The following is a 72,089-nucleotide window of genomic DNA, read 5'->3' as shown; positions in this document are numbered from 1 at the left end:
ATGCAAACAATAAAATTAGGACTAACCTGAGGTTCCAGGAATGCACCGTGAGAACAACAATGAAGGTTATTTGACATCTTCCTGGGGAGATCAAGGAAAGCTTCCTGAGGGAGTAGAATCCAAAGTATAGTCTGGAGACTGATAGAAGTCCCTGGAACCCTTTCAGGGGGCTTGCAAACTCAAAACTATTTTCTTAATTTTGCTGAGATACTATTTTCTCTTTTTATCTGTGCAGTGGAATCTCCCAGGGGCAACTTGATGTGTGCTGTCCCAACACAGTGAATGCACAAGCAGTCATGAAAATCCCTCTCTCTTCTGCCAATCCAGAGATTTACAAATATTTGAGATAATGTTCCTGATTTTTCACTACTTTTTTGTTTTGGAAACTATAGTTATTTTCGTTAAAATATTGATGTTACCATATGGGTTTTTGGTGTTGTTTTTAAATGGATCCAGCCAGAAACCATATGGGTTTGGGGCTTCTTAATTTTGGGGAGTATAAAGAAATGCTAAAACCAAACTTCTGAAGACCGTGGACACAGAGGAAAGAACACCAGAGTGTGGCACCAGAAGGCTCTAGCTCTGGCCTCACCTTGGCTACTTGTCACTTGTTTGCTTGGAGCTATCTAACACACCTAGTCTGTTTCTCGCTGAAACAAGAGATGGCCACCCCTACCCACCCTCTAGGTATAGATCAAGTGAGATAACATATAGAAAATTGCCTAAGTTGGGAGAGTGATTCATTACATTTTGTGGGTAATAGATCCTGGTTGTTTTGGTATGAAGTATATACATTCACCTTAGAAATTTTTAAATGTGTGTCAAAGTAATTCAAGTATATGGTAAAAAAAAAATCCAAACATTCCAGAGAGATTTTTTTTACTTTATTTATTTATTTGTGTATGTGTGGGGGAAAAAGATCTGGCCTTCAGCTCATCACTTCCACCCCCTTGGAAGTAAATATCTGCCTTATTCTCTTGCTGCTTTCACTTTTCTGGGTAGTGACCATCACTACTCTAAGAAATAGACTTACTCCTCTATTTCTTGATTAGCAATTTTAGATGGTATCTAAAAGGTCGATGCTGTGAAAGATGAAGACAGAGAGCCTATTTGTATTATTCTTAATATAACATTTTACAGATTTTTAAAAATTTTTATTTATTTTTGAGAGAGAGAGAGAGATGGTGGGGGCAGAGAGAGAGGTTCATACAGAATCCAAAGCAGGCTCCAGGTTCTGAGCTAGCTGTCAGCACAGAGCCCGAAGCAGGGTTGGAACCCACGAACCATGAGATCATGCCCTGAGCTAAAGTTGGATGCTTAATGGACCGAGCCACCTACGCACTCCACTCATATATCATTTTAATATGAATAAGATAATTAGGCTTCTACTTGCTGCCTCACTACATTTTCTTCCTTTGTTACTCTAATATCTCTTTAGACAGTCTCTTGGCTCTACCCTATAAAACAACAGGATATGACTTTATTAACTTTCCCTCCATCTTTATTCCTTCTCTTCTGCTTCCCTGTTTCAGACACTGTATCCTTCACATTGTCATTACATTTTATCCTGTATCAAATTATTTTTCCTGTATCATGTCTATGTGTTGATTGAACTATCAATGAACAGTATTTGCACTGTTCTGACTCTGTAAATACTAGTCGCTGTGTGTTCTTCTCTACAGGCTCAAAGCCATGTGCGATCTTTGTGCCACTGGAAGGAGAAGCCTTCCAGCCTCAAAGACAAATAAATGCTTTTTAAAAACTTTACTTATACATTCTGTAATCCTTGACTACCTTTTCATACTTAGACAATGGGACAGGATATAATGACTGCAAGCCTTCTGGGTGATATCCAGCCTCCAGAACTGAGGACACGTTCCTCTGGAGCATGAGCTGCTGTCATAGGGATCTCGATTTGTTTCATCTCTTTAGAACAGGGAGCTAAATGTCAGGTTGGTGCCTAAATGTTATTCCGCCTTGAAGAGTGCAGCTGGAGATGGGCAAGATGCGTACAACTACTCTAAAATGAGAGGTTTAATTAAGTCCCCAGGTTTCAAGTCACCTCTGAACTCTTCCCTTTGTCCTTCCTAGCATTATACTTGGAACCCTGACTCTGGAACCCTCATTTTGGGGATAATCAAGACTGCTTCTCCTGTCAACATGCTTCCTTCCTCTTCCCCACATTCAAGTATTTGTTGATCTCTTTAACATGTTCATAATTCTCTTCCCCTTCTCTTTACTTTTACAGGCTTTTTCCCCCTTTTTCCCTTTTTGCTCCTTTATGCCCATTTCGGTAGGGTCTTGAGAAGGAAGACAGAGAAATTATATGCTCAATCATTATATTGAAGCCTGTGGTATTTCTCTTAAAAAGCTGTTCTAAGGATTGATGGACCAGCTATTGTATCTTCAAATTTTATGTTTCAGGAGATTTGGAAGCAAAATTTCAGTACATTAAAATATATTGTCCTGATTATCTTTCTTAGTTCTTTTCATTATTATGTTGACTGTGGCTCTTGGAGGGGAATGGTTAAACTTAAATGATGTCTTCAAGGAGGAATGAAGAAATGAAGATTTATGTGATACTATAAGACTGGTAGACAAGGAAAAATTCATTTGCAGCCATCTAAAAAACTCAAATGAAATATGCAATTCATGAGATTTCTGTATTAAGTTCACAAATTTCTTTTAGTGGAACATTCTAGAACATGGACAGGCTCTCATGGTTAAAAGCATCCTAGGGAGGAAATGGCCAGGCTTTCATTGGTCACCAAAATAATAAATTCACCTTGTTTACAACCTAGTAAAGATGAAGCAAAAATAAATCAGGGAACTTCCTTGCGGTAGCCATGAGAAATGTTAGACATTAGTTGAAGGTCAAATTCACGCTTTCAGGGCATCATCACTACCTTATTACACACATCTGATCTTTAAATACCATCTTGGTTAAATATTGATTGTTCTTCAGGCTTTGCTTATACTACAAATATGACCACATCTACTTATTTTTCCCCCACTTTTTTAACAGCTTTATTGAGGTATGATTGACATATAATAATTTGTCCATACTTAAAGTGTACAATTTAATAAGTTTGACATATGTATACAGCCATGAAATCATCACCACAATCAAGTTAACAAATTCATCACCCTCCAAAATTTCCTTCTGTCCTTTTGTAACCCATTCCTTCTGCCTCTCTCCATCTCTCCCGCCATCTCCAGGAAACCACTGGTCTGCCTTCTACTGCTCTAGATTAGTTTGCATTTTCTAGGATTTTATAGCGCCATCTGTGCTTTTTCTGTCTGGCTTTTTTCTCACAGAGTAACTGCAGTTCTGTCATGTGGTGCTTTCCACTTTAAGGCTATTACAAATAAAGTTGCTAGGAACATTTGCATACATGCCTTTGTGTTGATATAGGTTTTCATTTCTTTTGGGCTGGGTCATATGGCAGGTTTATATTTAACTTTTCAAGAAACTTGTACTGTCTTGTGCTGCTACTATTTTGGATGCCTATGAGCAGTGGGTGAGAGTTCCAGTTCCTCCACAATCTCACCATCTCTTGGAATGCTCAGTTTCTTGAGTTTTAGCCATTCTAATGGGTATGTAATGGTAGCAAATTGTGGTTGTAATTTGGTAGTTTAAATTAATAAGATAAATTTTAGTTACATAATCAATTGATTATAATTAATTAATTATTTGATTATTTCCCAAATGACTAATGGTATTGTACTTATTTACTTTTTTATTTATTTATTTGGAGAGAGAGAGCAAGCAGGGGAGGGGCAAAGAGAGAATTCCAAGCAAGCTCCACACTAAGCATAAAGCCCGACACTGGGCTGGACCCCATGAACCATGAGATCAAGACCTGGATACTTAACCAACTAAAACACCCAGGTGCCCTGACTTAACTTCTTATACTTATTGTACTTATAGGTGCTTCTTTGCCATTCATAAACCTTCTTTTGTGACGTGTCTATCCAAATCTTTTACCCATTTATTTTTATTATTTTTAAAAACAATTTTGTCTACCGTTTATTCATTTTTGAGAGACAGAGAGAGACAGAGTGTGAGTGGGGGAGGAGCAGAGAGAGAGGAAGACATAGAATCTGAAGTAGGTTCCAGGCTCTGAGCTGTCAGCGCAGAACCTGACACAGGGCTTGAACTCACCAACCAGAAGATCATGACCTGAGCGAAAGTTGGATGCTCAACCGACTGAGTATATTCTGGGCACAAGCCTTTTATCAGTATGTGATTTGTAAACATTTTCTCCCAGTCTATGGCTTGTCTTTTCATTCTCTTACCATTTTATTTTTTTTTTGTGGTCTTTATGGGAATTTTTATTTTTTAAAGCAGTAATAACATCATATTTATAAGTAGCATAGACAGCCCAGCTGTTGTAGAGAAGTATACAGAAAGGTGATGCCTTAGACTTTCAAACATAATAAGACACAGTTTACTTGAACCGTTAGTTGTTATGGGAAATACAATTTGGCATAAATCACAGAGCTTATTTCTTAAAATTAAAAAAAAATTATAAAAGCTGTAATTTCATTGCTTTTTAAAAGATTTTTTAATGTTTATTTTTGAGGGGGGAGGGGCAGAGAGAGACAGAGACACAGAATCCAAAGCAGGCTCCAGGCTCTGAGCTGTCAGTACAACATGGGGCTTGAACTCACGAACTGTGAGATCATGACCTGAGCCAGAGTCAGATGCTCAACCGACTGAGCCACCCAGGCGCCCCATTTCATGGCTTTTTGAAGTGAATCATATTCTGAACATAAAAATGTATTTTGAATGTCTTAAATTGTAAAATATATTTCAGATGTAGAAAATCTTTTAGTTTTGGTTTCTTTCTTTCTCATCAGTCAGGTATCCTGAATTGTTCTAATGAAATAATTTATTCAGTCTCTCTGTCTTTCAATCTTTTTATAGATAACAGATTCTTAATCATTAGATTCGCCATAGAATATTGGATTATATGAATCACATTTGGTAATAAATGAAATGGAGACTATGAATGATGGGCCTATCCCTTTTTTAAGGCTCTCTAAATTCTTATTTGCCTCAGAGTTCTGCTAAATTTAATCCTGAAATGAAGACAAGCTCTAGAAAAAGATGTCTAAGTGGTATATTTAAAGCCAGTGTCCTGCATCTGGCTATGTCCCTTTCCTGGGCAGTTGGAAGCTGAGCAGCTCAACTCAGTATCTTCATTATCAAAAATGTTAATTGCTTCATTCTTGTATTCTTGGGTGCTTGTGCAAACTAAAAGCAGATATTCCATCAAAAATAGTTGAGGTTAAATGACCTAGAAATTCTTTGGAAGTAGCTCTATCATGAAAACACTTAACCCCCAAGTTGGATAAGTCAGATACTTCGGCATTATTTTCTTTCTGTCCTCATTTCCAGTTCTACTGCCTTGTTCAAGCCACCATCGTCTCTCTACTGGATTCTTACAGCAGCCTCCTTCCTGATGTCCCCGCCTCCATTCTTTCCCTCTGTGTATTATCCACACCATAACCAGTTGGTGTCTTCAAAATATGACTCTAGGGGCGCCTGAGTGGCTCAGTCATTTAAGCATCTGACTTCAGCTCAGGTCATGATCTCATGGTTCATGAGTTCAAGCCCCGTGTCGGGCTCTGTGCTGACAGCTCAGAGCCTGAAGCCTGTTTCAGATTCTGTGTCTCCCTCTATCTCTGTTCCTCCCCCACTTGCTCTCTCTCTCTCTCTCTCTCAAAAATAAATAAAGATTTGAAAAAGAAATATGACTCTAAACACATTTTTTGTCTGCTCAAATCTTGCCTGTAGCTTTTTATTACCTTGAGAATAAAGTCCAAATTTATTAGTGTGACCTTGCAAAGCTATTCATGTTGGATTTTATCCTTAAAAGAATGAGAATACAAGAAGAGGGGAAAATAGAATGTTTTTTTTAAGTTCAACATATAAAACTAGTGAAGCTCAGTGACTGAACGGATATGGGGTTGTGACAAGGATACAATGAGATAATTTAAGCAAAAGGGCTTTGTGAAGCATAAAACATTATTTTAATGTCATCATCATGTTAGTATTCTTCCTGTCTCTCAGCAAATCTCTGAGAATTATGGAATCCAGATTTTACTTATATGTAGCTTGCTATTCCAGCCTGCCCTCATGAAACCCTGGCATATGTGATTGGTTGCTACATGGCTCTGGAAACTCAGATAAATGCTGTACCGTTGGATACCTATGTCTCCGTGCTCAGCCCTCACAGGCGCTCAGCCTTGAGCAGTTACAGTGCCCAGTGTATAGCTGGGATCATCCTGGAGGAGGCGCTGTGAAAGGATAGAAGCTTCCCAGAGATCACCTATGACTTAAACCCACGCTAGCTTCCCTTCTTACCAAGAAGCCCCTTGTTTTCTTCTCTTCTTCTTACCTGGAAGAGCTGACTAGGGTCTTTAGGGACCATAAGTCTTGAGGCAGTGGGTTCTAGTCATAAATCTTTTGGTCATAAGAAACAGAAATATCAAAAACTGGGAACTGGAAACATTAAGAACTGAACATAGTCTCTCCAAATACAAAGCGCCACATGGTTTCTCTGGCGATCTGCTGTGTTCTTCTGCTTCAGCCAGCTTTCTCCTTACTCCTCTTGCACAAGACCCAATGTGGTGCCATCCAATTCTATATATATCCTGTATATCAGGACAGGTCATCTCTGACATGCACTAAGGACAGGTCTTGTTTCTCATTCCTCAATTCCAGGCTTTCCAGAGAAGAATCCAACTGGTCTAAATTATAATTATAGAAAGACCCCAAATCTTAGTTCACTGGCTGACTTACAGATCAAATAACCCAGGCCAGCTACTTAGCAGGTGTTTAATTATTTGAGGCCATGAAATGCAAGGTCACAGGCTTTAATGTTCACTCAGTAGGCTCTGAGAGCTCCTGCAGAAAATGATGTGGTCAGGGCAATAACAGACATCTCTAATACATGAGAAATAACAAAGTGTGGTAGTTAAGAGCATGGACATTGGAGTCAGATACATGGGTTTAAACCCTGTCTCTAGCTGGCAACTTGGACAAGTATCTTTACTTTCCTGTGCCTCAGTTTCCTCACCCAAAGAATAGAAATAATAGTACCTTTCTAATGTTGTTGTGGTAAAGATTAAATACATATGCATGTGTGCAAGTACATGTGTGCTTACTATATGTTAAGAGTTATCTAAGTGTTACCAGTCACGATAAGGACGAAAACTTCAAGGGCAGAATGGGGCAAATTGAGAAATGCTGGCTTTGCTTGGCTGGCAGAATAATGACTGTCCAGCTATAGGGTGAAATCCAGCTTAAGTGGGAAGAGTGGGGAAGGAAAGCAAATTAATAAGCATGGTAAAAAATGGATTCCAAATTCCTCAGTCAAGGGGCGCCTGGGTGGCTCAGTTATCCGACTCTTGGTTTCAGCTCAGGTAATGATCTCACGGTTTTGTGGGTTCAAACTCCACATCACTGCCAGCGCAGAGCTTGCTTGGGATTCTCCCTCTCTCTCTGCCTCTTCCCCACTCATGTTGTCTCTGTCTCTCTCAAATAAATAAACACACTTAAAAAGTTAGGAATTCCTCAGCTCAAGTTTTTGGGACAGATATACGGGAGGGGTTAGGGAGAGAGGAGAGAAAAAAAGGAACAGAGTCATCTGGCTCAGATGTACGCAAACGTCTCAGAAGCTCAAATACAAGAAGCTCAGATGCACCCTGTGTTCACAGCATCTGCCCAGGTTTCTTCTCCAGCTAGTGTGGACTCTGGTTTGCTCCTTCAGTAGGAACAGCTGGTCTGGGGTAAAAACGTGAAAGCCTTCTTACGAGATTAAAAATATTAGATTCTCCAGGGGCACCTGGGTGGCTCAGTCAGTTGAGCGTCCGACTTCGGCTCAGGTCATGATCTCATGGTTTGTGGGTTTGAGCCCCGGGTCGGGCTCTGTGCTGACAGCTAGCTCAGACCCTGGAGTCTGCTTCAGATTCTATACCTTCCTCTCCCTCTGACCTTCCCCTGCTCGTGCTGTCTCTCTCCGTCTCTCAAAAATAAAAAAAAATTTTTTTTAAATTAGATTCTCCAAAGATATGATATTAGTGTAGATATCCAGGTTAGATTAATTCACTGAATCATTCAGTCATCAAATATTTGTTTGGCATTTGCTGTGGGCCAGGATCTGTGCCGGGGATGCAGCAGTAAACATGTTTATGTCAAGAGCTCGCAGACACACTGGCTCATAGTGGAGGAGGGAATGTGACATCACATGAAGAAGCAGCGGTGGCATGGGGGCCGCTAAAGGAGCAGCACGGGGGCTCTGGGAAAGGGCTTGGGGGCAGAGCTGACTAAGGCCAGGGGCACAAGGCAGGCTTCCTGGGAGATCGCTGGAGAGTGGGGGAAAGAGTGTTCTGGGTACAGAGAATGGAATGTTTGTTCAAAAGCCCTGTAGCAAGAAGGAAGCAGTGCTTGGGGCCCCCAGGTGGCTCCGTGGGTTGAGCGTCCGTTTTCAGCTCAGGTCGTTGGGCTCTGTGCTGACAGCTCAGAGCCTGGAGCCTGATTCCGATTCTGTGTTTCCCTCTCTGCCTCTTCCCTGCTCATGTTCTGTCTCCGTCTCTCTGTCGCTCTCAAAAACAAATAAACATTAAAATAAATAAATAAGTGTACCGACTGGCTCTTAAAAATTGAAAAGAAGAAGAAGGAAGCAGTGCTTGAGGAAGGATAGGACCCTCGTGTGCTGGACAGAGAGGAGAGGGTGAGGGCGACTGGGCCAGCCGGGAGTCATGCTGAGGGCTCGCACTTTTATACTGGACGCAACGGGAAGGGGTGGGAGAGGCTGAGCTTGTAACGGGGGACTGGGTTTCACTCACGCTCCTGGGTTGCCCTCTCTTATTTTTCAGGGGGACAGGAGCCAAGCACTGTGGCATGGGGAGTGGAGGCAGGTGACATGGGCCACCACGACAGAGGAGGATTCAAAAGCAAGAGAAACCTCCTCTACTTCCTGATGTTCTTTAAACCGTCACGAGTAAACAAAAAGCGCCCTCTGCATGGGCGTTTTTTCAGTGTCTCATGACTGTACCCGTACGGCATCAGGAACACTGGCCTTACGATATGGCCCCAGTTCTAAAGGGTTCTAAGACATCCTACAAAATGGTGCCAGAAAACCATATGAAAGTCATCAAGAAAAAGCAGACAAAATTTCATCCTTCTTGGTTTAAAGCTACCTGTTGAAGAAGGCAACAGCCCCAATCTAGGTGGGCCCTCTTGACCACACACACACACACACACACACACACACACACACACACACACACGATGTTGCAGTTTCTGCTCACGCTCAGCTCTTGGGTGATTGAAACCCTCAGATGAGCTGGGTCCTGACTTTATTTGCGAGTTTGTTTTTGCAGTGCCAGAGTGAAATATCCACCGAGGCTGCCTTACTGGGGACACTGTCTATCCCAGGGTGAGGATGTGTTTCTGATGACAAAGCAAAAGCCTTCTCCCGGCTCTCCCACAGTCCACTTGCAACCAGAGAACTTGGCAGGTTTAAGGATGTCGTTGCAAAAAGTTGGCAAATTTCTGTTTCATCTTCTTTCTCCACTTCTTCTCCTGGAGGTGTGAACAAATAATGAAACTGCTAAAAAAAAGAAAGGCAGCAGCCAAGAAGGAGGCCGCAGAATTGGCCCTTGAAGATACAGAATCTAGATCATTAGCCGTGAATCTGAGTTGGAGGTGCTGAATATTCATTCACACGATTGTGCACGTAGCAGCGAAATTTCTTTTCTTGACACAATGAACAGAGTGTCCCGACACCTATAGACACTCGGGTGCTTGAAGGTCCTCGTCAGAGGCGACAATGAGGGAAGGGACTTTCACTTCACCTCCCACACCAGCCCCAAAAGCCCCACCATTTGTACCTCACATACATAATCTCATCCTACAAAACGTAAACTCAGCCACTAAATTTAAGAAACGCGATATTTTTTCTCACTTAACTGTCCCCTGGGCTTTCTGGATACACACAGGATATCCCCCCTCCCTGACCGCCACCACCACCAATCTAAAATTTAGCTCAACTGTTCACAGTTTAATAAGCAAGCATTTTCAGTCCAGAGATATGGTCTAGAATGAAACAAACATTATTTTAAGATATGCAAAACCTGAAAGATGCCTTGAGATCTTTTGAGAGGAATGGAGAGGACATCAGATTTTTGTCTTTTCATCTTCTCCAGAATCCTACTGTATCCTGCACCTGGTGCGGGGCTCAACAACAGTTGGACTCAGCTACAGGCTGAGACACGGATCAAGTCTTGTTTGCAGGAACTGAGCTTATGGAGGGTAAAACTGAGAGCTGTGTAGCAGGGTTTATAGTGCTGGGAAGGAAGAACTAGACATCTCCAAGGGGGAAGCAACCCCTACTGGCTACCAGTCCATTGAGATGTGCCCACCATCACACTCGCCAGCATGGCTGTGACCCAGGGAAGGTACAGTATTGTTCGAGAACAAGGAACAAGCTTCACGGAGAACAGAATGATTTTCTGACACCACATAGAATCTCACAGGAGTTTCACTTTTAAAGGGGATCTATTTTCTTTATCAGTTTGGTCACATCAGTAAGAAAGACTGTGATCTCTGTGGAAATCTTGTTTCTTTCTTAGAGTCTGCTATTTTTGTTGTTGTTGTTTTGTTTTTGTTCCTGTATCCAAAGAAACTGCTCTCAATATAGTTCAGAAAACTCATTTTATCCACTTCCGTGTTTACCTGAATTCTGCATTATCTTCTCTCTGAAGAGAAGATAGCAGCAAAAATTATGTTGTAAAACAAAATTATTATTTAGGACCAAAGTCCTACTCCAACATTTCTGACTACGGAAAGGAGATCAATAACGACAGTAGTGCCCTAACTCTGACTTATTGTTAGAATTTTTTCCTCGATGGTGACTTAAAAAGGAGGTGTGGTAAAAATGTATTCTAAAACCACAATTTCTCTTAGTTCTATAGGTTTCCAAAAGGCAATTAGGGAGGTAATCTGGCAGTCTTATCTCAACATGTATGATTGTGACAACAGAGACTCCAATTACAGATCAAAGTTTGTTACTTTTTTTCTTTTTGCTCTGTAGGATGATCAGAACCAAACTTGTCCAGTGAAATAATGGCCTGAAGGAAAATACAAAATAAACTAAACCTGGCTCATTAATGCCTCTCATTGGAACGCCTATAAGTGGAGGGTAACATTGTGCAATTTTTAGAAATACAAAATCAAAGTCTACTTTGAGTTTTAAGAAATGTTCAGTTATGAAATCTGAGTTTTAAGAAACCAGAACTTATATGTAGAAATAAATGTGCCCCTTCCAAAATAGTCACTTTGGAAGGCATTCCACTCACACAGTGTTGCTGTTGCAACAAGCATTTTTGTTAATTGTTTTTTGAGAATTGTTTTTAATCCCCGTATAGTACATTATTTTTAATATTCCACATGGCAGCTGTTAGCAGTGTCCAAACAACAGCTGTTTGGAGTTGAATAAAGCACGTGGCAGGGTGGAAGGAGTTGAGTACAAAGAGTGAGCTAATCTGGTTTTGTTTTTTGGGGTTTTTTTGGTATATATAGTTTGTTGTCATATTGGTTTCCATATAACACCCAGTGCTCTTCCCTACAAGTGCCCTCCTCCATGACCATCACCTCCCTTCCCCTTTCCCCCTCCCCTTTCAGCCCTCAGTTCGTTTTCTGTATTCAAGATCTCTCATGATTTGCCTCCCTCCCTCTCCCTAACTCTCTTTCCCCCTTCCCCTCCCTATGGTCCTCTGTTAGGTTTCTCCTGTTAGACCTATGAGTGAAAACATATGGTATCTGTCCTTCTCCCCCTGATTTATTTTGCTTAACATGACAGCCTCGAGGTCCATCCACTTTGCTACAAATAACTTGGTTTTGAATCCCAAGAAGGCCATCAGCCCATCAATAAAGAGTGAGACCACAGGCAAGTGACACAATCTGAGTCTCATCTGTAAAACTGGGAAAGTGGAATCATTCATTCATTCATTCATTCATTAAAGAGGGGCTTACTGAGCATTCACTATGGGAAGCTCACTGCAGGAGTGGAGGGATGAGGTGATTACCTCTGACTCTAAATTTCTGTCCTAAGTTAGTGATAAATCTTTGATAAACTAAAAATAACAGGCTAGGTTTACAAAATGATTAAGTAATAAAGATAATTATCTTGATTGGTTTTCAAAACATCTTTGATGAAACTTCTCAAATAAAAGTTCCAAATGTTTGAGCAACTATAGCTTTACTAAGTAAAATTTTAACTTTTTTAATTGACAAAAAGGAAGGACCAGAGTTATTTCAGATGCATTAGTTGGACTTCGTCTCCTTTTTTAAAATTTTTTATTTTTTTTAATGCTTTATTTCTTTTTGAGAGAGATACAGCATGAGCAGGGGAGGGTCAGAGAGAGAGAGGGAGACACAGAATCTAAAGATAGTCTCCAGGCTCTGAGCTAGCTGTTAGCACAGACCCCGACGCAGGGCTCGAACCCATGAACCACGAGATCATGACCTGAGCAGAAGCTGGATGCTTACCCGACTGAGCCACCCGGGCGCCCCCTCATTCTTTTTTTAAGTTTGAGACAAAAGTTTACATTCCTAGCCATGTATCAAGATCATCTATAGAGTTTTTGAGAAGTACAAATGCTGTATGCCCAATCCATTTTCTGGGTTAGAATCTCTAGAAAAAGGTCTAGGTCATAAGTATTTAAAAAGAGCAGTGTGGGTGGGAATCAGAACCACTAACTGATTATAACCCCTTATAATTTCAGAAATTGTTACCTTTACCTTAGTATATTATACCTATCTATTTTCCCCTGCAAAATTTTCTTTTAAAAATATTATCTTAGCAGTATCTTATTTTTTTTCAAAAATATTGTATTTGTTTATTTTTATTTATTTTTATTTATTTTTGAGAGACAGAGAGAGACAGCACGAGCAAGGGAGGGTCAGAGAGAGAGGGAGACACAGAATCCAAAGCAGGCTCCAGGCTCTGAGCTAGCTGTAAGCACAGAGCCTGACGCGAGGATCGAACCCATGAACCGTGAGATCATGACCTGAGCCGAAGCTGGACGCTTAACTGACTAAGCCACCCAGGTGCCCCTGTATTTGTTTATTTTTAGAGAGAAAGGGAGTGTATGGAACATGGGGAGAGGGTCAGAGGAAAAGAGAGAGAGAATCTTTTGATCATGGGGCTCAATCCCATGACTCTGGTTCATGACCTGAGTTGAAGTCAAGAATTGGGCGCTCAACTGACTGAGCCACCAAAGTGCCCCATTTTACCAGCATCTTATTGGAACTAAATTCAATTAGCATATGAACATCTGGTCCAGAGAGAATTTCTCCATCTACTAAGTTGTGATATTTTTTTTAATTGAGCATCCACGATGTATCTAATTGTGTGTTTGTTGTTTAGGAGACTATAAAATAAATTTAAGACCCAATCTCTACCCTAAATGGCCAAGGTACCCTTCCTCATGACTTTCCCAAGGGATATGAATGTGTGCAGAAGGTGGTAAGTTTCTAGCTTGACTTTGAACCCAGACACCATCATAGGCTCCAGTGTGATTCTGAGCTAGACCACAAAACCTAGGCTATCCATCCTTTCAGGGCCTCGCTACAACTCCTGGTCAGCATCCCAAATTATACTGTATTCTAGATGACCACGTGGAAGGAAGAAACAGGAATAAAGGAAGCTGTCATCAAATAAGAGCATTAGGGGGCCATGAACTTCCCAAAGAAACAGCCACTCCACTCAGCCTGCTACCTTAACTTGTGAATGAAATCTTGAGGAGAGGAGGAACAAACAAGCTTGTCCTTCTAATCAGCCCATAACAACTTCTTGGGGGTGGTAGTCAAGGAGTAGGGGGGGACACAGGAAGTTTGCTGCTCCACAGGCTACAAAAAACAATCTGCATGCGCAAAGAGTAAGGTATCTCCTTTCTGGTTTTGCAATGCACTGTGCATGTTTATAGATTGCTGTTATTTATTACACTCTAGTCTGTAACCCATCTTGTTCATTCTTTAGTGCTAACATAGTTCTTAGCACACAGTGGATAACCAATAATGCTTTATAAGTGAAGACTCTCATGTAAAGCAAATACAGATTGTAGGATCATATAAATAATCACTTACATAATTACATAATACATACGATGCTGTAGACATTCAAAAAAGAAATAGTTGAATGGCATGGAGAGGGAGGAAAATCTTCACAGAGAGGGTGGGCTTCAGACAGACCTGTACATAGAGTAAACCTTGTGTTTACAGAGAAAACTGCTGACCTGTGACCAGGGCTGTGAACTGTCCCTTTGGATGCTGGAGAATAGTTACAGGTCAGCTGGGACTTTGCAAGGGAGTTGAAACTGGAGACCTGACCAAAGACCATCAATGGTCAAAACGTAGAACATTTAGTGGCATAGTTTGTGTTTCTTATAGATGGGCATCCACAGAAGAAAGGTGATTATAAATATTAGCAAATAAAATGGAAAATTTTTATCTCATAAAAAGGAAGAGAGCAAAAAATGCCGCCTGTATAACAACAGAAGTGAGTGTCTTTTAAAAACTAAGGTTTTTTTTTTTTTAATTTGTGTTTGTTGTTTGGTTGGTGATATCATAATGTAATGTTTCCATTAAAGCACAACAGAAAAATAAGAAGGAGCAAATATCATGTTTGTCCCACTGCCCCCAAAGGAATTGCTTTGAACATTTTGATGAGTTTCTTCTAGGTGCCAGTTTCATTCTTATTAAATCCCAAACAACTTGGTTCGATAAATGTTTCAGATTCTCTCCCTTTTCTTCTCTTGTGTTGCTTACCCTACTCTCTCTAAACAGCATGTACTAAAAGATAAAATTATTTTGCTTTGAAATATGAATTGTTGGGGTGCCAGAGTGGCTGTCGGTTGGGTGTCTGACTTTGGCTCAGGCCATGATCTCACGGTTTGTGGGTTCAAGCCCCACATCGGGCTTTGTGTTGACAGCTTGGAGCCTGGAGCCTGCTTCCAAGTCTCTGTCTCCTTCTCTCTCTGCCCCACCCCCACTCATGCTGTCTCTATCTCTCATAAATAATAAACTTAAAAAATATGAATTGTTTAGGCTTTTAGGAATAGGACTTAAAATAATGCATGAATTTAAAAACAATACATGATATTGAAAAAAATGCTCTTTCTCACCACTTACATGATGTATTAAATGTTTGTTGCAGATGCCTTATGGACAAAAAGTATGACTAAGTGAAAAATAGATGTTGAAGAAAGTTACAAATGATTGACAGGCATGAGAGTCATGAATTCCAGCAAGACCTTGGTTCTTGGTTCTTGGTTCTTCGTTCTTGCATCTGAGGGAGGGCTGTCCTCCAGGACCAGCAATATATTTGGGTACGTAGTCAGTTACCCCCTCACCCCCAATACCTTGCCATGGTCTGATTATTCCCTTGCCACCCTGGGGCAGAAGAGCAAAAATGTGAAACTAGGAGGAATAGCCTCCAAGACCTAGGCGTAGGGAAGGAGCTACTGGCTGAGTGACAGGACTTCATGGACCAACAGGTCCAACCTGATACATTTCAGAGTTACCTCATGGGTAAATAACCACAAGGCATGAATGATCATTTTGCTATGCCCCATATTTCCCAACTACACAGTCTGTGTGCCTGAGATTGTGACACAAAGTAGTGGTCACTCTGCCCTTTGGGCCTTGCTACACCTGACACACAATTCCCTGCTCACACATGTAACACTTGTTATACTTTCTGGTATGTGTCTCTCTCCAGTTGAATGTGAGCTCCTTGATGGCAGGAACCTGCCTTTTTACCACCATGCCTACTGTCTTGCTTGACAGTTTTAGACACTAAATGTTTGTTGAATGAGCACAAGAACAAATGTTGTACAGGGAGCTCACTACTGAGAAAGAGGCACCAAGAAGAACTAAAACGGTATAGTTACAATTAGCCTTTGGGAAGGGAATTGCCTTAAGGGAAGGCAAGGGGGTTGAGCTTAGCCTGGGTGTGTCCTGGCTCCCTCCCTCCGTCTCTCCCCTAAGAGGGAGACTTAAGCATGAGGATACATCCCACACAAACGAAATGCCTAGAGTCCATCCCAAATAGAACTAAATCAGACATTTTGGGGGAAAACATTTTAAATACTCTTCAGGTGATTTTGACCTTCATTCTTGACTAAACACCAGCATGCAAGTATTTGTTACCATACTACTTAATTTTAAGATTTAGGCTAAGATTTAGAGCAACAAACGTTTCAGGTATAATTCCTTATTGAACACGATGCTTTATTTGTATGAATAAGCTAAAGGTGGTGTAGATTATAAAATAGCACTTGGCATTTCCCCACATGCCTAATTGTGAAAGTGTTGTAAATAGACACTTTATAAAATGTCTATCCTACCCTACAATGGCTTGATACTTTTCTACACAATTTGACAGGGAAAAAATGTGTTATTCTAACATTCCTGTCTTTTTGGAAATGAACTCACTACTCACTTGTCATTTGTATACGTTTTTCTTACACTACGGTAGGTCTGTTATTGCAGAGATGAGGTGCTCATGGGCAATGCTGATGTTCACCTGGGTGGGTGCATCAGTTAGGATGCCTTCAATTTCAAGGGATAGAAATAACTCCCTTAAACAAAGGGAATATCTTTTGACTTGTTTATTTATTTAGCCATTCAACAGATTCTGATTGAGCACCTAGTACGTGCCAGAAATTGATGGTGCAGTGGCAAACAGGACAATCTCTGCCTTAGGACACTCAGGGAGCTTGCTTCAGGCACAGTTGTTTCAGGCTCAGAGAATGTTGTCAAATTCTTTGTCTCTCTCTTCTCTCACCTCTGTTTCTCCTTGTTCATTGGTCTTGTTCTTACCTGTTATGGAAAGATTCCCTCCAAGTTGTGTGAAAGATACCCTACAACAGACAGCCTCCATTCCAAAAAAAGAGAGGGGGGACACCCCACCTCAGCACCCTTGTCTTGTGCTTCATGGAAGTATTCTTACTCACTCTGCTTTGCCTAAGTCTTTCTTGTTCCTGACCCTTAAATCCAGGGTAGGAGCAAAGGAACAAAGTACTATGCTTGGTTAGACTGGGGCCAGAGGCCAATTCCTGTGGTCAGGGGATGGGCAGAAGTCCCAGAAGACCATACTGGGGTGAGTGAGGGGCCATTCCCCAGCCTCAAAAGGGATTTTAGGCCACCAAAACTAGTGTCATCCACCATATGATGATCTTGTAGGGAGTAGAACATTTGAGAAGTGTAAACTTTTTTCTATCATGATTTAACTTATCTCATTTAAGGTTAGATTATCAAAATATTGTTTCTGAAGTTCCAGCAATTTGCTTCTATGAAATAATTTGAAATCAATGGGAGAAGTCACATGTGAGTTTCCTTCTTAATTTGATGTTACGTTCACAAGGTGCATAGCAAGATTATAAATAAAACGGCAGCCCTTTTATGATTGGCTGAGGTGAGTGCAGATAGCATTTGGATAGAGTCACTTCATTGAAGTGGTTGGTGGTGTCAAAGTTCAGATAGAGCTCTAAGGCAGTAGAAGAGAGGGGGCTGAATCATCTTTCTCTACAGATCATTCTGGAAAAGTCCCAATTAGCGAGTTGGGTAAGAGTACAGTGGGTGGTGGTGAGGAAAAATAAAATTATATCCTGAAGCAAAGCACTAATTTGTTAGCAAAAACTTGAGAGATATCAGGCAGCGAGTGTAAGAAAGGACAGGGAGGGTTACTCTTCTGTGGAAAACGTAGGAGGGGAACCATGAGGACAGACTTGCCAAAGAGAAATTGCAAAGAAAGATGATGCATAGGAAAGGAAAAGTGAATAAGGAAATGTGGCAGGACTAGGATAAAACCTAACAATTCTTGCTTACTTATCCACGCCAGGGAATGGGTCTTATGTTTTCATCACACAGGTAGTAAGAGTTAGAGCTGAGATTGGAATTCAGGCAGTCTGAGTCCAGTGTTTGCATTAGAGCTGTATAAAGGAGAGAAAATTCACAGAAGAACTGTAGGAGAAAGAGCGTGGCTGACATGGATTTGTCTTACAGCCAAAGACGACTTTAAAGGTGGTGATCACTGGATATGGAACCAAATGCAAGGAGTCGTAAGTGTACAGAAACCTCCATACTCTGAAAAGGATAAAAGATGTCAGTCTGGCTTAGAGTCAGACAATGACTCAGTTATTCTAACTAAGGAGGAAGATTCATGGTCAGAATGAAAATCGTAGTTTGCTTCTAACACATAGGATACTTAAAATGACTCTGTGGTGTCTTTAACATTATTATTTAGAAAGTCTGATTATAACTCATCCAGTGTGTCCATTTGAGTTATTCCTAAAACAACTCTTAAAAATGGGCAAAAAAAATGCAATTCAAGAATTTTAAAGAAATATTGTTTATATCAGAAAAACCTGAATCTAGGTGAATTGTGTGTTAATAGCATGATTATTTGGGATCCATAAATATTTACTAAAACCATACAATGTTCTATGCACTGTGCCGAGTACCAAAGGACTGACGCTGATTAGGAGAGCATGGAGCGCCTGGCTGGCTTGGTGGGTGGAGTGTGTGACTCCTGATCTCAGGGTTGTGACTTCGAGCCCCATGTTGGGTGTAGAGATTTCTTAAAAATAAAAAAAAATTAAAATAAAAAAAAAGAAAAGCATAGTTTCTGTCCTCATAGTGTTTATGATCTAGACTCTAGACAGCACCTGTCTGTGCTACCCGGGGACTTGGCAGGGATTTTTGTGTACAAAGCACTCTATATACCCTTGTAGTATTGTGATTTATAAGAAATATATATTTGGTTTTTGTCTCATTTCTGGCACAAATCTCCTAAGTGATGAGAGTGATAAAGGTGTCTTTTTTATGTTAATGAGATGGTGTTAGGACTAAAGCTAAGAATGGGGACAAGCTGCCAGGAGAAGCTGCCATGTGACTAGAGTTTGGAAGTTTCCGTCCCACCCGCTGACCGCCAGAAATGAGAGGGACTGGAAGTTGAATCAATCACCAATAATCAATGAATTAATCAGCCATGGCTATGTAATGAAGCCTCCATAAAAACCCAAAGGGACAGGATTCACTGGTGAACTGGAATGCTTTTATGTGCCACTGCGCCAGGACCCAGACTCTGTGAGGACAGAAGCTCCTTTGTTATGGACCTTGACCCATGTATCACTTCATCTGGTTGTCGATTAGTATCCTTTCATATCATTTGTAATAAGCCAGTAATCTAGTGAATAAACTAGTTTCCTGAGTTCTATAGCCACTCCAGCAAATTAATCAAACACAAGGAGAGGATTATGGGATCCTCTGTTCATAGCCAGTAAGTCAGAAACACAGGTAACAACATCTGAAGTTGTTAGTCTTAGTCTTAGTGGGTTGAGCCCTTAGCTTCTAGAATCAATGCTGTCTCTGGGTAAATAGAATCAGAATTGGATTGAAACATAGAATCCCCAACTGGTGTTGGAGAATTGCTTGGTGGTATGGGGAAAAACCCACACATTGGAATTGGGAGCATAGCCCTCAACATATATGTTTAACAGGTATGTTAACATCCATGTAGGGGCACCTGAGTGGCTCAGTCGGTTGGGTGTCCGACTTGGGCTCAGGTCATGATCTCACAGTTCATGGGTTTGAGCCCCACGTCAGGCTCTGTGCTGACAGCTTGGAGCCTGGAGCCTGCTTTAGAGTCTGTGTTTCCCTCTCTCTCTGCCCCTCCTTGGCTCACACTCTGTCTCTCTCTCAAAAATAAATAAACATTAAAAAAAAATCAATGTACTAATTCAATTTCTTTATGCAGTAAAACTCATCAAGATATACATTAAAATTGTACAATTCTTTGTGTATAAATAAATCTAACAAAATCCAAGTCATTCAGCTAAAATGTATTGAATGAACACTGGTGTTAGAGTAAGAAAGAAAAAATATAGCCTTGAGCAAATCACTTAACAACTCTGAAGAAATTCTGAGTTCACAGAATTTTGATGAGATTTAAAGAGATAATATGTGAGAGAACTTTGTAACCCTTAAGGATATAGATACACATTTCAGACATTATTATTATTTTTTGTAATTTACAGAAAACTATGGTTTTATTCTTTTAGAGAAAATTTTCAGAAACTGATGTAGTTTTATGAAAATGTTTCTATAATTAGATATAGTGATGAAATATGCTGTGACATAGGATGTGGATGTAGAATGGCTATCTAAAATCTGCATCATTTAAAAGAAAAATATTTGATATTACATTCATTGTATATGTATTCTGGCAGAGGCCAGAAGACATGAATTCTCTCAGCTGCCTTCTTTCCACCCCTGCAAACTTAACTGCATTCTCTTCAGTTCAACATTCTTTCTTCCTATCTCAACCTATGAAGGGAATTTCCATATGACTAAGTCTCCTGCCTCCAGGAACTTACCTGATCAATATCCAAAAAAAATGGGGCCAACTTTTCCTCAACTTTATATTTTCCCTTCAGTACAGCTTTTTCTTTTTCTTTCCCTTCATGGCTAAGCTTTTCCATAGATTTCTTTATACATGCTTTTCCCCTTTGTCCCTTCCCACTCTTAAACTCCCTAAAATCTTGAAACTACTATATAGGACTGCTCTTGGCAAAGGCAATTAATGGCCATCTTGCCACTAGAGACAGTGTACAGTTTATGTTTACCTTACTTGATTCTCTGTGGAGTTCAAGGAGGGAGTAGGTTTGGGGTACCTTTGGGATACTCAAATGGAGCTGTGAGTAGGTATTTACATTTGCAGACCTAGAACTAAGGACAGAAGTCTGGGCTCCTTACATTTGAGAATCTTCAGTGAGCCCATGGAATGTGTAGTGTAAGAAGAAAGAGGCCAAGGAATACCAACAGTTAGGAGCTCAGCAAAGGAAATACAGTCCATGAAGAAACTTGAGAAGGAGACTGTGGTGGTTTTAAAATATGTCTTTGATACTATTTGATACTTTGACACTCTTCCTTTTAATAGAAGGCTCTTAATTCTTCGCCCCTTGAGCGTGGGCTGGACTTAGTGACTCTCTCCTAAAGAATGTAACTCAAGAGTTACTACGTGACTTTCCTGGCTGGGTCATGAAAAGGGTAGCTTTTCCCTTGTTCTCTCTGTCTCTGAATCTCTTGTTCTGGTTGAAGCCAGTCACCATGTTGTCAGGACATTCAAACAGCCCTGTGGAGAGGCCAATGAGTGGAGAGGCCACACGGGGAGGAACAAACTTGCCAGCTGGAGGACTGAACCACCTTGAAAGCAGAACCTTCTGCTTCAGTCAAAACTTCAGATGATTCCAGGCCCCAGTCTTCAAGGCTTCCAACTGAGACCCCAGATAACATGAGGAAACAAACCACAGAAACTGTGAAGCAATAAATAATTATTGTGGTTTAAGCCACTCAGTTTTGGGGTGATTTATTATGCAGCAATAAATAATTAATACAGAGGAACCAGAAAGGCAGGAGAGAAATTAAGAAGAGTTTGATAAAATAATTTGAATTAAAAAAACTCCAATTCTCTAATATCCAAAATCTATAATGAACTTATTCTACTCAAAATACTAAAAAAACAATCTGATTTAAAAATGGGTGGAAGATCTGAATAGACATTTTCCCAAAGGAGACACACAGAGATGGCAAATAGAACCATGAAAAGATGCTCAACATCACTAATCATCAGGGAAATGCAAATCAAAACCACAGCGAAATATCACTTTAACACCTGTTAAGATGGCTATTATCAAAAAAACAAGAAATAGCAAATGTTGGCAAGGATGTAGAGAAAAAGGCATCCTTGTGCACTGTCGGTGGGAATGTAAATTGTAAATTGGTACAGCCACTGTGGAAAATAGTACGGTTTCTCAAAAAAAAAAAAATGAAGATAGAAATACCATATAATCCAGTAATTCCACTACTGGGTATTTACCCAAAGAAAACAAAAACGCTAATTCAAACAGATATATGCACTCCTGTTTATTGCAGCATTATTTGCAATAGCTAAGATATGGAAGCAACCCACGTGTCCATAGATAGATGAATGGATAAAGAAGATGTGGTATACATTTTCCATTATAAGGGATATTACTCAGCCAAAGAGAGAGAGAGAGAGAGAGAGAGAGAGAGAGAGAGAATGAAATCTTGACATTTGTAGAAACGTGGATAGACCTAGAGGATATTCTGTTGCCAACTCCATAATCATTTTTTAAAACTCAATAATCAAAGATTAGTTGCCTTTAAAAATGTTTTTATGTAAATGGAATATGCAAGACATATTATTTTGTATCTGGTTTCTTTCTCTCAGTACACTGCTAGTGAAATTCAGGTCTTTCCTTATATAATAGTTCATTCCCTCTTTTTTAAAAAGATCTTAATTGAAGTATAATTAACATACAGTGAATAGCTCATTCCTTCTTATTGTCAAGTAGTATTCCATTATATGAATGCACCACAACCATTCTTCCTGTACTCTTATTTAAAATATTTAGTTATTTCTTCTTGATCATATGCAGTGAAAACATCAAAATTACATGGACAAAATTACATGAACAAAATTGTGTGTAGAAAAATTTGACATCATTCTAAATAAATCAGATAAGAGGTAGAATGCATTAGGAAATGGCTGCTAGATATCATCTCTAGAGTCTCTATAGAATGAGAAAGCTAGAAGTCTTCTGTTGACCAAGAGTATACTGCTCACCTGACACTTAACCTGAAAATATAAACTGCAGTGAAAAATTCACAGATGGGTCATTCTTTTGAGAAAAAAAATTGAACCAAAAGACATATTAAAAATTAATGATATAGAAAAAAAGAGAATTAAAAAACTGGGAGTTTCAAAAATTTCTTGTATACACAACAAATACACACACACACACACATACATGCATGTATCTGCATACATGTATAGTTATTTTATGTAGGGACCAATGGTACTGCATATCATAAATGAGTTTTCATTTGTTCTCTGTCGAGTATTTGATACTTCTTTAAATCAAATCTAATTGAAACTTAAAAAAAAAAAGAAGAAGAAGAAAACAGGTACCTAGTTGCTCAGTTGGTTAAGGATCTGACTCTTGATCTCAGCTCAGGTCATGATCTCCGGGTTTGTGGGTTCAAGACCAGAGTTGGGCTCTGCACCGATTGTGTGGAGCCTGCTTGGGATTCTGTCTCTCCCTCTCTCTGCCCCTCCCCCACTTGCATGCACTGGTATATATGCTCTCTCTTTCTCTCTCAAAATAAAATTTAATTTTGATAGAATTAAAAATTTAACTGAATTCTGACATTTAATTACACATTAATGCATTATATTTAATATGATATATTAGACCTAGGAACTATAATAATTTTTCTATGAGATCTTTATTGTTCTTGGTAAATCTAAAATCATGTGTTCAGAAATACTTTGGTTTAAAGATTATTTCTAGGGACACTGGGATGATGCAGTCGGTTAACTGTTTGACTCTTGATCTCAGCTTAGGTCATGATCTCACAGTTCATGAGTTCAAGTCCTGCAGTGAACTCTGCACTGATGGCCTAGAGCCCGCTTGGGATTCTGTCTTTCCTCTCTCCCCCTCCCCAACTTGTGTGCGCGTTCTCTCTCTCTCTCTCTCTCTCTCTCTCTCTCTCTCTCTCTCTTTCTCAAAATAACTAAACTTAAAACAAAGATATTTCTAGTTGGATTTCTTAAGGACATTTTGTTAATGATACTAATTATAAAAAGATTTAACTATCTTCCCAGTTCTGAACTTCTGAGGCATAAACACTTCCCCAAAATTTGGAATTGGGGACACAGTAAAGAGAGAGATACTAAGCTTGATTTTGTCATTTTCCCCAGAGGATCAAAATAATCTCAACCCATATATTAACTACTGTCCTGAACTTTCTGTGTTATACTCTCTGTTAGTTTTGAGTTCTAAGAGCCGCCAGGAGAGTATCTGAAAACACTTTGTTTCTACTTTGCCTTTCTTCCTGGTAATATAAATATCTGAAGAGGTTATTGCTTAACCTATAAAACAGAGACATTCTAATTTATGAATACTAAAAAAACACCTGTTCATTTCTGTTAAATGATGTGATGAGCTGGAAATGGTGATTTTTCCCAGTGGAAAGGACATGTCAAATAAAGGAAGAACTTTCTTGTTGCATCCTTAAAGACCCTTCGATTCCACTATAGCTTGATTATTCTTTATCACTAACCTTTTGACCACTTTTCTCACCCTCTTCTTTGCTTCTGCTTCCCCATATCAGTCAGTGAAAATGCCACTCCGATCACCATCATCTCATGGGTATAGACCAGGCCTCCCCAGTCACAGATTCAACCAAGCCGTTGGGGATTTGAGCAGGTGTAGGATTCAGGTATCACTGCTTCTTCACTAGAAGCTAGAACTTGAAGTCAGTGGTTGTAATCAGACTAAAAGGATTATACTTCATCTGGGCTATTATTTACTACTGCTGGATTCGTTTGTAACTTGTCTCTGATAAGCAAGTAAAAGTAAGCCTTTATTATAAGAATTTATGTACAACTGTTTTACTAATGTAAGACATACTGGTTCTGAAACTTGTAAGATAAACCTACAGGAATATCCTATTATTTTAACTATTCTAACTTACCTTTAATTTAAAGTTTTGAGGAAGATTTTCTTTCTAAGACAGCACAGCAATATGGCCAACAAATAGAGCCTGTGTCTAATTACAAATGAATAATAGAAATAATGATTTCCATTGACTATTGTATATATCATGGCGGTGAATCAAGATATTTTTGTAAAGTACTCAAATAGCCTTAATTAAGTTCAAGGCTAACAGCTAATTCCATGATGGATAAAATACTACCTATGATGATTAAATTGTTTAAAGTCACAAGCGAGGGACGCCTGGGTGGTTCAGATGGTTAAGGTCATGATGTCATGGTTGGTGAGTTTGAGCCCCTGCATCAGGGTCTGTGCTGACAGCTCAGAGCCTGGAGCTGCTTCAGATCTTGTGTCTCCCTCTCTGTGCCCCTCCCCCACTTGCGCATGTGCATGCGTACTCTCTTTCTCTCTCTCTCAAAAATAAACATTAAAAAAGTTTTAAGTCATAAATGATGTACACAGTCCACTTGTTTGCCTGTAGGAAATAATAAAGTAGGTAATCTACAAGAGTTCATATTTGGTTCCCCTCACTTTCATCTCTAACTAACTAGGTGAGTGGCTTAATAATCTGGTTACTTAGTAATTCTGATACTAAATTTTTTCATCTTTAAAAATGGAAACTATAATTATAAGGTGGTTTTAAGGAGTAACCACCGAGTATGTAAAGCTCCTGGCACATACCCAGTATAGGGCAGATACTCAGTAATTGGATTCTATATTATTCATAACAACAAATAATTAATTCTGTGTAATCAATTAGCTTCCTAAAAAAGGTTTACCATGTTTATATAGAAAAACCATGTACAGTTTTGTCATTTGGGTTTTTCTCAGTCAGGCCTAGGAAAGGCAGGTACCTTGGTATAATACTAGCTTTTTTTTTCTTGTCTGTTCTCACTAAAGATGCTAACAGTGTAGTGGCCCCAAAGCTGACAATGACCTTGCCTCAGCCCTTGAGTTCTTCTTGTGAGAGAGCACTGTTTCTACTGCTTCTGGACTGTATGGTGTAGATTCCACTTTTTGGGCTACTGCCTTTATTCCTTGGACCATATTTTTCTCACTGATTCAGAAGGAAGGTATAAGAAAACACTCAAGTATGAATATATTTTATACTTCAAAGGTACCTTTGTTGGGACTTGGCAGTTTACAAGGAGAGTTGATGATGATTAGTTTATAATTCTAAGAAAACAAAGCCGGAGTTAGACTTTCTTTAGATTAGCTGATAGGGAGGAATCTAGGAGTGGGCTTTGTCCATCCTAGCAGCAAGCCAGCATCATTTATGGTTTTCATACAGCTTTCTGAATGTTATGATGACCATCCCAAAGAAGATATAAATACTCCAAAGTGGTGGGATCACTTCTTAGTGGTTTCACTGAAATTTTCTCTAAGTGCTAGTGAGTAGAGATATGCAGGAATAAGAATCATTGGTTTTATTGATTTGTTCTGTGACTTTGGGCTGGGACTGAATCTATCTTGAACATCCTTATATTGTAGCAAGGGGTAGGTGCTTTAAAAATACCCCAGTGGGGACTGGGTTAAACTGTCCATGTCGGAGCCCCCTAGGCACTGATGTGGAGGTCAGGGAAGACTGGTTGGGAAATCCATATAAACGACTGAAAGAACTTTTAAAAACAAATACACTTGGGAGAGTGGATTAGCCCAGCACCTCCGTAAACAGTTCTTTTAGAAGCAAATACTTCAACAGGAAAAGTGTCTTTATTTGTCAGCTGGATTGCAGAATTTATAAAGAAAGAGAAGAGCCTATTCCTTTGTTGGAAAATAAGAACAATTTAACTTCTGGAAATGACTTCACAGCTTGGAGCCCAGCAATGCCTAGTTTGGATTAAACTCCCTATTAATTAAACTCAAATGATTACACATTCATCACCTTGCATTGCACCTCTCAGAAAACAAAAACAAAACAAAACAAAACAAAATCCTGGGGTTTTGAGTGAGGAAAACAGTCACCACACACACACACACACACACACACACACACACACACACACACACACGCAGCCCGTCTAAAGTACACAGGGTTTACAAGGCCAAGAGACCCGCGCTCACTGCCGCGGGCAATTGGCAAAGCCTGCTCGAGGGCCCAGCAGGCGCTGCGTCCGGGCGCGTTGGCAGTTGGCGACCCCCCTTGACTCCCCCTCTGCAGCGGGACTCCCGGTGGCCTTTGGAGGCTCGGCAAGTCGGCTCCAAATGTTTTCCATATTTGTTCAGCCTCCGTAATTCGAATACCAGGGCAGGCTCAGCCCGCCCAGCGCCGCGCTCCGGGGCCCAGCGCTCTGCACACGGAGCCACCCACCCACCCACGCAGCGGCCATGGGCAAGGACAAGCAGCCCCGCGGTCAGCACAGGCAGGGGGGGCCGGCCGCGGACGCCGCCGGACCCGACGACATGGGGCCGAAGACGGGCAAAAGGGCCCCCAAGGCGTGCGGGGAGGAGGAGGCCCGGACGTGCTGCGGCTGCCGGTTCCCGCTGCTGCTCGCGCTGCTGCAGCTGGCCCTGGGCATCGCCGTGACCGTGGTGGGCTTTCTCATGGCGAGCATCAGCTCCTCCCTGCTAGTCAGAGACACTCCATTTTGGGCTGGGATCATTGTAAGCATCAAGTCCGTTTTGCCTAAGCGCGTTTGCCAAACAGGAATGCATAGCAGCATGGTCGAGTCCAGACTAACCCACTGCATGCGCCCTTCCCCAGCTCCACTCTCTAACTCCCGCTCTGCTTGGTGACTGGTGCCTGCCACACTCGGTGTGCCCGGGGGCAAGGCTAGGCGAGACTTTCTTGCTCCAATGGGCCTGCCTTTAACGCTCTGGAGCTGAAGCGGCGGGTCAGAGGCTGCTGATTTTGGTGAAATCGGACAATCTCTATAACAACAGCAGATTCACTTTGGCTTTTCCTCATCCTGGTCCCCTGGACCCCACCCTCATCTCTAGATAAGTAGCAAAGTGAAGGAAGTTCATCTTGTAAAAGCAGGTTTGGAGAAAGCCTGCTTTTGGGGTTGCCACATTGGGTCGTATTGATTTTATTTTATTTTTTACATTTGAGACTTCATTAGTAAGTTTTATAAAATAATGTTTTAAGGCAGAATATGTGAATACAGCAAGCACAGCCTTACTCTACTGGCGTCTAAATAGGATAAACCCAGGGGCTGGCCAGGGCAGAAGTATATTTGGGGCTCTGCTAATGGATGTACTGTTCTAAGCAGAACACTGGTCAGCTGTTGTGACTGAGTGTTGGAACACACAGCACCCTTGGCTTAATTAAATGGATTCTTTGATGTGAAATGGGTGCCGTTTACGGAGCACCTAGTGTTTCCTGTCCTGTGAGGGGCCTTCGATACATTATTTCTAATCCCCACGTCATCCTTCTGAGATACTTATTATCATTTCATTTCTCAGATGAGAAAACCAAGGACAGACTCACGCAGGGTCATGAGTTGGCAAAGTTGGCAAATCAGCCAAGATGATTCCTTTTTGCACCAGACCATACCTGCATTTTCCTCAGTGAGCCGTAATGCCACCACATTTGGTTTGTGATTTTAATACTGTTAGAGTGCCTTGAGGCTTACTCTAATCTCTTTCACGTGCACTATTTTCTTCCATCTACGAAGCAACACTTTGAGGTGGAAACTGTTACCCTTCTGTGGACGGGAGGAAGCAGGCTAAGAGGAACTAAGTGACATTCCCTAGGCCCAGAGATTAAAAGTGGCACAGCCAGGCAGCACTAGAATGGATACTTCTGGCTCCTAGCCTCATACTGCGTCATGACTGCTGTTACTGCCCACAGGAGCTAGAACTCCTGAAACTACCCTCAAAATAATTTTGTATCAGGGACAGATGTTAAAGACACCTAATAAATATGCATCGAGGCAGGTATTTTCTAATTAAGATTATTTGAACTCACAAATTCTTGCAGAGTAATTTAAAACTTTTAATTTGTGTACTACGAATTCCCATGAAATTATCATGATTGGAGTTTTCGAAATCAAGTAATTTTAAAAATAGCTTTCCACTAAGATATACTGGGTATTTTAGTCACCTAAATGACTGTCAAGCGACTCAGAAGGGGAAAAGTTTGTCCTTTAAGATTAGGCGAATTAAAAAGAAAGAAGGAATGAGGCTCCTTCATTCAGTGGTTTTGAATATCCCTTGCAAGTCTGTTTTCTATCCTTTTTTGATTTCAACTTTAAGAAACCCAGTACTAAAAGAGCAAATTAGATGCGAAAAATGTGTCTCAGTGTTTAAGGCACGAACATACAAATTGTGCGATTCTGAAATTTCATGGGCTCCTATTAGAAGCGTCTAATTGCCTTAGAACCTCCCTGAGTGTGAAACAAAGAACATTGAATACGGCCACGTCTCTGTTCTTTCTAGTTTACCAGTTTATCATCTAGGATCCATTTGAAGCTTGCTCGTAGTGTGTAGCCCTGATGATATCTTTAATCTTGAGCTTTCTTTCAACAGAGAATCTGTAGAGAGAAAAGCAGTTAGTGGAGATGGCCTGAGACCAGTGAGGAGGGTCCCGGAGAGCCAGGCGAGGAACAGCTGTCACCCCAGTTGGGCCAGCATCCCAGGCTCCCACAGCCCCCAGTGCTTGTGATCCTCATCTCCCTGTGTGTGCCCAGTCACAGGCACGCGTCCAGGCTTTCAGGGAAGGGAAAAGACGGAGACAGAAGTGTCAACACTGCAGTTGGTACTGAGCCCCAGCTTGGCCATTATTTGCTGAATAACTTGGGCAAGTTACTTAACCTCTCTAGGCTTCCATTTCTTCATTGGTGAAATCAGAATGGTAACAATAATTTCCACCTCTTAGTGTTGTCGTGAGAATTAAATAAATTAAAAGAGTCCTAATACTTAGTGCAGTGCTGGCTAGTGGTAAGCACTCAGTGGTGAATTAGCTCTTTTTATTAGCAAGCAGAGAAGCAATCACTGGTAGTGGGAGTCACTTTTCAAATTAGACGGGGCTCTGTTTTATCTCTAGTCTTGTGGAACAGTTATTTCAGACTTGCTACATTTCCTAGTTGAGCCCTGAAGGAGATGTCAGTTTGATTGTCTCAAACTTTCTCTGTTCATAGTCAAGTAACTATTAGCAATCTTACGGTATTGGATTAGTCCAGGACTTTCTAGATCTCTCTGGAGGCTTCTAACAGTTAACTTGGAGGAAAAAGACCTCCTCAGGGTCATTTTCCCTGGGGATATGGAGTGATTGTGGCCTGGGATATCCAGTATCCTGCAGGAAACATTTGCACATTTTAGGGTATCTGCTAGACCAAAGCAATACAGGACCATCCCTGGAGCTAAGGCAAAGTCAAACCCACTTCTGTAATTGAGGCTGCATTCAAACAGGGCCCCCAGACTGTACACCCACCCCATCAACGGCTTTAATGCTTCACTCTCCTATTTCTCTTTATACTGCTTGCCTCTCCTCTTACTGTAGTGTACTTACTTCATTTTACAAAGGTTACTGTCCTATTACTTGGAGATTGCCTTTCTCATTGTAGAATCTGGGTAGGTAAGTGAATCCACTCAGGTGACTTTTCATTGACCAATGTCTGGGTTACTTGATGAATATTCAGTGAACTTCTCGTTATAAACTGACTTCTGTTGATCTATGATCAGAGGTTTATGTCCCGTGAAATTGTAGGAAAACAAATAGGTCATTTCTTAGCTATCCATAAATGTGACTTCCCACATCCTCCATCAGAGAGATGACTGAAGTCTTTTTACTTCAGTTACAAAAGATTCCTGTAAAGGAAAAAAATGGAATGGAGCCACTATAGGGACTATGTAACCTGTAAAAGTGCCATTCTTCTCTCAAAATTCTTTACAAATGGTTTGAGGGTTGGAAGTCATACCACAATGACAATACCAAGTGAAAGGGGGTCTTTGAGGATGGACTTGGCTGGAGGCAGGGAATCCTGGGATATAAAAGTTTGCTCTGCATTTTATTCTACTAATGGCTTGAGTAGTTGGGTTAAATAAGCATTTAGCTGTGTTCATCATTCAAGAATCCTTATTGATTAAAAAAAATATGTGTGCGCTGAAGGAATCTAAGAATTTTCAGGCCTTTACTTACTTCTTACTCAAATGAACATAATTTGGCTTAAGTGAAGTGTAACATGTTTGAACTTCGGCTTATTTTTCTTCAGTCAGTAACATTTGTTGGCGTTGTCTGCTGTGCTAGACATTGGTCTAAAAATAATGAATCATATACCAGGAGGAGATCTCTAGAGATCCTGATGGACATGTCCCCTTATCATATCTGACAGTAATGAATACTTACGATAAGAAAATTTAACCTATACAAATATTCTTAAAGCCCATTTACCTTTCAAAGTATTTCACTTACAGTGATTTATTTGCTTTGGCATCTCTACCCAAAGTCAATTTAAGAGCAAACTCTTGCCTCTCCTCCCCAATAGGGATGCCTAGTATTTGTTAGTCTCTTGGCCCTTGTAGGGAATATTCCCAAGGAAAGTGGGAATTTGCATTATTGTGGTTTTTAGCTTTCCTCACACTTTCCCCATTGCTCCCAGATCACACTCAGCTAGAATAAAAACCCTGAGATATATACCACATTAATCACATTGGAAAGTTTAAGGAAAGGGCTTAAAAAGAAAAATAGTTCCTTTCCTTAATGTCATTCATAAAATTCAGCATATGAATCTGAAATGATTAAAAGTCCTGTCAAGAATTTCAGTAACAGTTTTCGTATGTTAACTTACTCTAAGGAATTCAAAATGCGGGTGTATTCAGATTTTTAAAATCTGTTATTAGCCCTTGCTTAACGAAAGGGGAAATCGGGAGGTTATTTACTTTAAAACAGAATAGATCCTGAAATGTATAAGTAGATGACATACAGCAAGTAAGGAACAGGTAATATCATCCATAATTTATAAGTAGAAAAACTAAGACATGGTGATTTGGCTAAATGATTTGATCATGGTTATAGGACAAACTGGAGGTGAGGAAGGTTTGGCATTTGGGTTTTGGACAGACCCTGAAAAAAAGCAAGCTAAAAGTGGTGTCAGATTTCCATTTAGGTATATTGACATTTGAGAAATTTAATCTGAAATTATGTTTTTAAGAAAACATTACATAATAATAGATTGTTTTTCATATTGGGACTTTGATATGCTTCCAAAACTTAATGTTGTAGCTCTGGTACCACTGGGAAATAATTTTTATTATAGCAACTGTCACAGGATTGTTGGAAACTGAGGAATGATAATGACATGGCCTCACTCTGTTCCCACTGAGTATATATAATAAATACTGGTAGGAAAATATCTTATAGGTACGTGAAGTTCTCCTAGTAAGTATAAAAATGGGATATAACAATTAATTTGGCAAAAGAAATTGATTGAAATAAGTATATGAAAATAAGGGGATTTTTGAGAATTTTGGTGACCTGTTTCCTGAAAAGATCTTAGAATAAAGAATGAGGAAGGTTAAGATTGGACAGAGTCATTAGGAGAAATGTATTTTCAAGTCTGCTGCTAGCCTCATACCAAGCCACACATGCAAAGGCCAAAGAGGTGCTTATTTAATGAGGAAGTCATCCCTGGATCTTCATTCTCTTTCCAAAATAGGGAGGAGAAGTGGTGCTATTTTTCAATCCTGTGGTGTGGATATATTCAACTCAGAAATTTCACCTCTGGAAACTTTTGAGATATCAGTCATCATTTGGTTTTACTTTTTATGGCAGAGATACTAGTGCATAGGATTTGAGGGGGTAATCACATAAAAACAACGCAGTTTACTCTCTTTAAGTCGAGTGCATCTCCATGGGCCTACTGCACTGCGTATCTCTAGCCACGTGATGGGCACCCAGTGTTGACCTGAACTCCGTCTATCCCATACTTCCCATTATCACAGCTTCCATCTGAACTTGTGAAAATCCATTTCTTAAACTATGGTTTGAAAAATGGCATATAGTTTTACACTACACATTTAAGTTTATTGATAACACTTTGAAGAATGATGAGGTAATAATAAGGAAAGTGCTATTTTTCCATTTGGGGCCCTAGGTTCCAGAAATATCCAGAATACACTATCTTAGCATTACTGAGATGTTTAATTCTGTGTTATAAAGTAACTACAGGATTTTAAAAAATAGGAAAAAGAGGCCATTTGACTTACTTCACATTTCTTTAAGTAGAATAAATGAGGACAAATTAGGATTGACGTGGCTGAATGCTGATGTCTTCTTTATACACAGAAAGCAGTGGCATAGGTTTCCCCAATTTAGTCCAAGAGTTTCGTAGTTGGCCAATATGATAATCCACTTTGAATGTGCTCTGAGCAAGTGGATGTTTTCTAGTTTTTCTCTTGCCTTTAGCCTTGTCTGTGACATTTCTAAGGGTATTCTTTAACTGGGTCCACCTGGTTTCACCCTGAAGGGTTAGCATCAACATCAAAGGCTCTGTGAAGAGCTCGGTGTGCATATATCTGTGTTGCTGGAGGAAAGGAATGGAATCTAGTCATTAAACTTTAATTTGCTATCATTTGGCTGCAAACTACAGTTCATTTTTAGGGCCTAGATCCTGGCAAACTAGAGACATGCTGATCAAAAGGGCCCATCAGAATATAGAGCTGGATGGGAGCTCACAATATCATATTTTAATTTTAGGTATTTTTCACTGTGAGTATTCAAGTCTGGGTTTATTACTACCAGTTCATCAGCTCAAGGTGAACTTTTTTTTAAAGTGGACGTTGGCAACAGTGTTTATAACATAAACTATATAAAAGCCTATTTCAGAGGCACATCCTCTTTCAGATTTTTTGGATGCCGTCTCACAGCTCAGTGTATTGAGATAAAACTTGGCAGGAATAACAAATGCCTGAGCGACACAGCACACTGGATCACCCTGGTTAATTTAAAAATTCATATGTGTACACCTACATGTACGGCAATAACCAAAATACGTTTTTCTTTCTGTCTTAGTCTGCTCCAGCAGCCAGCGCTTTCCCACTCTGTGCTTCCAGAGACTTCCCTCTGTGTCTCTGCCTGGAGAGACAGCAGGATCTTTCTCTCTCTTCCTCTTATAAGACCACAGGTCCTATGGTTAGGACCTCACCCTTACGACTTCACTTGACCTTTTTTTTTTATTTTTTTTAATGTTTTATTAATTTTTGATACAGGAGAGACAGAGCATGAGAGGGGAAGGGTCAGAGAGAGAAGGAGACACAGAACTGGAAGCAGGCTCCAGGCTCTGAGCTAGCCGTCAGCACAGAGCCTGATGCGGGGCTTGAACCCACGAACGTGAGATCTGACCTGAGCCGAAGTTGGAGGCTTAACCGACTGAGGCACCCAGGCGCCCCTTCACTTGACCTTAATTACTTCCTAAAAGCCTTGTCTCCAAATTCAGTCCCCTTAGGGCTTAAACATAGGAATTTGGGGGAGCACACAATTCAGCCAATAGCACATGCAGAGAAGAATCAAAGGTCATGCAAGCACTTCAGTGTTTTTAAAATCTGGTTTCTCAGCTTATTCATGATGGCCCTATGGCTTCTGCAGAAACCGACAGAAGTCTGAATGTTTCTGATGAGAATTCTGAGCCAGTAAGCTGCTATGTGGTGGTGCAACAGGGTGGCATGGCTCTGTGTGCACGCCAGGAGTGAGACATATGGAGGAGGTTGTTTTTACTGTGTTTACAGATTGCTGCTTTTGTCAAATTTCTGGAAAAATCAAGTGCAGTAGATTCAGCCAGTGCCTACGATTCTCAGGATAGCTTAGGCATTTCATTTGCTACCAGCTCTTTAAAGCCTAGGACCCACCATTTAGTAAATTTCTTTCTGCCTTTCTTTTTTGTTCTGGGAGTGACTTGGTGGCAGCATCTAGGGAAATGACACCTTGGCTTCAGAGGCAAGGAAATGAGGGTGGTTGGATGAGTGGTGGTCAGTGTCCTCTGATGGGCGGTGGACTCATGCTTGGTGTTTCTAGAACTCAAGAGAAGTCACCTCTCAGGTCTTTATACTATGCAGCTGTTGTTTTCATTTTTTTTCTTTTTCTTAAATTTTTAAAAATGTTTGTTTATTTTTGAGAGACAGAGAGAGAGAGGAGGGGGGAGAGGCAGAGCAAGAGGGAGATACAGAATCTGAATCAGGCTTCAGGCTCTGAGCTGTCAGCACAGAGCCTAATGCAGGGCTCAAACTCATGAACCGTGAGATCATGACCTGAGCTGAGCCCAAGTGGGACGCTCAACCACTGAGCCACTGGGGACCTCTGTTGTTTCCATTTTTTATGATGGCTCTGAAATTACCCGATTACTGGTGTTTGTTCTATGGAGTAGGTCAGAGCAAAACCTGGGAGGGGTTCCTATCTTGGGCTTCCTGATGTAACAGCCTAGGAGCCTGTGTCTTCCCTCCTTCGGCCTGCCTTCTCATTAGAAATCCTGAACCGGTCTCTGCTTTTCTTTATCAAGTGCTGCACAACCCAAACCATCCCAGAAGGAAGGACGGGAATAGACGAACTCGAACAGTTCGGTATGCCTCTTTTCAACAGTTGATCCAGTCCCAGGCCCAGAATTTGGAGCACGTACAAGCCATGGCCCTTGTTCCGGGGATACCCTGTAATATCTCTGCTTTGATCTTGGAGCCTATTTGAAGTTGACACCGTTCTAACCTTGCTAGAGCCACACCCCCTGCCTAACAGCCATGAGTGTTCCAGTGCTTCCTTCCCTGGGTGCCGGCAAAAGGCCAATAAGTGACTGGACGGTGGAACGCAAAGTGTTTGCTCACAAACAGCATTCTCAGATGCTGCTGAAGTTCTGTTGGGGGCCTGCTTCTATTGTTGCAGAAATGAGCAGCTCTCCGCCCCGGCTGGCAGAAGCTGTGAGAAACATCAAGGATGCTGTTTTCGTGGCATCCCACTCAACTGTTGTTTTGAAAGTGTTTGATTCAGCATTCATTGTAACGAGCCATTAAAAAACCCTTTAAGATAGGTTATTATCAAGGCCTCTCTCTTGTGTGGCAGATAATGACAGGTGACAAGAAAAGAGGGGAATTTGCTAATGTGTTAACTAGACCCTGACTAGGGAGAGAATTTTGGCTTTATTACTAGGGGAAAAAAAATAACACCAGCTTCCTTCTAAAGTATCAGGTGTGGCACACCTATCAGGCCATTAGGCTCAGGCTGAGTCTTATCTCACAGTTAGCTGTGCCAGGAGAGCTATGAAGGAAGGAGGCCTTTTCCAAGATAAGGGAAATAGCCGTTCAGTCTTCATCATTTCTCTTGGAGAGCAGAGCGTGCTGCTTATTTGGGGAGAATGCGGGTGGCCACCCCTACCTCAGGGAAAGGGTGGAGCGTCCAAGGCAATGAAAAAGCAAACCAGGTCTCCAAAAGGCAAAGACATTATAATCCTGGAGAACACTTTCTCCAGAACTGCATCTAGGTGAAAGGCAGAATCCAGCCATTTTACTTTACGTGTTACACGTTCACTAAGTTTATGCATTTCTCTCCTGCAGTCAGCTAGCTAGTCAGCCTCCCAAACAGAAGGATCAAACCCACGCAGGTTGGCTTCGCTTCAGTCTTTTCGTGATCAAGTAGTTTGGGACGCCTATTAAAGCGTTTCGATCTGAGCAAAGGGCTCTGAGACCAAATAGAATTTTTTTAGATGAACACAGGGTGACCGTAACTATTGTGTGATAGAGCCCTTAATAAGTAATTCTCATTCAGTCACCGTCTAGTGCGTCACAAATTTTTCCACCCCAGACCTCCCTGAGGCCTTGCTCCCCTCTCCCTGTCCTCACACACATCACAAAAAGCTCAGTGTCTAGCTAACCCATGTTGCCATGGAAGGGAGCAGGAGAAATGCTAGAGAGGCTGCAGGCTGCTTGGGGACACTGACCTCTTCGTTTTGAAAAGGACAAAACACTTTCCAAAGGAGAAATAATATTACCATATATCACTTAATGTTACATTATAGCCTGTTTTTTAAAACATGCTCTCAATTAGAAAACCCACTCGATAATACTTTTTGAAGGTTGAACAGGATGGTTCTCTCATTTACACTCTTGTTACAACGTTATATAAGTGAATTTATATTGATTTACTGTATAATTTCTATATACTGTATCATTTCATATCTTTTTATTTATTGTACTATTTCAGATATAAGAACCCAGGGATATCAATGTAATATTATCTCTGCAATCATTTCTAAAGTGGGGCCTAATTTGAGAACCTACTTAATTATGTCTGAGTAATAAAATCCGGCCTATAACTATACCACAGGAGTAGGTAAAATCCACACTTACAAGATTCCTTTCCTTTCTGAGGCCTTGAAAAATCCCAGAGTGAAACAAATGAAGATAGGCTGTTAATTTTTCCCACAAATATGTAGCAATTCTATCCCTCCTATTAATTCATGGGAGATGCTAGAGTGCAAACTGTTTCTGTTACATTCTTTAAAAATGGTTAGAGGGAGAGGACAACCAGCTACAATGCAGTTTAAAAAACCCGAGTGTGAGGGTAATCCCCGGATGAAGGTAGCGCAGGGGAGGCTGTGCTGAACCCTGTCCAGAGAGGCTCAGAAAAGTCAGGGAGAAGGGGTCTCAAATTGCAGAATGGGCATCAGCTCTGGAATGAAACTAATGTGGGTAGAATCCTAGCTCTATTAATTTGTAACCATTTCCAAAAATTTTTTGATTTTGCTCCTTATTTTCATTTTTGTGTAGGTTTGAATAAATACAAGAGACTCTATGTAATTCTATGATTATTTTTTAATTATGAAAACTTTCAAGTATATAATAGCATATAGAGAATAATAAGGCAACACCTGCTTATACCTAGTGCATGGGGAGCCATGGAAAAGAATGTCCATTGGTTTGTCATTTTAATATTTTGTCATAAATTGTCTTAGATTTTATTTTTAGGAAAGAAAACATTACAATGCCTTGACATCACCTGTTTCTTTTCTTAGTCATATTCTTCTACCCCTCCTTCCTTCTCCTGAGTTATCTACCTTCTCGAATTTGGTATTTATCATGCTTATGTGTGTTTTCGTACTTTCATACATGTCTATAGCCATAATCATTAATTGTGTTTTATGTTTTAAATTTTATAACATGACATCATTTGTGCTCAGCATTGTTTTTGAGATTATTTTATAATAGTACATGGATACCATTCGTTCACTTTTACTATATTATATTTCATTATAGGAATATACAACAATTTATTCTCCTGTTGATGAGAAGTTATTTTCAAAACTGATCTTTTTTCTTTTTTTGAAACTATAAATTGTTGCAATGGACATTCTTTTCCATGGCTTCTCATGCATGTATTTCAAAGATTCTTTAGGGCACATCCCTAGGAATTGAATTATTGGATCATAAGATTTAGGCATCTTCAACTTACTAGCTATTGCCAAATCAGGACCACAAAGCCATAGTTGTATGAATTTATACTCCCACCATCAGTAAATCTGAATTTTCACCAATCTACAACTTGTCAACATTACTTGCTGTGAGACAATTTAAATCTTTACCTATCTTATATGTCCAATGTGGAGCCAACTGTGGGGCTTGAACTCATGACTATGAGATCAAGACCTGAGCTCAGACCAAGTCGATTTCTCAACTGACTGAGCCACCCAGACACCCCATGCAAAATCTCATTTTAATTTATGTTTTTCTAATTACTACAGGAGTTGAATGTATTTTAATGTTTATTGTCCATTTTATTTGTTTTCTAGAATTTACTTACTCAACAAATATTTTCTTTGAGTTGTCTCTTGTTCATTGATTTATAGGATCTCTTTGCTGTTTAACCTTTGTGTTTTTAGCTACTGGCAATGTCTTCTCTTTTTGGCGCCATGTCTTATATCCTTGTTTATGGTGCCTTTGTTGTGAACAAGGTTTAATTTTAACATATTTATATTTATCAATATTTTTTATAGTAGGTGCTTTGGTATATTCTCAGTCTCTCTCTACTCCAGGTCACAAAGATATTTTTCTAGACTGTGTTCCAGAAATGTTGAAGGTTTGCTTTCATATTTATATCTTTAACCTGTGTGTTCTAACTTTTTGTGTGTGCGATGTGAGGTAGTGTCCAATATTTTTCATATAGATGATTCGTTGTTTCAATACTATTTAGTGAATAATCGGTCCTTTCCAAACTGAAATGCTGTGGCCATTTGTCATCTACGAAGTTCCCATATTAGATTGAAAATTGTGTGCATGAGTCTCTTTAGTTTCATCGTTTCATTTGTCATTCACTGTGCCGATACCACAATGTTTAAATGAACAGCCCCACAGTGTACCTTGTGATAGAGACGGCTGCAGGAGCAGCCCGCCTCACCTGACCCCACTCCCACTTTATTCTTCAAAGTTGTCTTGGTGAGACTTAGCCACATTCTCTTCTGTGTATATGTTAGAATTGGCTTCTTTTGAAGTGCCAAGAAAAATCCTTTTGGTGTTTTCATTTGATTTGTACTTTCTCTACGTGAGCAAAAATCTCTCTCCATTTATTTGATTTTCTACAGTTTAGCTATAGTGTGTCCAAATGTGGATTTTCTCTTTTTCCTATTGGAGATTTGTTATGTTTCTTGGATCTAAGATTTTTGCATCTTTATCGATTCTGGAAAACATTTATGAATATTTTAAATATTTGAAAATTTTTATTGTTTATTTTTTCCCGAATACTCTCTCTCTCTCTCTCTTTAGTCTCTCCATCTGAAACTACTATTAGAGGTATGTTTGGACCTCCTATTTTGTCTTCCCTGTTTCTGACCCTCTCTGCTGTGTTTCATGTCTATCTCTGTTCTGTATTTTGGGTTATTCTTTCAGATCTATCTTCTAGTTCACTATTTGCCTTCTCAGTTAAGTTTAATCTATTTACATAGAGTTTTTAATTTCAATGATATTTTTCATTCTAGAACTTCTATTTTGTTTTACTTGATGCTTTATTTTTTAATATATGCCTGGTGTTTTTTAAAGTGCCCTGTTCTTTATTCATGTTTTCAGTTACTTCTTTCATGGTTTCAATTATTTTGAATGTACTTTTTTAAAAAATTTATTTTTGATAGAGAGAGAACATGAGTAGGGGAGAGGCAGAGAAAGGGGGGCAAGAGGACCCAAAGGAGCTCCTTGCTGACAGCAGCAAGTCAGATGTGGGGCTTGAACTCACAAACCCTGAGATCATGTCCTGAGCCGAAGTCAGTCAGTCGCTCAACCGACTGCACTGCCCAGGCACCCCTGGTGTACTTTTTCTATACGTTCTATCTTTAGTTCCATTATTTGAAATTCACAAGGTTTAATTCTTAGAGAGAGAGTGTGTATCTGGGTGTGCACACATACACCTAATGCACACCTGTGCTGGCCTTCACTAATGAATTGATTATTTATGGGATTGCTATAGTTGGTTTGTGAGTTCATTTTCCAAGAGGCTTTCTTTATGTAATAATTTGCTGTGGCCTATTTGAGGGTTCCTCTTGCCAGATGTCCCAGTGCTATCATGAGCTACTTTTTTTTTTCTTAACCTATTTATTATGGAAAGTTTCAAGCATACAAAAAAGTAGATCAAATAGTATAATGGACACCCATGTTCCCATCACCCATCTTTAATAATTATTAACTCATGATCAATCTTGCTTGATTTATATGCTCTTATACTCCACACCCATATACCACATATTGGTTTATGTTGAAGTAACTCCTAGATATTATATCATTTCATCCATAAATGCATTCATATGTAAGTCAAAAGATGAAGACTAAAAATAATCAAAATACTAATCATCCCTAACAAGTTAACAATTTCTTAATAGAATCAAATCAGTGTTCAAATATCCATGATTAACTCATGAATATTTCTTCAGTTTGTCAGAATCAGGATCCCAATGATACCTATACACTGCGATTAGTTTATATACTTCTTTAAAAAAATTTTTTAAACATTTATTTATTTTTGAGAGAGAGTGATAGAGAGACAGAGTATGAGTGGGGGACAGGCAGAGAGAGAAGGAGACACAGAGTCTGAAGCAGGCTCCAGACTCTGAGCTGTCAGCACAGAGCCCAATGGGAACTCAAACTCACCAACTGTGAGATCGTGACCTGAGCCAAAATCGGACACTTACCCAAATGAGCCACCCAGGTGCCCCAAGTTTATATATTTCTTACGTTTCCTTTATTCAAAGATTTACCCTTTCTCTCTCCTTTCTATCATGTCTTTCTCTCTCTCTCCCCTTTCATCTTTCTCTCCTCCTCACAAATTTTTGTTGAAGAAATCAAGCAGCATTTTTTTTTCTCAGGACTGCTTTCATATTATTTTCTTAAAACCTCTACCTCCACCTCCACCATCAGCCAAGAAGAAATTTTCTTGATGACTTCCAGTGCTAGTGGGTTCATTATTTTTGAGTCACGTAAGGGCATAGTCATTTGAGGGGCCTACCTTTATGCCATGGTCTTAGCTCCATCTCTTAGCCTGTAGAAGCTCAGAGCATTTTAATGTATTTTATAGCAAGGAGGGTTTCATATAACTTAGGCTATTAAAGCCTAATATTAAATTATGCATAAATAAAACCTCTTGATGTTAAAAAAATCTTTGGATCAACTTGCAGGTTTCTTAACCTCTCTGAGCCATAATTTTCTATAAGATGGAATAATATTTTTTACTTATTGCATTGTTTTATGGAATAAATGAGCAAATATATAAAGCAAGTAATGCACAAAACATACCTTTTCTGGGTAGAGGAGATTCTTGAGCAGGGTTTGAATAATGAATATTACTGGATTCAAATAATTGAAGGGGGATGAAAAAGTAAAAGGGCATTTTAGGTGAAAGGCACAATTCATGTCCTAGGCCTAGTTTTCATCCACAACCAACTTCCTTGCTTTACGATTTTCTTGTTTGTGCTCATTTAGTTTTTGAGGATGTAATTGCAAAACTTCCCAGTGGTTACTATCAAATATGAATCTCAACATAGATGCACAAGTCTGTTAGAATATCTAAGTAAGACCCAAATTAAATGGATTCTACTTGAGTGTTTCCATGATAAGTCACACATTAGGATAGTTGTTGGATTGGTCTTCTCTTCTGTTTCTTCTGTGTTGATACAACACTCAGTTGTGAGATCTGTTGGTCTAAAATGAGCTATTTGCAATCATCTTTAGGCAAGGTTTTTGGAACTTGTGAATTGTAGCAATTTCATGCTGGCACATCTCTCAAAGATTTCCTTAGCTTTCCAGCCTTACTTTGGCAGGGACATCAAGGAAAGCACACTATATCCATAGGCTTTGGGGGATTCATGCTCCCTTCATCCAGCTGCTGGTAACAAATTTCAACTCCTTTTTATCAGTTCCATCAGGATAGTTTTCTGTTATCTTATAAAGCAACAAATGAGCTGCAAGTGAACATCTGCAAAGCATAACGTGTGCTGAGAAATAAGGCAGTCACTTGACAAGCACAGTTTCCTTCCTGCACTTTCTGTGCTGGTGCAACAGATGTGGCTAAACTGCACAGAAATGCAATTACAAGACAACACTGGCTAGGAAAATGTAAGATATATATATATTTGTATATGTACAAATATATATACTATATGTAAATATACATAATCATATATGTGTATATATGTAAATACATAATTATATGTGTGTGTATGTGTGTGTGTGTATATATATATATATATATATATATATATATATATATATTTCTGGCTATCAGATAGTTTGAAATGATTATAAAAGAAGCCACCACTTTGAATTATAAAGCAAGTGTCCTACCATGGGAAAGAGTTCAGCCTGGTATGTAACTGTTCTTTACTACTTCCTGCTTCTTCACCAACCTATCAGAGCTTTTATTGCAGCAGAGAAGGTGAATCTATCTCATCACTGATGATTACATAGCAATGATTGCCTTTAGAATGGCCTCATTACTTCTTAGAAATCTTATTTTTAAAAGTTATTTTCCAAAGAAATCTAGATTGAGCCAAGTTCTCGGTGATGATAGGCCTGCTTTGTTTTTCACTGTAATCCATTACCACACAAATTATTTATTTTGATTCAGTTTGAATATCTTTGCATGCCATATGTGAAAAATCCATACATATATTTACAGTAATTCAGACTTGTCAAGTATCATTCCTCAGTCAATTATAATAATAAAGGGGAGAAAAAGACTGAGTGCATATTACAGATGGGCTAAACTCAGGTGTGCCATTTGTCTTTAGACTCTGAAAAAGAAATAATTTTCTGTGATAGAACTGGTTATCTAGAATTGCCTTTTCATGGAAAGACTTTGACCTGGATCATGACCTGAGTCAAAATCAAGAGTTAGACACTTAACTGACTGAGCCAGCCAGGCACCCTACCTACTGAGCTTCTTTTAAGAATAATCATCTAAGGTTGTCTTTGCAAAGCAGATACAAATATTACAAATTGTTCCCCCCAACCCCACAGGAGGATGGGGAAATGCACAGGTGCTGGTGTGTGCTATAACCCAGACTCTACTCAGGCCAAGCAGAATTTGGTCCTTGAATTATGAGAGTATTTCTTGATTAATGCTGTCCATTGGCAGTTTTTACTCTAAGGAAAAAATTAAAATGAAGAGTAAAACAGTGAAGCTCTGGGTTTGGAAGTTCCTAAGGCAAATGAAAAGGCATTGAACCCTTCCTGATGTATGATAAGCCAAATAAAATTCTCCTTAGCACAAGTTGCTAGACATAAAAAGTTGTTGCTAGCTATAATTTTGTTTAAAATGGAAAAGAAGCCACTACTTCACACTTCGTTGAATAAAAACCAAAAAAAAAAATGGTTTTTTTAAAAAAAATTTACAGTAATGTTCTGGGCTTTAATGCCTGTACATTAATGTTTGTAGTGTTTAGAGACAGACAGTTACAGCTTTCTCTTGTATCTTGATATTCAGTCCTGCCATACACTCTTTGATTGATCTTGAATCTTTATATTTATGTCACTTTTGGAATTTCCCATTAATATGTGTATACTAAGTTTAGCTAAAACAATTCTGCTTTTTCTTTTAAAAAAAAAAGTAATATTAGTCTTGGATCTGCTTTGGACAGAAAATATTTTTAGCTGGACAGCAGTTTTTCAGAAATTAAATGCTTGTCTTTGTAAAACCATAATATTGTAGTCAGAGAAACATATGTGGTTCGGCATGGTTACCAAGATTGTAATTTCCTGGGTAGTAGAAAATAAATAGGTTTGACACAAAAAGGAAAAGAAGCAAAAAATGAACTTTATAACTCTTAGGTGTTTGCAAACTATTTATGTCAAAACTATTGGATAGAGTTTTGAAAAGTGGGCCCTTGTTATGAAAGCTAAAGTAGCCCAAGTCACTAAGTGAATGGATTCATTTCTTTATTTGACACGCGTATATCAACTGGTATATACATGCTGGGTATGGTGTTCCATCTTTCACCTACCTTGTCTCACATAATCTTTATAGCAGTTTCTGAAGTGGGCATTGTTGATCATCCCACAGATGATGATGATACTGAGGCTTGAAGAAATTAACTTGTCCAAGACAAAAAGCTAGAATGTGGTGGAGGTGGGTTTTGAACCCAGGTCTGTCAAATCCAGAGCTAAGATATATTGCCTCTGTCTCTGTCTTTACACATGTGGCCCATTTTGCTGTAAAACTTTATATAGTTACCCTCTGTTGCCCATTTCCGGGGACATGCCTTTCCCAGGGACATATGTAGGTTATCTTTTATGGAGCCTGTTAGGTCTTAGGTAACTTAGAATGGATACGTGTTGTTAGAATAACAGAACCAACAAGGTTCTCATAAGAAACAGCCGTGAGTCAACCATCTTTTTTTTTAAGGGGTCGATGGGCATTTCTAGTTCAGTTCTTAAGGGGTAACATACCACTTTGAGGACTTATTTGTATTTTGCTAACTACTATATGTCATGTTTGTGGGAAAAAGAAACAATGATGTTAAGTCCTATGTTCTCCATGGCTCCTCTTGACAACTTGACATAGGATGTTTCTACTAGGGTATTTGTTTGTGGTCTGCCTGTCTGCTTTAAAAAACTGGCTCTACCAAGGCACTGTGAGTTTTGTCTCTTCTATTTACTGAAATATCTTCAGATCCTCAGAGTACCTGGCACGTGGTAGGTACAAAATGAGTATTTGTTAAATGAACAGAATGAGATTATTTCTAAGATGTGATAGAGGGCTACATTTATATGTAATATTCATTTCAGCTCAAGTTTCAGAGTAAGTTATACTGGCACAGTTTGAGGTCATATGAGATGGAAAAAAACAATATGCATTGCAATTGCAGGCATAGCATTTATGATCCTTAAAACAAATTGTAAAGTGTTCTTCTATGTTATCCATTAAAAGACTGAGTATTTTTTAACAAATATTTACTGTTTATTTATTTCTTGAGAGAGACAGAGACAGAGACAGAGCGTGAGCAGGGTAGAGGGGCAGAAAGAGAGAGGGAGACACAGAATCTGAAGCAGGCTCCAGGGTCCGAGCTGTCGGCACAGAGCTCTACGCGGTTCTTGAATCCATAAACCGTGAGATCATGACCTGAGTCAAAGTCAGATGTTTAACTGACTGAGCCACCCAGGCGCCCCAAGCAACAGTCTTTTTTTTTTTTTTTAATGTTTATTTGTTTTGAGAGAGAGAGAGAGAGAGAAGTGTGGAGTACGAGTGGGAAAGAGATGAGATAGATGAGACACACAGAATCCAAAGCAGGCTCCAGGCTCTGAGCTGTCAGCACAGAGCCCAATGCAGGGTTCAATCTCATGAACCAATGAGATCATGACCCGAGCTGAAGTTGGAAGATTAACCAACTGAGCCACCCAGGCGCCCTTCAAGAGACTGAGTCTTAAAGACTGTGTCACCTTTTCCCAGCTTGGACAGCTGGATGAAGTCTCAAAGATTGTTCTTCACACTAGGCCTCAGGAGTGGCACTTCACACTATTCAGCACAGGAGAGGAACAGATGATGGAATGTTCTCTGAATTTCTACAGTTCTCACTTCGCTTACAGTGCTCCAGGTTCCTCCACAGAGACGGCCAGGCTGGGTGTGATAATTAAGAGCCAGGCTCTGTACTCTGGTGCAGCTATCGGCTCTAGTTGCCATGTGACCTTGAGCCTTAGTTCCCTCATCTACAAAATGGGGCTAATGATAGTGACTACTTCATAGGATTTTTGTGAAGACCAAATGGGATCATTTATATAGAGTGCTTAATTCGCATTAAAGTGTCTAAATTTAGACTTGATAATCAGTTTTTCTTATGTAAATGTAAAGGTTATGGCCAATATTCACTGGTATCCACTAATACAAAGTAGACTGTGTGGTAGCTGTAACCAAGACTGTACATGTGTTACCAATTTTAAACATAGTTAACTTGGTAATTCATTTGTGAGCCCTTAAATATGCTCTAAATTTGATCAACTCTAATAAACGCACATGTGACTTGCAATAACAATTATTATAATAATTACGGCTGGTTTTTCTCCCGCTATTTCTTAGACATTATTGTAGGCACCTTATTTACATTATCAGTAATCTTTGAATTAACCCTCAAAACAAGGCATTGTTATCTGTATTTCATAGATAAGGAAACTGAGGCTAAAAAGAATTAGCTTTGTCCAAGATCATTTAGCTGCAAAAATAATAGAGTCAAGCATCAACTCTAGCCCACATTTTCCCCACTTTGCAGCATTTAATTACATTTATAGTTTCCTAGTTGATTTAACAGAACTAAATAGCAGTTACCACTTGTTGAATGAACTGTTAATGTTTCATGCTTTCAAGAGTTATTTTCACCTTTATCACTTCATCTGATTAGGAAGAGTATTTTTGAGCCCTTTTCTTTTCCTTTTACCCAAAAATGTAATTTAAAATAATAACTAATAATAGTAATAAATGTGAAGAGGGAATAACCTCACAGTTCTACCATATTTAGGTCTTATTAGCACCAAAAACTTTATTGTCTTTAAAAACTAATAGACAGGAGGAAAAAACCCACAGTTGATTCAATGTCCTTTACATTTAGAAAGGATGAGGGGGATTTGGATGAATAAATAGTAAGGAGGGATTTGGATGAGCTCCTATTGACTGCTCACTTTCCCACCTGGCCAACACCCATCAAACGACATACCCATGGCTGTTCATTTTCCTGCACCTCACTTCTTCAACAAAGTAGGGATTAAACGTAAATTTCTGAGGGCAGAGACCATATCTTATTCTTTATACTCCCAGTACCTCCCTCCATAAAAGTTGTTGAGCTAAATTCAGTGGGGAGTCATACCTAGATTAGGGCGACTACTAATAGCAAGATCTGAAAGATTACTTTGTACCAGTTCTTGCTCCATTTCCACTCAGGAAATTATTATTAGGATTGCTCCCTGGGTCTCTCCCTCCATTGCATCTTTTTATGTGATTCTGCGGGCTGGTTTCAGGGATTCCAAATAACTGGGAAAGAGTAATGTGCCAAATGTTGCCCTTCAGTTACAGACTAATCCCACTTGGAACCATATGCTGCTCTAAGAGAGGAGACTGGAAAAGGGCAGAAGATGTAGCGGTGCAGGGGTGTGCTGCAGTATCTCTGGTGGGCTTGTGCCAGCCGACTGTGCACATCTCTCCCCAACTCTGCTCCGTGACTTCACGTTGATAGCAATGAAGGGTTCCTACAATAGAAAAGGCTGAACTTCTTTATGAGAAAATTACTGTTACTATTTCTCATTATGACTTATAATAAACAGCTCTTCAGTAGGAAACCCCACTTGTCAGTGTGTTACTCTAGACCCCAAACTTTCAGATAAACCTCATACCAGGTGTCAGCATTTAGAAGACTATGTTTTTAGCCTAGACCACCCGTTCTCATAGTGTGGCTTCAGGACTAACAGCAGCAGCAACACCAGCATTACCCGGGAATCTGTTAAAAATGCAAATTTTTGGTCTCCACGGCAGACCAATTGAATCATAAATTCTGGGGATGGGGCCAGTTTTTACCAAGTCCTCTAAGTAATTCTGAACCACGAACTTCGACTTTGTCTTACCATAAGGCCGTGGCAATGAGAATTCAGTAAAAAAGCTTAAGTTATGCTAAAATATTCTCTCCCATCCTTCTGAAATCTTGATCCAATAAACATCTCTTAATAGATCCTCATGAAATGTTCTTTTATATATTATTTAAGTCTGGGGCACACCATGTGTTAATCAACAGTTCTCCTGAGTGAGAATGCACTCAACTGACAGATTGCAATATGTTTATCATTTGTTAAAATTGATTTCTAATATTTGACCTTAAATCCTATTAAGTGGATGAAAATCCACAGAAATTCTCTTAAGCAGTATCCGGAGAAATATTTACAGTTTTGCTACATCTCTTGTTGATCAATTGTCTGTGCAAACATGAGAAGAGAGTTCATCTTGTTATTATATTGACAGAATATAAAGGTGAAAGTTGATTAACTTTCAGAAATAGAGTCACATTTCAGGTCCACAAATAAGAGGATGGGGGTGGAAAGAGAGAAACCTTGAAAGGCATTTGACAGAGGACGGTTGTATCCCCCAGATAGCCCTGTCAAGCAGCTCTGTCGACAACAAAAGGAAGAAAACAAATAAATTGGAGGCTGTGTGAATGTCACAGACCAGAATATAAATACAAATGACATGGGGAGAAGTAAATACCAATAATTCACATTCTCCCAAAATGTTTTAGAGTGGTATCTTCTAGCTATGTCAGAATGAAAAGGGGAAAAAATGATGTGTAGGTAAATCTCCAAGACACTGGTCCAGTACTCACCTTTTATTCATAATGCCAACCCTTAAAAAGCAGGTACAATAGGGCTGCATAACAAAACCGGAGACAGCATGTGACAAGAGTCAGGACTCATCCATCTAGAAATGGATCTAACATTAAGAGAACATTTCATCTCTGTTTAACTTTCTAACCCACAAGAGAGAAAATGCAGCCTTCACTCTGAATATCTTTAGACAGAAGGTGGAATTTAGCACTTTGGTTTTCTCTTTATGGTAAGCAAATTGTAGACACGTGCATCCAAAAATTGATTTAAGATGATAGTAGTTGTCTTTTGTTCCCATTAAAAAAATCATTCCAAGCTTTTCTTACTAACATAATTCTCCATCTGTACCTGAACCGACTTGACACGTTCTTAGTGCCTCACTGCCCTTTCTACACTAACTTCCCCAATGCTACCCAGCTCTGATTTGGCTCTGTGCTCAGTGACACCACCTGTCCACCCCAGGCCCGGGTGTCTGGTCCAACGAGTGCCTTCTTGAAAACCTTACATAACTGCTTCTTTCCTGTTCCATGAGGCTCACCTCACCAAATCTAATGGAAGCTCTGGCCCAGAATCCCAGAATGTTGTTCCAGATAGACCTGGCGGGTCTCTCTGCTCATTAACATGAGCTCCTCCTCCCTGCCTGGGAAGTCAGAACACCCTGTCTTCTTGGAGCGATCATGTCCTGCCAACTCAGGAAACAGGACCCTTGGTCTGGCACGAGAAATCTGGTTACCTCCCCATGGCCACATAGCTTTCAGTTTTGAGTTTCAATAAATACTACTCTTCTAAAAGGTGCTAAGCACCAATAAACCCTCTGATAAAGAAGTATTGTTCTAACATGCAGATCTGTAGGTAAGAAAAAGAAGTCCCTCTCCGGAAACCCACTGAGCCCTAGCAGAAGGCTAAGAAATTAAACTGTGTTGAGTTTATCCATATTCTATAGAAGATATGCTATACAAGGACCCCAAAGTGAAATCCAAAAATCTAAGAGGGTAATCACAGTATTTAGACATATTGTGAAGTAGAACCAAGATTATAAGAAGTATATTTGATATGCTTTCTGTTCAAAAGAGTCAAATGTTTTGCATAATGGGGTAACTTCCTTGGCTCTTTTCTGTTTTCACTAGACTCTCTGGATGGTCTAGCATTTCTGATGATTTCAATTACTTCACATATGCTGATGACTAACAAGTGCTTATCTGCAGCTCAGACCTCCTTCCTGAGCTCTAGGCCCCCGCGGTGACCTTTGAATCCACGTGGGCATCATCATTTTCCACTCCCATTCTGCTCTTCCTCTTGTATCTTGTGTCTCCTTAAATATCAACACCACCCACCTGGCAGCTCAAGTCAGGTAGCTGAGCACCTTCCTGACCCTCTGATCCCAACAGCCTTCGCATCTAGTTGTTATTTAGGCCCCAAGGATTCTGCCTCCCTTGTGGCACTCAAACACCCCCACTCTCGCTCCCCACTGCTAGCCGAGCTCAGGCACTCATCATTTCTCCATAGATGCACAAGGGCCTCCTAGCCAGACTTCCCTTCCCAGGTCACGCTTCACGGCCTAAAGGACCATTTTAAAGGGCAAAGTAGATCATACCACCTCTCCACTTCAAGCGCCCTAGATGGAAACAAAAGTCCTCTGTGACCTACCTCCTGGCCATTCTGGAAGCACTTCTTGCACCTTCTCTTACCCTCTGCACTGGAGCTGTGAGAGTCCTCAAATGTTTACTTTGCACTTCTCCATGGCTCTGTACCTACTGGTACTTTCTCCACCTTTCCTCACATCTCCCTCCTAACTAATTTCTGCTTATCCTTCCACATCCATCTCCCTTCAGGAAGTGTCTCCATGTCGCCTTTGGGTTACTCACCCGTCCTGTGTACTGTGGCAGATGAGGTCCTAGTACTTACATGGTATTCTAACTTCGCTGTGCTCTCCCCACTGGACTGAGAGAGAGCTCCTGGAATGTTGAGCCTCTGTCTTTTCACCTCTCAGTTCCCAGAGCTGTGCAAAGGGTCTGGCTAGTGTATGTCCTCAAAAGAGTTCTGTCGGTTGACTATGAGAAATGCTCTAGAATGGGCTCCTATGTTCCTGGGCACCTTCTTGCTGGAAACCAGCCTAAATTAAAGCTACAAAGGAGCAGATACTACTAAAATGGGAAAATTTGGTCAAGCAAGCAAGGCACAGAGGCAGATTTTTAAGATGCGGGTCAGTTAGACCTGATTATTGGAATGTGTCTTTCGTAAAGACAAAGGGAAGAGTCCTGGCAAGTGCCAACTTCACAAGAGCCTCTAGGGACAAAGACAGCCACGTGGGTTAGAGCCCAACCCTCTGCACCTGCAGACAGACACTCACAGGGGCGTATAGGCATGTGCTTCGGGATTAAACAGCCCTCACAGAAGCAAGTTGAGGAGCTTCTGTCTGGTTTGTTGCCAATGAACAAAAAAGGAGGTGCTTCTTCCATTGCTCCCATTCTGTAAATTCTTAATGTGACAATACATAGTAAATCCCTACAGGTCTTATCAAACTTCTACTGACTTTTTAAAAATGAACTTTGAGAAAGAAGTTCATCTCTGACTTGGAAATGTCAGCCGTGTTGTGGGCTGCGCAAATAACTTCAGCATCTGCCAGTCCTTTGCTGAAAAGTTGCCTCCCTGGGTCCTACCTGCTTTGTTTTCTACCCAGAGCTCTCCAGCCTGTGCCATCCTCACATATGTTAATGCTGTACTCCTCCCATGGGAATGTTACTATGAATTTATCAGCCAGTCCTACTGATGCAAAGAGTCTGTCTTAAAGGAAGGCCTGGCTTCTGGCTCACAGCCCAGTATAAACCTGAACAGCTCTTAACTTGAGAACCCAAGGTGACAAGGAAGTTGCCAATTGTGTAATCAATGGGAGCCTAGGATAGAGGCATTGCCCTAAAATGCTATGTTGATGTTGTAAGTAAACAGTTATACCACCCTGTGGTGTAAAGCTAGTCGAAGGGTAGAAATTATTACCAAACCAGTCATTTGACGGCTTTCTAGGTGACACACAGCTACCCTTTCAACATCTGTCTCTAGGAAATCTGTGCTTAGCAGAAGATGTGATTCTGTTGCTTAGGGTTTCTATCCTGAAATACAACTTAGCAACATTTTAGTGTTTCCGAAATTAAGTGTGAACAGATACACTTTGATTAGAAACTCTAAATGACATCTGCAAAACTCCAGGGCACTCAAAAAAATCTGGTTTGACAAAGCAGTCGAATATCTTCTGTCTCAAAGTTGCCGTTCCTCTTCCCCGCCTCCCCTTGGGCAGCCACGTCCCCTTCTTTCCTTCCGGGACATGCAGACACATGGGGATCACTTCCTATCTCTCCCTTGCCAGTGTCCTCCTGTTAGTCATACAATAGGCAAGACATACAGATCCTGCTCCTGCTCGGACCACACCTTGCCTCTCTGCCTCTTCCCCCGACTTTGCGTCATCTCAGCCCTGACCCACCTGATACATGAAATTCTGCTTAGATTATTAAAATCATAATCCTGATGGGGGTTGGATGCCAACGCACCCAATACCACTGCTCATTTTCCTGAAACGTGATGTTTTGAATCACGCCATTTGATCAGAAATGTTCACGTGAGTCCCACTGCTTATGAAATCAGTCCCGTATCCCTGGATATTTAACAAGCCTTTCTGCTCTACGTTCTGTTATTTCAACTACGGGTGTATGTTTGCTATTCTCCCCCCATGATCCCGCCATCCTACCTCTGTGCTATTGCTTGTGCTATTTCACCCAAACCACCTCGTCTGAGTGCCGGCTTCAGTACTTACCAGCTTTGTGCTTCTGTTTCCTCATTTATAACATGAGCATCATAACAGCTCCCGCTTCGCCGGGTTTTGTGATGATTGCATGAGGAAACCCATACAAAGCCCTTAGAAGATGGCCAGCACAAAGTAAGTAGTCAGTAAATGTTAGTGATCATCATCATTATTATCATCATCCTTTCCAAGGACCATTTCAAATCCACCTTATTAGAGAAGTCTTTTTAAATTGCCCAACTCAATATTACTTTTTCCTCTTTTTATATTTCTCTAAATAGCATTTGACATGTAATGCCCTGCCTTAGAATAGCGTGTCCACTTATCTTGGCCTAGACTGGACTGTACACTTATCGAGGCTGAGGAGATTTTATTCATCATTGTACACTCGAAAGGACCTTGTATAGCACCGGGCACATCAAAAGGACTTAATAAATACTGGCTAAATTGAAATAAATTGATTTTACTAATTTAAAAAACGCTGTTCCTTGAGCCAGGAGAAAAGTAACACATAAAGATAAGTAAATGCAATGAGCACCTGGATAACAAGGATGTTACTGGTGAAAGGCACTGAGACTGAGGTCATTAGAATGCACGACTCGCCCTGATAATACCTTCTGTCCATGTTCCCCGCTGCAGGTCTGCCTAGTGGCGTATCTTGGTTTGTTTATGCTTTGTGTCTCGTATCAAGTTGATGAACGGACATGTATCCAGTTTGCTATGAAAGTAAGTTGTTATTTTTTTCTCTTTTGTCGTCACATTGAAAGAAAAACACAGGTACAAAATAAAAGGATGATTTTTAAAGGGTTGCATATCAGATTATTCTAGAAATTGCATTTTTTAGGCCACCCAAAAACCATGGTTTAGGAGGGCATTCATCCAGACCCCAAAGGTAATGCTGATGTTTTTTAAGTCTTAATTTCTTTGCACTAGGTTGGCATATCACATAAAATCTATCCTTCAATGCCCTCACAAGGATTTTGAAAATTCATCGGTTCAGCAAAATGCTTGGCCAGGGAAAAGATGTGTCTATTACTGTCCACTTCCATATCTTAGGGGTTTTTAGAATATTTTAATAGGGAAGCAGCCTAAGTGTATTTCCTCTTGTAGGTGGAATCACTGAGACAGAAAAAGTACATTGGGTGCATCCAAATGATCTGTGCCAAGAGCCTGAGGGTATGGGTGGGGGGAGGTAAGCAGGCGGACATGCCTGGTTTAACAAGTGTGTGAGTGTGTCTTTCACGTGCATGTATTTCTTTCTCCATTAAAGACAGTGCATTTGATTGAAGCCAGTTCAAGTACACATTTTCACTGCACAGTAGAATCTACTCCAAAGAAAAACAGAGACACACCCTTTTAGAGTTTAGGAGATAAAAACCCAACTCAGAAATCAGAGCTAGTAGAAATAAAATTCCTACATTTTCTTTCAACTACTTGTAGCAGAGAATAAAATGTTTTCTGTAATATTAGTTTGTTGGGTTTTTTTGTTTGTTTGTTTGTTTGTTTGTTTGCTTCTCTCACACTGTTTACTTTCCCTTTATAACCAAGCACATAACACTGGGATTCTTCTTTGTTCACAAGAAAGCATAATGCATAGGAGTAAGTCACTTCTATTATTTAGAAATCACAAAGAGGCAGAAAAGATGTTTTATATTCTAGTATGATTGAAGTGGATGACGTAAAAAAGCCAAGTGCTTATATGTTTATATATTTAAATTGTGTTGTAAAAGAGTAATTAATGGAATAAAAAGGCTCACATTATATTAACTAGCCAAAAAAAAAATGGCTGGCTACACCAAGTGTATGGCATGATCCTACAGAAATAAAAAAATAGCTCTCAGTGCATAGGGAAAGATGGTTATCTGAGATTAGTGGGAGGATGGCTACACTTTGTAGTTTTTTTCTCTAATTCCAAAATGTTCTCCAATAGTTAGACAAAGCTTTTCTAATTAAAACCATAATGGAGGCACCTGGGTGGCTCAGCCGGTCAAGTGTCCAACTTCCGCACAGGTCATGATCTCACAGTTGGTGAGTTCAAGCCCCGCATCGGGCTCTGTGCTGACAGTGCAGAGCCTGCTTGGGGTTCTCTCTCTCTCTTCCTCTTTTTCTGCCCCTGCTCACTCTCGCTCTCTCTCTCTCAAAAAAGAAATAAATAAACTAAAAAAATATAATGGATTCCTTTTTTAAAAATTGCTAGAATTTGGTGGATATACCTACATTTGGAAATTTTACTTTTTCTGTCTGAAGGTGTTTCTTAAGAAGGCTAGATAGAACAGACATCAGTCCATGTTTACTTTTTTTGTAGAGGTCTCACTAAACCATCACAGCAAGGTTTAGTGATGAATTAAGGAAGGAAGGATAGAAGGAAGGAAGGAAGAAAAGAACGAACGAAAGAAAGAAAGAAAGAAAGGAAGGAAGGAAGGAAGGAAGGAAGGAAGGAAGGAAGGAAGAAGAAAGAAAGAAAGAAAGAAAGAAAGAAAGAAAGAAAGAAAGAAAGAAAGAAAGAAAGAAAGAAAGAAAGGAAGAAAGAAAGGAAGGAAGAAAGGAAGAAAGAAAAAACAAAGGAAGCCTAATAAGAAATGGACTGTTAAATTACAGGAACTTCTTTCACACTAGGCAAAAGGCGCTCTAGCTAGGGTCATCAGCTTAGGTGAAATGCCCTCTTTCCCCTCCAGACGATCCAGCTGAGGCCCCCACAGCCATCTCAACATCTGCACTTTAAATAAGGAGCAAGTACAAAAATAAAATAAAATAAAATAAAAAAGTCACTGCCAATGTCAGCCAGGTTGAGAATTCTCCACTAGGAAGATCTCATTAGCCACCTTTTTTTTTCCCCACCTGTGACAGACATTGACAAATACGAGGCACTTTTCTCTTCTCCTGAATGTGACCTTTAGTGATGCTTGCTGCCAGCTCTCTAAGGTGCCCGCTACATTATCTTAAGGTCTAATATGAGCTTCAGTCAATCTCCGGGCTTTCCAAAGGCACAACAGGTTACAGCAGACTTTCCTTGTGTTTCCACACCACCGCGGGGTGGGGAAGGAACGAAATGGATTTTCAGGATGTGTTTCTCACTAGCCTTACCGCATTTTAGTGCCTGTGTATGGAGACCCTGGCCTAAGCTTTGTTGAAGATTTTTATTTCCCTCCTGTTGCAGACCCAGATGGCCAGGGCAATCAGTCAGGGGTGCTAACTGGGTCTCTCTGCAGCCTGAGCACGCGCACGCGGACACGCTCCTCCTTTTTCTTGGAGACAATAGCCACGGGACTGGTCTTTTCCGCTGAGGCTGGCCCTGGCCTTTCCTTTGCAAGCCCGCGACGCCACCGGCGCATTCCTTCTTTCTCCCCCGGGCTCTGCCGGCGGCCTTGGCAGGCCATTCGGCCTCGGATTGGGCCGCCTGCCTTTCCTCGTGGCCCTGTTTTCTCGGGGCTCACCTTGATGATTTGCAGAAACGTGTCCGGTTCATGTGCTTGCAAACACTCCCGGGCACATTCCCCAGGAGGGCATTTAAGGCGCAGTTGCCTCGTGCCCACAGCCGGGAGGCCCCAGGGCTGCTGCCGCCGCCCCCTCCTGAGCGGCGAGCGGCAGCGGGGCCTCACCACCCCTGCCACCACCGGGGAAGGTAATTAAATCGAAGCCGACCCGCCCTCCTTCCGAAGTCGCCGAGTGTTGGAGCTGCAGCCGGGTACCAATTAGAGGCAGCGAGCGAGCGGAGTCGCGCCTGGGCGCCGCGGTTACATAAGCTCCGGGGGCCTCGGCGCCCCAGCCCTTCCGCCGCCGAGCGCCAGACGCACGGGCTGACACGGACAAGACAAATGCGTCCCGAGCTGGGCTTTTATCAAGATATATTTGCTCGCATTCCCAAGGTCATCGTAAACACTTTCATTGATAGTTTATTCGTGCCGTGGAGGTAAAACAAGCCACTTGATTTTAAATTACAGATTCTAACCCAGAAGCTTGTTGCTGTCAGATGGATTAAAAGCCGTGAAGGGGCGGGGGCGGGGCGGGGGGGGATGCTACAGCGTTGCAGATGTAGCCCGCAGGCTTGGGGGGATCAAGTATATATTTATGTGTTAGAATGGATAAGAAATTTGATTCTGTGGCTCACTCCTGTTTACTTGGCCTGATGCTTTCACAGAGTGGGAGATGCAGAATCACAATGTGTGAGCTTTGCACCAACGAAAATGTATTCATATTCAAAGATGCAAAGGGGCAAGGCTTTTGTTTGTGCTCTGGAGGGCTCCTAGCATATTTAAGATGCTCAATTAAAATTGAGCAATCCCTGTGTTTGTGTAAATGTTGACATCTTTTCTACAAGCCAAGTCTGCATTGTTACTCCCACATGACAGAGAATAAGACAAAGCCAGTAGAGTTGATATCCTAAGAGTCTTGAGAACTGGCAGCTCTTTCCCTCTCTAGTAATTTGTTTCACAAATACTTAAACAGTGCTACTATGTATGAGATGCAGCTATAAGCCCTTACAGATATCAACTCTTTTGATCCTTATAATAATCTATGACCATAGGGCTATTATGACCATCATTCCAAGTTTAAAGGTGAAGAAACCTAGGTGTACAGAGGAATGATTCATTTGCTCCAGGTCTATCCATACCTAAGAAGGGAGAGAATCAGGCTTTGAAAGTGGGCAGTCTGGTTCCCCTGTTACTGTCATAAACCATCGCTCAGCTGTACACTTGTTAAATGTCTTAGCCAAATCTTTTAATATCTAAGCCAAAAGGAGATCTTTTTGAAATAGGCAAAATGTGGGGGTAACTGAGTGGTTCAGTTGGTTAAGGCTCTGACTTTGGCTCAGGTCATGATCTTGAAGTTTGTGGGTTCAAGCCTCGCTTCCGGCTCTGTGCTGACAGCTCAGAGCTTGGAGCCTGCTTCAGATTCTGTCTCCCTGTCTCTGTACCTTCCCTGCTCATGGTCTTTCTCTTTCTCAAAAGATGAATAAACAGTAAAAAATAGGCAAAATTCTCATTTCAGCAAATGGATTTTTGTGATTATGAGAGAATAATATTTTTGCAACCATTCGAATTATTTACAGACTGAGAAAGCGAGGGATTATTGTCATTGCCTCAAGATACTGTCCCAGTGAATATTATAGAAATCTGCTAAGGATGTAGCGTGTTTTGGAGGTGGGAGGGTTATTACAAGACTTCCTCAGTTCCATCCATTGATGACAATAAAATGTGCAGAGAAAACTCCAATTGGGGCCATTCTACTAAGCAGATGACTCTCAGGTGGGACATTATCCCTTTAATCTGGGCCTTCCCTGCTGGTAAAGTCACTGATGTCCCCATGTTCCCAAAGCAAATAGCTCCCAGGTCCATGCTGCCTGCACTGGAAACACAGTTACAGTGGGTACACATGCACAACATCGCCAGCACAATTTAATTTGGCTCTTGGTATCAAGAGTTTGAAGTCAATCGTCAGGCCCGAATATTTCAGAACAATACAGAATATTTCAAATGTTCTGCTCCAATGGCCCCACAAAAATAAAAACTCCTATTTTCTAGCCTACGCACTATAATTTTTGCGGAAAATACGGCCACTGAAAATTTAGGGGATAGGACCAAGGTGATGTGTTCAATATCACAAATTAAACATTTCCTTTTTTAATGTTTTAATGGTGCCCCTTGGTATTTATCTGCTTTCCTTCCTCCAAGGGAGGACTAAACACATTGAATAGAAGTTATCTTTATTGGGGCGCCTGGGTGGCTCAGTCAGTTAAGTGTCCGACTTTGGCTCAGGTCATGATCTCACAGTTCATGGGTTGGAGCCCTGCATCAGGCTCTGTGCTAAGAGCTCAGAGCCTGGAGCCTGCTTCGAATTCTGTTTCTCCCTCACTCTCTGCCCCTCCCCCCACCTCTCAAGAATAAATAAACATTAAAAAAATGAAAATTACAATTAAAAAAAGAGGTTATCTTTGTTATGTCCCTGAGATATAAGATGTTTCAATAAACTGTTTCATGCATGAAAACACTTGAGTTCCATCTGATAATTCTTCAAGTGATTGGAAAAGGAAGAACAGTGTGTGTGTGTTTACAGTATCTTTGATGAGGACATGCCAAGAATCCGTGCACTCCTTGGCTTTGCAGTCATGTTAAGACAAAATGGCTTGAACCACTCTCTTCCTGTGCCCTCAGTCAAGCTTTCAAGCCAATTAGACACACGAATAGAGCACCAATATGCGCGCGCGCGCACACACACACACATACACACACACACACCACACCACACCACACCACACCACACCACACCACACTCAGGAAGGAAAAAATACATTTTTTTAAGTGTTCTTTATTTAAGACTTGAAAACACTTGAAACTGTCACCATATGGAGAATAACTCATTTGGAAGACTTTTGTACACATTTTGTAATCTTGGATATACGTTTTTATCTTAAATTACATATTATTGGAAGTAGAGGGAGTACATAATCTTTTCAGAGCTACTTTAATCTCACCCTGGACATGAGTAGAACTAATCTTACTCTGGGGAGTTCACATTCACCAGAACTTCCCTACGAACAACACTGGACTATGGTAATGTACATCTCACACTAGGAACTTGGTTTGGTACACTAGTCTCGACATTGGGGACTCTGTTCCTCATCTAGACCCTCAGTAGGTGGGACCATTAAGGAAAACATTTCCAGTAGGTGAGTGCCATCCCAAGAACATTTCTTGTCCTACAAGGTAGTTTATATTGTGATGGTGTCAACCACCACTCACAATTTTTGATCAACATATTTCACATGTAGGTGAAATGTCTCATTGAGGGGTTCCATGGTCCTTCAGTAGCAGAGTTAGAACTTGAACCAGACTTTTCTATCACAAGGCTATCACACAGGCCAACAGTGTTCAGAGCCTCAGCAGCTGAGGAACCATTTATGCTTTGTTTTTTGTATTCAGGAACTACATGGTTCAGGGTGGACTTGGGTTGAGATTTGTAGGTGATGAAGCTGACATCAAGTCATCTACCTTCTGGGACCATAATTTTTTTTCTAGCAACATCTCATTGGGGATCCTGGCATTCCTGGACACAGGCTGGCAACCACTCCATTGACTACGGTCGTTTTTATTAACCTGTATTGCTGGTTGATCAATCACTGCCAATTTTGGCCAAAACAGCGTTTTCATTGCAGAAATGTGTTCTTTACTTTCTAGCCTTTTTGCAATCTTTATATGAGCAGATTTTGAGATCAAAACAATCATGGCATGCCTTTCAGGGACAGCTCTCCTGTTTGGGACTCATCTAAAGTTTGCTACGTCCATATACAAGTATCCTGCCATGAAGCTAATATTGTTGGCTTAGGGTCTGGAAAGCACCACACATCCAATGGCAAATAAAAATACAATCTGGGCTTTACCGACTGCTTCACTAACAAATCAACATGGAGCCATGCCTATGTCATGAGTGCTGAGAGAACAGCCCCATCCTTCAGGGAACTTCCTGCCAGCGAGGAAAAAGATCAGCTTTGATTAATGAGTTTTGTCAACAGTCATCCATCGTGCCTTGTAACCAGAGAGGTTTTCCTCTGCTTTCTTGCAGCTCTTGTACTTTCTGCTGAGTGCCCTGGGCTTGATGGTCTGCGTGCTGGCCGTGGCGTTCGCTGCCCACCACTATTCACAGCTTACGCAGTTTACCTGTGGAACAGCACTCGACTCCTGTCAGTGCAAACTGCCCTCCTTGGAGCCGCTCAGCCGGATCTTTGTGTACAGGGATGTGACCGACTGCACCAGCATCACTGGCACGTTCAAACTGTTCTTACTCATCCAAATGATTCTTAACTTGGTCTGTGGCCTTGTGTGCTTGGTGGCCTGTTTTGTGATGTGGAAACACAGGTACCAAGTCTTTTACGTGGGTGTCCGAATGTGCTCCCTAACAGCTTCTGAAGGCCAGCAGCAAAAGGTCTAACATACATGCTCAAAGATGGGAGAGAAAACAGCACACTGACTAGCTGGGCTCAAAAAAGAAAAAGAAAACAGAGAAAGAAAAGGAAGAAAGGAAGTAAAAAAAACCTTTTGACAATAACTAATACTCACTATTGTAAATGACTGTTTTTCTATTTTTCAGGAAATAAGAGTATTTCTTCAGGTTTCCATAGTATTTTTAAAACTTCTTATGGGGAAAATAGGATCCAAATTGACTTTGGGAATTTAAAAGAACACTGAACGGGGAAATAATGGCATACATCTATTTTTGCAGGCTGGAGTTTATTCCTAATACAGATTACCCACCTCCGCTTTCTGAAAGTAGAGCATTCCCATGAAAACTTCCGTAAACCGAAATGGTGCAAAGTGAAGAAGCTGTTTTGTAGAAGCAAACTCTTCAGATTTCTTTCGGTTGGCAAAAATGGGTGCTCACGTAGATATTTCATAAAGCAAAATGGCATAGAGCAAACTTTCCACGAGCGGGGAAGCCCTGTACTCATTTTATTCATTATTTGTATCATCCTCTTTCCTGTTAGTTCGGTTTAGAGTGTGCACTGGCATTTCAGGCTTGCTTGCTAAATTTTGCAGGCGTTTCCAGAACTTTCCACCTGCCCTCATTCCCTTCACTATGTCTTGGAGAAAGGTGGGGGCTGGGGGAAAAGCCGAGAAGCCAGGTTGACTCTATCATTTTTCACGGGTAGAGATGTCTTCAAGGCATGGGTCACCCTCAAGGAGCAGAGTAGAAAAGGAAGAGACTTTGCAAAGCCTAAATAATTATCAGCAACCGGGCTGGGGTGGGGGCCTTTTCTCCTCAGCTGCCTTAGCTTGGCTGTGTAAGTAGATCACTTACTAAATGCTTTAGATGATTGTCTGCTTCTCAATAATTGAAAGTTGGTGGTAGTTGTATTCTTAATGATGTAGAAGGCTTAAAAATAATTACATTATGCTTCTATTCTATCATCTAAAACAAATCATTAAAACTAATTTCTACCTAATTGTTAATTATAATTATGCTCTGAAGCCTACTTAATGAGCCCTGTCTGTACTTATGTAGCACCATCGGTATTAGGAGAAATTACTCTCACAAGAGAGGAGGCTTAAAGATTCTTTCTTCTGAAAGCCAAGCTTTACAAGGGAGAAGAGAAAAACTTGTTTATTAATAGCTCAGGTTAAAAATACTCATTTAGACAAAAACAAGAGCGTTTGTAATGGGAAATATTTATACAAATAGCACATTTGTGATACGTTGTAAAATATCTCTCTTGGCAGCTAAGTACTTTTGAGGAAGACTGGGTAATGCCGATGTGTTCCATTCACAAAAGTGTATCTGATATATAATCCTATTATTGATATTTATATGCAGTCAACCTAGAGATTTACACAAATGTTTTGATGTCCTTGTTTGAGCATATGCCCATTGACTTGGAAGGTAATTTTTATTTGTTTTGTGTTTAAGTTACCGTGACTTAAAAAAGCACACATATCCTAGGGTGGGAGTCTTATTATTTGGTTCTGAACAATATCAGTGTTTTGAGGAAGGAGCTCAGAATGCAAATTCATGCAGCCCAAATGTTATCAAGATCTTTCTCTATTAGCATGCTCTGTGGAAATCAGAAATTCAAGATAATAATTGAGATGAATTTGCCTCTCCACATTGCCTATTGATATACTCCGCTAGTCATGAAATTCTACCCTGAAAGAAAATCATTTTCTTGTGTGCCTTAGAAAATAGTTGAACAGTTCCATTGGTTGCAACAATAGTGTCAATTTCTATACAATATAAATATCCAAATAAAAAGAAAAACATTAAGTCAGTTAGTTGGAGAATTATAAATAGCTGTTATGTCCTCCAGATAAAACACGTGATTAATAAATGTTAAAACCTTTTTTTAATGTATTGACTTGCTTTAAAAATGGCCTTCCAACACACCAGTTCAGGCCAAGAACTCACATTGGAAGGCTTAGTGGATAAGACTCTGGAGTAGATGTTTGTTCATACACAAAAACTATATTGAAAGAACACCAAGCATCCTGAAGACGACCTGAAAAAAACAACAAATAACTGAATCCATTCTGATTTGGACAGTTTCTGACATAAGGAAGAAAATGACAGAGAATCTGAAATATTGTAGGCCATTCTTTAAAGAGTGAGAAACTGAAGGGCGCCCGGGTGGCTCAGTCGGTTAAGTGGCCAACTTTGGCTCAGGTCGCAATCTCACAGTTTGTGGGTTTGAGCCCGAGTAGGGCTCTGTGCTTACAACTCAGAGCCTGGAGGCGGCTTCAGATTCTGTGTCTCCCTCTCTCTCTGCCCCTCCCCCACTTATGCTCTGTCTCAGTAGTAAGTACACATAAAAGTTTTAAAAAAGAGTGAGAAACTGATGATTTAATGCTAATTGCTATGAATCAGACACCATGGGAAGCACACCCTGAATTCCTTTAACAACTTTTTATAGCAAACACTACAGGTTTTATATTAGAAAATTAAAATTCTACACATCACTAAGGTGCTCAATGCTTTACAAATGATTGACAGGGTATTTCAAATGGTAGAAAAACTTTAGTTTATGTGCTTTCTTTTTCTAAATAACGCAACCAGGAAGGGCTGACACAATGATAAATTTGATAATAATCAAGAAATAGATATATATAATATATATATGTGTGTAATTAAATCATTCTTAAATCCTCAAAGGGAAAAAAAATCGTAAGTGAAGGAAGGAACAAATAAATAAAGAAGGGGAAAAAAAACGAAAAGATTTCCGTGCTGTGAACTCACTGAGTATTGATACACGTTAAGAATTGTGTTGCATGAATAACAAACTGCTTTACGCTGGATTTAAAGTATTTTGAGGTTATGTTTTGCAAATATTGAAGTTACAATAGCCGGCAACAGAAAAGGAACAGATACACAGCTTTACACTTAGCAAAATGTTACATTTAAAATCTGACAAGGAGCCAAGATGATGACTGTCTCTTCTAAACCATAAAACAGTAAGATTTGCGCAATCTTCCTCCTCTTCCACCTCCTTCAGGAGAATTAAATGAATCAAGACTTTGGAAAGAGGGGAAACTGCCTGGACTTGGCAGTACTTGAAATAGGAGGAATACAGCAGCCTAAATGTACAGACTTTGTAACGGAGCCCACTCGACCGGTCTGTGCCTTCACGTGACCACCATCTGTGCCTCCCTCGCTCTGTCCAAATTTGTGGAGGCAGCTCCTTGGAGCCAAGCCTAAAAATATAGCTACACCAGGCCCTAGAAACTGTAGTCAAGTAACAGGATTGCCTTTTTTCCCTCTTTGAATTAAAAGTCTATCTGATCTCTTTTGAGGGGTTTCCAGCTGCCGTGGCCGTGCGTTCGGACAGCGAGAGCCCACAGTGTGTTTGTTTTCTATTCATGGGCAGAACATTAGGATCTCTTAATATTCTCGAACTCCTCCCCTTGCATGCATTGTATCTGGAATATGTTTCTAGATTTCTAGTAAAAGGGGGTAGAGGGTATCCAAGGAAGGTTCTGAACGGTGAAGCAGTGATTTAATCAGAAACAAACAAGGTGCCCTGAAAACCCATCATATCCTATCGTGAAGCATACCTTTACATTTGCTAGTAATTGCCTCTCAACTATTGTCATGGAGCCATTAATCTCTGTAAATCATGCTGGCTATTAGTTTTTACTCTACTCAGAGAACTCTGTCATGTTTTTAGATGTACACTGAATATTCAGGACAGTGTTAAAAAGAGTTGATGGCCAAATATATTGACTCATGGTGGAAACATTTGTTTCGATGAAGGCTCAGTGTTTCAGCCTGTGCAATGAATACCTTGATTCTTTTCTTCTGATGTTCTCAATTATCTTCTTGATGATCTCAAATGATTATTCCCTTCAGAAATCTCGGTCTGCATTTTGGTGCTGTGATTTCATTTTCCTGCCGTTGATGAAATAGTGAGTAGAAAACAAAGTGCTTTCTACAGGTATGAAGTGGTTGTTTTTAAAGGAGATGCATATGTGCAGATTTTCTTTGTTAATAAAATTTTCATAATCTCTGAAAACGTCATGTTTGGATGTGCTTTGAAGTACGTTACTCATGAACTTGGGTACAGAAAAACCTCTCAGGTTAGTGTTTACTTCCCAAATCAGGTTTTGAAATAGATGAGAACGAGTATTCCTTTTGACTCCTTCTTTCCAGGCACTGTCTCTGTTTTGGTACCTGTACCCACTGTGGAAGTCAAGGTTATAAACACTCCCCAGGCCTGAGCTGAAAAAAGATCTTGCAAAAAGCATTTGGAATGCTGATTCTTAATTTATATCTATTAATGTCAAGTAAAGCTTGGCCTAGAGAAAGGAATACATGTTTGAGTGCCACATATTCAATCATATTCTGCATTTAATTACCCAGAAAAACACACGGCCTAATTCCATTTCAAATCCGAATGCAGGGACTCCTTATGAACTCTGAGGCAATTTAAATAGTTGATTATACTGTAAAATGCAGTGTTCCTTCTATTTAATTTAGTCAGAAAATCTTATAGAGTGTGAAAAGAAAGGAATAATGGCTTAGCATACAGTCTCTGAGGTGGATTTCCTATGCTTAGTGTTAGGGCTGCAGGTCCCAGGGAGTGGAAATCTGACTGCCACTTTCTGGCTGTGTGACTTTAGACACACCATTTCATGTTTAGCTTCCTTGTTCGGACAGGGGAGGAAAACATAACTGCCTCACAGTATCATGGGGAAGGTTACATGAAATAGCACTTAGCCAAGTAACTGGCTCTGAGAGAGCATAATGAACATCTGGATTCGTCCGTCCTCAGCCGGGGTCTGCATAGTGTGCGATGCTTCTCCTCGGTGCAGGCTCCACTCCCCACATCTAACTGGAAAAACGGCTCTGCCTTGCTATCCCCTTCAATGACTCCCTTTTTTATAAACCAAGAACATTATCAAAGGGACTTTCAGCAGAAATTCTGCATTTTTTTTTATTAGGCTCCACCCCAGCGTGGACTCATGACCCTGAGATCAAGACCTGAGCTGAGATCAAGAGTTGGATGCTGAACTGACTGAGCCACACAGGCACCCCAGAAATTCTGCTTTTAAAATCAGATAGCACCAATCGTTATTGATGATAGTGCATAGAATTATGGGCTGGCGGGATCCCCATTTGTTGGTTTACGCATCTGGATGTTTCCCAGTTGTGGCCATCTTTTCTCAGTTATCCCCCAGGAAGACTAGAAGCTGAGACATCTCTTCTGATTTTCATGTCACTTTGAATTTAGTTTGGTAGAAGTGGGTTTAACCCCAACGTTTTCAAATGAAACCTCGTTGAGCTCTGGCACATTGTCAGTCCCCTATATTTTAGGTTGTGATGTACAAGCCCTCATTTATTTAATAACCAACCATCAGCCACCTTTGATATGCTTGACTCTGTGGGCTGCCGATTCTCATTCAAGAATCATAAAAAGGTCTATACTTGAGCATAGTCAGCAAATGCTAGCTGTAGCTTAATTCTCCATATCGGATATGAAAACGGTCATATAAATCTTTACATTTGTGGCAAGTTACTGAAGTGATACAGCCAGAAATCTACTTTTCCCCTTGATAGAGTCTATCTTTATAGCTCATAATAAATTATTATATTCATAATTAATTATTTTCTTATTTGACACACTCATCTTTTATACATATTAGCCTTTATGAAGTGCAGGATTAATATTGGCTATTTTACATTTAAAATTCAGATTGTAAGGAAATAAAAATGAAACTAATGTATGGGGATGTGGTCTTGAAGACAGCAACTCATCCTTTCATTTCTTTCCAACAAGTATTTATATATATTTATAAATACATATATATATTTGTATATGTTTATTGATCCCTTCCAAAGCATAGGTTCTGAGGGGAAGTCTCTTTTGTTGTTGTTTGGGAAGGTCATCAGAAAGATCCTTTAATCAAAGGCACATGGGACATATACTCATCTGTTATTCTTGGGAAAGAGCAGATACAGGGCCATAATCCAGATTTCAATAGAGCCACGAAGCCCTATGTTTAACAGGGCTCTCTGGCTGGGGCAGGAGGGAGTGATGCGGAGGCCTTGAGAGGAGCCTGTAGCACCTCCTGCACCTTCCATATGGAAGTCTGCTGGAGAAGGCGGAGGCCTCTGAGATGTGAGCCGGCCAGCCCTGCTGCTGGCAGAAATTGTGGCGGAGGCGTGACTAATGCCTGATGAGGGAGCTGAGCAATGAGATATCCGTGGACCGCGTGGGGGGGTCTCAGAACCTGGAGATTGAGGACTATGTCTCTCCCTGGATCGGGTGCTCTGCTTATGCTGACCTTCTACCCATTCTCCGTTTTTTAGAAGCCCACACTGTGTTGTTTTCTGCCTGGCCAGGTAGGACTGTAGAGGCCAAGGGGATGACTCTCAAGGACCACAGGGGCCCGTGGCACTTCTGCCCGGAGAAGATGACTGCCATCCCGTGCAATCCACTCCCAGCTGGCTTCCCTACGTCTTCCTACAAATGTTTTAACGGACTGTTGGTGACCCAGGCACCAACAGGCTTGAAAGTGGTGTGCTGGCCGCAGTGAATGAACAGAGATACAGGAAATAGAGGAAATGAAAATTATGTGACTAAAGTTGTCACTAGCCTCAATGGATCATTTTTAATTCTCTTTCACTCAGGATAGAATTCATGTACTCTTACAAAATAACCAAAGATCCCTCAGGTACCTTTATGCATGAGCAGACTTTTTTTTATAAAATTTTTTTCCTCAATTGCAACAAAAATGACTATACAATTGAAAAGAGAGAGAGAGAGAGATTATTTTAATATACAGAAGCTTAGGACACCAAATGTGGCTATTAAACTAATGGCTGGGAACATGCACTCAGGCAAATGCAAGGAGGAGTGACATCATAAGTATATTTGGGGTCCAGATGAGGTGACCACAAGTTAAACACGGGATTCCAGTTGTCCTTGCCTGGGTTAGAGTAGGAGTAGCCATCTTGGTGGGACCCTCACATCCACCCACCATCAGATATTTCAGTTGCTTTGGACCAGAGTGCCTGGGCGGCTCAGTCAGTTAATGCTCAGGTCATGATCTCACAATTAGTGAGTTTGAGCCCCACACTGGGCTCTGTGCTGATAGCTCAGAGCCTGGAGCCTGCTTTGGATTCTGTGTTTCCCTTTCTCTCTCTGCCCCTTCCCTGCTTACACTCTGTCTCTCTCTCTTTCAAAAATAGGTAAACATTAAAAAAAATTTTTTTAATAAAAGTGCTTTGGATAGTTGTGGATAAAATGACCAACAAGGTCATTCTCCACTCTTCCAGAGAAGAGACTGCTGCCCCTCCCCCACCTCATCCCACAGCCAGATCTGCCCCTCTCCCTCCCCTGTCCCATTTCTATGACACTCAGTCGATTCAGGTATCCTAACTCAAATGCTGGGGGTTAAAGCCTTAAATACAGAGATCCTGTAAATATTGTTTTCATTTGAATAGGATATTCCTAAGGATCAGAAATCTTCAGTTTCAGAAAAATGAGGCATGATGCCAAGGCAGGCAGACCTGCCCAGTAGTCCTACAAACTCAGCCATGTAGGTAGCCACCTACTCTGTCTGAGCAGAAGTGCCATAGTTACAGAGTTGGTGGGACTTGGAGAACATTTCCCATTAGCTTCGGCTCTGGCTGTGGCTTCGGAACCCATCTGGGTCTGCAGCTGCTGGATACAGCTGAGCAAATCTCTGCTCAAACTGGTTGGAAGGAAGCCGCCAGAAGTCTAAGGGAAAGGGTTTTTCCTCCCACAAGTTCAGAGGGCATTTTTCTGTGAAAGGCAAAACGAGTAAAAAAAAAAAAAAAAGAAAAGAAAAGAAAAAGGGAAGAATTCATGCAGAACCTCTTTGCCCCCAGCGCCTAGCTGCCTGAGCATTACTTGTGACCACTCACCAGGGTTGACTGACTTTTCGCAGACCCCCAGGCTTCTCTATTCAGCCCACACAGAACACCCTCAGAGACTGCCTTGGCTTCACACTGCTGCCCAGAAGAGGACGTGTCAGGCAATAAGCAAGAAAAATGTTCGTTTCTGGTTGAAAAAGTCCCAAATTGTAACTAAACAGGGTGAGATTTTTTTTTTAATTTCCAAAATGTGCTTTCCCCCCAGAGTCCTTGAGCACAGACCCGCGGTTTTCTCTCTCCTGGGTTTTACAGTCTATCCGCCTCAAGCCAAGAGACTTGGCTCTGCTCCCCCTGAGTCAGAGTCTCGGCTGGTGGCTGAACCCAGGAAGCTCTGGCCCCACATCTCTCCCTGGAACCACCAGACCACACAGCCTCCTGTGCTCAGTCCTTTGGCTGGGTATCCTGCCTCCTCTTTGTTTGGAAAGAGATGTCTTACGTAACTGCACAACCTACTAAATGCTCCATTGTCTTCCACTTGGGAGAGCTCAAAATAACCCATTAGTGACTTATGACTTATCGCCATGCTAGAATCTATTACCCACATCCCCACAGCCCCCACGGAGCAAGCAAGCCTCACCTATCTTACTTAATCAGTCATCAACAATGAGACTTAATGACTGTTGTCTTTGGGGGAATCATAAGTTCAGTTCAAGGGACAGGAAACACAAAGCCTAGTTTATCCATAGGTCACAGGCCTTTGCTCAAACACCACATGAAAGTCATTTGTAATTCAAGATTGAGACAGGCATAAACAATTCTGATCTGATGATCCTTTTACTAATCTGATTTTGATAAACAACTGATGAAAATGGAAGGTGTCTGGTCACCAGAGGAGAGATACCCAGGCAGGGAAATCAGTTTCTCTTACCTCACCGGGCAGGGATTTATTTCGAGGCTCCTGTTAACAGTCCACAATGCCAAGAACTGTGATCACCACCCTGGACTGCATGAGCCTTCTAAGCAGAATACAGAAACCCACTGGGTAAGGTCTTCTCCTCTGTCTTTATTTTCTGTGAATCTCTGATTAGCCCAGTTGGGAATTCTAGTAATTACTTAAGTTGGCAACGCTAGAAAAAATATACCTCTTAGGATTCAATTAAAAATGAAAAGAACCTCTGTCTGCATGGTGTTGCCAAGGAGTTTGCACGGTATAAGGCAGGGGTGTAGACCAGGCTGAATAAAACACTCTGCATTAGGTGACATTTCCATCTGGTTCTGCTGCCAGAGCAGCTCTGGGGAGAGAAGCTGGAGCGAGTCGGGGGCCAGCCTTCTCCAGCCTACTCTCTTCCCCACAGATCTCTCAGTCTTTCTAGGATCCCTAAAGACCCTCACTTATTTCTTTCTGCAGCAGACATTTTTTCATCTGGGACCAGCTACGTGATTAGTTTCAGGTGGAGGCACATTTCTTTCCCTGTTCAGTGACATGTGAGTCTCCAGCAGAGCTTTCAAAAAGGGTCCCTGAACTTGGCGAAGTGCAGCCATCTCCATCCGCCTTGTGAAGCATGCTTAAGCAGCATGGAGAGAAAAGGCGAGGGGCCGTCTCCCCTCGCTATGCTGCCCCTGCTACTCCCCTTAGTGCCTCAGTATCGCGTGCCAATCTGCCACATGTGGGTCTCTGGACAGCAGCAGCCAAACTGGCACGTAAGAAATTTTGCTGCGCTGAGTTTTGTGGCACCTGTGGCTCACATCTCATCCTGTTCAGCTCACTGAGCTAGAGAAAGCTGAAGGTACTAGGGAGCTTCCATTCTGGCTTTCCAAGGGTGATTTCCACAAGGAGCTCTAAAACCCAAGCCCAAGCTTCTTGCCGAAGCTATTTGCCTACATCACAGGGCAAAATTTTAAAGTAATTGGGAAACCATAGCTTTGAAATAATAAGAATAAAAATAAATCTTCTTTTGTCTCCTATTTCCAGGAGACAAGGTGGAGTTCAAATCCACCTCAAATGAAAAAATTGGAAAGTTGCCATTTTATCTGAATACAATCTGCATTCAAAAATGGGTAGGGACTCTTTATACCATAAGAACAACCTAGCTTATGAAAGTGTTATTACAAATCTATCTTTCTTTTAAATGCTAACTTGCTATATAGGAAGGATTTAGAATAGACATTAAGGATAAATTCCTAATGACAAATGTGTAAAATATGGAAGAACTTGTAGAATCCCTATCTCAATAGAATATTAAACAATTTTATCTAAAGGTTATTAATAAAATAGTACACAACTCTTTTCCTAGAATGGCTTCATTCAAACCCAACCTAAAATCTTTAAGAAAAAAATTCATCCAACTGGAAATCATGGAGATTTGCCAAACCAACAGACTTCTAATTGTGTTGCTGTCTTTTCTGAGATGTCCCTTTGCCCCTTCTTTGTCTAAAAATACTTCTGGCTTAAGAATTTTGGAGACAGAGTCAAATATAAGGAAGTAAAGGGGTGCCTTGGTAGCTCAGTTGGTTGAGCGTCCAGCTTTGGCTCAGGTCATGATCTCGTGGTTTGTGGGTTCAAGCCCCATGTCAGGCTCTGGGCTGACAGCTAGCTCAGAGCCTGGAGCCTGCTTTGGGTTCTGTATCTGTCTCTCTCTGACCTTCCCCTGCTATGCTGTGTGTGTGTGTCTCTCTCTCTCTCTCTCTCTCTCTCTCAAAAATAAATAAAACATTAAAAATTTTTTAATTAAAAAAATAGGGAAGTTAAAGGAATGTAGAAAGTAAAATTGAAATATGAATTAATTATCACTTCAAGTTAGCAATCAAAATAAAATTTAAATTAAAAACTATTTAATAATGGACTACATATTGTAACCACATACATGATAATAATGCAAAAACATGGTCCTCTTTAATTGGACTTGGGATATCTCCAAATGATATTTTAAGGATCTGGTTTTGGAACCATACTTGAATCTTGAATTCCAGTATAGCCTTGGGCAAACTACCTACTCTTTCTGTGCCTTCCTGCCTCAGTTTCTTTGTCTGAAGGATAATTGTGAAGAGTGAGTGAATAAATGGATGATTATCTGTAATGGATTTAGAACAGTGCCTATGGTTGGTTTTGAGTATAAATTGTCAGCAAATTGAAATTCGGTGGCACATTAGGAAACCAGGAAAACTGGTAGCCTCTGAAATTTCTAGAGCAAAGCACCTTGAAGAAACCCACAAATTAATAGTTGCATTCTAGAGCCTAAGTACAAAACGGCGATCCCTCTGCCTCTTGTAAACATGGGAAGTACAATATAGATAATTTTCTTGTATTTTCCCCTCACCATGATCTCTACTCAGCTGACAGACTGGAGCGGGGCTTCAAAGTCCTGGCATCTGGGAGCCCTGCGGCCCACTGACCTGGGGGAGTGACGTGCCAGGACCAGAGTAAGACTTTTAGGGCCCAGAGCCATCCTGTGGGCCTCTTCCCTACTCTCATTGATACAAGTGACTCCAGGTTGTAATAAATCCTTCATGTCGCCTTTAAGAGAGTGAAAGAGTAATAAAGAACTTTGAGTAATGGGCAAGGTACACTGGGAAAGGCAAACCCACCATTTCTGTTTGGGAGACCCTGGCAGGTTTATGAAGTAAGTGTTTTCACAGATACATATGACTTCAAAACTAGCTGGCAGAGTCATTTTCTTCCTACCATCCACCAGCTCAACCCCTACCTGGTACCAGTAACCCAGCCTCCATGTAAGGGTTGGATTTTGGCAAAGCACTGGCAGGGACCTCTGTGTGAAAACAAAGAGCTTGATAGCAAATTGGGATCCTTGCATTTTATGGATCCACATCCAAATAGCCAAGGTCAGTACTGGAGTCCAAGAGACAAAATCTGAAGAAGACTTTTCCAACGCTGTTCTCACTAGGGCCATACTGCCTGGGCCAGAGGCCCCTTGGGCTGGCCCCAGAAGTGGGCTCAAAATGTAAGCCTCCTCTGTCCAAAACTAAATGCAGAGTTCTATAAATTGACATCTTGGGTACTCTGAAGAACTAAGATAGACGAGATTTAGATTCACTGCATGACTGTGAATTA

The 72,089-nt window shown here is 40.6% G+C and overlaps 1 protein-coding gene across 1 annotated transcript; it reads left to right on the top strand.

The window, feature by feature from the left end:
- The first annotated feature begins 26,991 nt into the window (after nucleotides 1-26,991).
- SSPN (sarcospan) lies at nucleotides 26,992-62,343 on the top strand. The gene is made up of 3 exons (XM_029954549.1): nucleotides 26,992-27,267; nucleotides 52,841-52,927; nucleotides 59,762-62,343. Exons 1-3 carry the CDS (start codon nucleotides 26,992-26,994, stop codon nucleotides 60,125-60,127), a joined length of 729 nt encoding a protein of 242 aa, XP_029810409.1. The 3' UTR covers nucleotides 60,128-62,343.
- The last annotated feature ends 9,746 nt before the right edge of the window (nucleotides 62,344-72,089 follow it).

This window comes from Suricata suricatta, chromosome 10 (genome assembly GCF_006229205.1).
Source record: "Suricata suricatta isolate VVHF042 chromosome 10, meerkat_22Aug2017_6uvM2_HiC, whole genome shotgun sequence".
In the NCBI taxonomy this organism is placed as follows: domain Eukaryota; kingdom Metazoa; phylum Chordata; class Mammalia; order Carnivora; family Herpestidae; genus Suricata; species Suricata suricatta.
This window is presented reverse-complemented; position numbering and strand designations above follow the sequence as displayed.

Bases quoted from the DNA above. Each gene is read 5' to 3' on its own strand.
- SSPN (XM_029954549.1), top strand. From the start codon at position 26,992: ATGGGCAAGGACAAGCAGCCCCGCGGTCAGCACAGGCAGGGGGGGCCG. The intron at 27,268-52,840 runs GTAAGCATCAAG...TCCCCGCTGCAG, and splicing joins CATTTTGGGCTGGGATCATT to GTCTGCCTAGTGGCGTATCT. The intron at 52,928-59,761 runs GTAAGTTGTTAT...GCTTTCTTGCAG, and splicing joins GTATCCAGTTTGCTATGAAA to CTCTTGTACTTTCTGCTGAG.